Source organism: Dendrobates tinctorius, unplaced genomic scaffold (assembly GCF_039654945.1).
Source record: "Dendrobates tinctorius isolate UK_male_01 unplaced genomic scaffold, ASM3965494v1 ptg000023l, whole genome shotgun sequence".
Classification (NCBI taxonomy): Eukaryota; Metazoa; Chordata; class Amphibia; order Anura; family Dendrobatidae; genus Dendrobates; species Dendrobates tinctorius.
The window spans coordinates 2,799,730-2,871,818 of record NW_027361691.1 but is presented as its reverse complement, the minus strand read 5'-3'; positions in this window follow the sequence as shown (position 1 = coordinate 2,871,818).

Genomic DNA, 72,089 nt, shown 5'->3' with positions numbered 1-72,089 from the left:
GCCCTACCCCCCCCACAACTTTAGCCAAATAACCCCCATTTTTCAGTGCGTAACTTGTATTATGAAGTTAATTAAGGTTGACCAGCTTAAGTAAGAAGAATTGATGCTTTTGGCATTCAAATGAGCACTGTAGGTGTGTTTCCTGTCCTCCTCTCACTGCCGACTTTTATTCCCCATTGACTTACATTGGTTTTCGTGTTTCGGGACAACCCCGACTTTTCCCTATAATCGGCCGATCTTGCTCGACCCGACTTTTGCTTTTGGAAAAGTCGGGTTTCACGAAACGAAACTCGACCATAAAAAACCAAAAGTCGCTCAACTGTAGTGCTGAGCTAAAAAGGAGAGGCTTCTTCTAAGCTGTTTAGGCCACTAAAAGAGACTTTATACAGCCTTCCCTGGTTGAGGCCTACTCAAGGCCTAAAGCCTCGTCCTTGCCTATGAGCCCATTGGAGGGGACTGGAACCCTTTCACCAGGGATCAATCGTTCCTGTAGTCGGGACCCACCAGTGGACGTCCCTAAGATCCCACTCCTTCCCCGAATGTCTTACCCAAGACCGGATACTGCGGCACATGTGCACCTGGCTGGGACGCGTCAGAAGCTGTGGGGCTCCACGCCTGAGGATCACAGCAGAGACAAGACCCAGAGGGACAGCCTGGAAGGAGGATCCTGCACAGCTGGTTAGTACTGCCGGTGGGCCCTCTGAGCTCTGCCGGCAGTGCATTCGCCTCTGTGATTCAATTTATATTGTTATGTTTTTCACAATGTTCAAAAATGTATTTGTTTTTCATTTTCTCTCCTTTCTCTCCTTTCTCTATTTCCCTTTAACCACCCTTCCTCCATCGTATGTTACCCTAGTCTCTGAGCAAGTGTCTCAGAAATGCTCATAAAAACTTCTACAACCGGTAAACAAGCTCTCGGAGATGCCTGATTTATTTTCTGCTCCTCTGAAGCCAACACACAACACATTTCCCTCTCCAGGCCAGCAGGGAGACCTCTGAACCTGACTGCTGAGGAGCTGCTCTCTGTGGTCGGGAGTAGGTAAGTTAGGGCAGTCTGTGAAGGGAAGGGGAAGTGTGTGGACGTGAGAAGGGGAGCTGGAGGATGAGCAGAGTTAAGGTTCACTCCTAGTTGGAGCGCATGGTCCAGATTCTGGTCTCCGAGTTTGTAGGGACACTGACGTTCCTGCAGCCGAAACCGGAGGAAGTAGCAGTTTTAAATGCTCTGTTCCCAACTAAGGCTTGGAGGCCCCAGCAGCGATGTGTGGGAGCCAGAAGGAAAAGGCTACGGCTGTCTGCCATACGAGAAAGTTCCAAAAGAGAATCAACAGGGGGAACTTCATTGAACTCAGCACTGCGAGTACCTCAGATAAGCGCTAGAACGGAGGCCACACTACCTATCTGCAGAGAGAGAATTCCAAATTGGCTTCCAGGCTGACCAACTCCTTCTCCATCTGTACTCTGGGTCCTGGACGGCACTTACCAAGTACAGGTAAAGGAACTGCACGACTGTGTCTGTCATCTTTCTCCTGTGCCTGGCACATGGCTCTGCTACATCCTGCACTGCACACCATCTACCAACTCTTTCATCTGCCCTGCGACTACGGCCCTACCTGTGCAGGGCTTCTACATCTTAGCTGCACCACAACAACTGTCCCAGAGAAGCGACACTGCAGCGCTGGTCAATCTAATCATAAACCACAGGTGGCGTCATGTATCATTCACCTATAAACATAATTCACCCCTTTGCATGGACGCCCAGGGCCACGGAACGGGTCACCACCACTGTGACACTTCCCTGTGAGACACCGGCCCGGTGCCGATTAACCCCACTGCCCTGGCTGGCCACCCACACTCCATGTCATATTCATCTTGGACTGGGGAATTCACGATTTGACTTGATAACCCATGCATGGTATGATAGAGCTACATGGACTATTGTGAAGTGTGGCCTGCTGCATCATTCACTTTGGGTGGGGGTGCAGGACACAAGGAAAGGGTTCTTCCTGACCAGGAGCCAGCACTTGACGACTCAGTGCTTGCATTTTTTGAAACTTCAGAAGAGGAGGGCATATTTGCTGGAGCCTGTTTCGGCAATGTAAGCCAAAACCAGTTCCTCATGCTCTGGCTTTAAAAGCGGTTAACCTACTGCCCCGAAAAGGTAGCCTTCCAGGCGTTCCGGAGCCAGACCATGACGCAGGCTCAACACCTCCTGCCCTAGCTGCTATTGTGCTTTTGCCACTACCAGCAGATGCACCACCACCATCAGCACCATCTGGTCCCCCCACGCCCACGTCCGCGGCCTCTTCCACCAAACTTCAAAATTTAGCACAAAATAGACACAAAATAACATCAGATATATGGCACTGTATCAGAAGCATACAGCTCTATTCAGTCAAAGGATAATTGTCAATCTCCATATATATTCCATCAGTCACACAGAGACACTCACAGGCTCAGTATGGATTAGACAAGAATATAAAAAGTAGACAAAGTGTACAGTATCATCAGATAGCAGGTATATATAGCATAGTTTAAACATTAACAATGTACGTCTATATATCAGGAGTAATGTTGAGCCACCCTGCTAGTTTTTTGGTTCGTCGCACAGGAGGCAAGTTCGTCGAATGTTCGTCGAACCACATTGAAAACAATGGCAGGCAAACACAAACACATACAAACACATAGAAAACAATTACAAAACACCTTAAAAGGTGTCCCAAAGCCGAAAAAATGCTCAGAAGACAAAAATTAACATATGGAAAAGGGCAACTACATTTAGAAAAGAGGTGAAGGAGTAAAAGGAGGAGGTGGAGGAGACACAGATATAGGCTTGTCATGCCCTTATGAAGTCAAGAAAGGCTGGAATAAAAATGTAAAATACAAACCAAGAAAAAAAATTCTGAAATTGAACACGATCATATACCGTCGTACTTCCCACCAATAAATTATGCCAACTGGCGATCGGGCGGCGTTATTCCCACGAACCTCCAAACAGCGTCCATGAAGGCAAAGTGTTTGCTTTCCGGGGGCAGTATGATTGCAAAGCTGAACCTTAAAGGAATGTCCAAAAGGGCACCACCAGGAGTGGCGCCTGCGGCTTAATTGGACTCCACCCGGGAAACCACAACCATGCCCCCTCAAGAAAAGATGCACACATTGAAAGTTTTGTCGAACGAGACTCCGGCATGCCCCCGCAGTATGCGTCAAGCTTACTAGAGGGATACGCGAGGCTCTGGCATGCGAGATCAAGCAATAACAGGTCTATCATGGCTTTACATGTCCAGGGCTGCATGCACGCTACACTGAAAGGACCAGCTTTTGTCGCTTACAGGTGCAGATAACCCGCTGAACACCGTTAGTGATGGGGATCTGTGATTCCAATTATTCCTCACAAACGATGATTTCCCAGTAAGTGCAGGTCAACCGCAATTCCTGAATTAGGCCTAACCGGCATTCCTGAAAAAATGCAAAAAATTACGTGTCCAAACCACAGGTGCTGTAGCTTGCTTAACAGCTCGGCAGTCGTTCTCAGGCCCAGTATGGATTCGGCAAGATTCTAGAAAGTTGATAAAGGGTACAGTTTCACCGGATAACACGTATATATGTAGCATTGTTTACACATTAAAAACCTATGTCTATATATCAGGAGGCAGACTCAGACGTTCTCAGGTCCAGTATGGATTTGACCAGATTGTACAAAGTTGAGAAAGGGTACATTATCACAGGATAGCAGGTATATATAGCATAGTTTACACATTTAAAATCTCCGTGTTCTCAGTATGGATTAGACAACAATCTAAAAAGTCGAAAAAAGGAAATGTATTTGAAGCGGACACCATGATACACTTTTGGTGGTATTTTTTAATCTTCATATATATTTCTGTCTCAGTAAGACAGTCCAGACTCTCCGCAATAGGAAATGAGATGCATACAATTACTGACATAAAGTCTAGTGATTGCAGAAATCTAGGAATTACTATTCACGGGAAAAACTTCCGTCACAATTGTCAGAGGCGATGCTGACCCTCAATTAATTAGTGTGTGGAGACAGCAAAAACCTTTCTTTGTGAATAAAGTGTTGCTGTATCGCAGTACCGTTGATCCCATCGCCGTTAATCATATCCATCCAATTTTGATCACAGGGAGAGATGTAAACATGGTGCTCACTGCCTATCATGATCTGTCATGTAACTTTGGAGTGCAAAACACAGAAGCCACAGGCTGTAGGTGATTCAATTGGATTGGCATGAGAGTGCACATTTAAAATGTGCGCTGGAATGTCACACGTCTGTGGGTAGGAAAACTGTGAAAGCTGATGAGAAACCACCACTGCATCTCATTGTGAGTCGACGTCCATAAGAAATGGAAGCCATTGATCATCTGAAGCTAGAGCCCGGCCAGCGGGACAGGGCATAGCTACGTCTTAACCATCATTTTCTATCAGTTTACCAAATTTGTAGCGGCAGTCCCAGTGAAGGATTTGACAGCCCAGACTACACAGTGGAGGAGCAGGGAGAGGTAAACATTGCAAATGCTGGGGTCCTGCCCAAGCAAGGGGGGCCCACTCATGGGCGTCGGAACTGGCACTGGGCCCCTCATAGTACGGCGGTGTGTCTGATGGCGGCTGTGCACCCCCACCGTCAGAGACACTTGATCGCACTATGAGGGACCCTGTGCCAGTGCCCGCGCCCAAGTGTCGGCCCACCCACCTGTCCAGGGCAACGGCACTCGCACGGTTGCGTGCGCTAGGTGGTGACCCCGGCCATGGGGGGAGGAGGCAGCCCAGTTAGGGAGGTTTACAAAATGGCATATGTTGATGTGGGACATTCACCTGCTGCTAAAGGCGAAATTGGTCAAGTCCCAGGAAGAGGAGGACCAAAGAAAGCCATTTTTCTGTCAACCTATGTGTCATCAGGGTAAGGTGTGACAAAATCCTTGGAAACCCATGCATGGTTCATTTTAATGAAGGTTAGATCATCCACATTTTGGATCGAGAGACGGGTCCTTTTTTCTGTCAGGATTGATCCAGTAGCACTGAAGACTCTTTCCGATAGCACACTTGCAGTTGGGCAAGCGAGCTCCTGTAAGGCATATTGTGCCAATTCAGGCCAGGTGTCCAGTTTAGCGGCCCAATAGTCAAATGGGAATGACCTGTGAGGGAGAACATCGATATGGGACTAGAAGTAGTTTGTAACCATAGTTGACAAGTGCTGTCTCCTGTCACTTTCAATCGATGCAGTATTACCAGTCGTGTGAGCGGGACTTGAAATATCAGTCCACAACATGGTCATGAAACCCCTGTCTCCAATGCGATTTCTGATGTGTGTACCACCAACACCTCTTCCAGGTTGCCCCCAGCCCCTACGGCTCGTGTGAGAGCCATCACCGCTGCTGTGTGCTGGGAATGCCTCAACCAACTGGTTTACCAGAGTTGCTTGTTTGTTAGCCAATATTAGGTCAAGGTTCTCCTGTGGAATGATGTTTTGGAATTTGCCTTTATAGCATGGATCCAGGATGCTGGCCAACCAGTAGTCGTCATGGTTCATCATTTTGGCAATGCGGGGGGTCCCTTTTTAGGATCTGCAAGGCATAATCTGACATGTGGGCCAATGTTCCAGGTGTCAATGATGAACTGCGAGTGCTGGGTGGAGGAGCACTTTCTGGCAAATCCACATCCCTCCAGTCACGCACAAACCCTGTACCAGACCTTGCCACGCCAACATTTTCTCTTGCCCCACGAGAAGCATCCTCCTCCCCTAAATAATCATCCCCATCATTATCCTCCTCCTCCTCTTCCTCTTCTTCCTTCACCTCGTCCAGGAGAGTTCCCGGAGCAGACAAAGGCTGACTGTCATCAAGGCTTCCATCCTCCTCTTCCTCATCATCCTCAGCTGCAGATGCCTGCTCCTTAATGTGCGTCAAAGTTTGCATGAGCAGACACATAAGTGGGATGCTCATGCTTATGATGTTATCGTCTGCGCTTACCAGCTGTGTGCATTCCTCAAAACACTGAAGGACTTTACAGAGGTCTTTCAGCTTCGACCACTGCACACTTGTCAACTCCATGTCTGCCCTCAAAGTGCCTGCCCATGTATCCTCCCACAAATGCATTACAGCCTGCCTCTGTTCGCACAGCCGCTCAACCATGTGCAGGGTGGAGTTCCACCTTGATGCAACGTTGATAATTAGGCGGTGCTTGGGAAGGTGGAGCAATCGCTGTAGCTTCTGCAAACGACTGGAGTGTACCGGCGACCGGCGGATGTGCGAGCACAGTCTTCGGATCTTCTGGAGCAGGCCTGTTAACTCTGGATAATTATTGAGGAAGCACTGCATCACCAGGTTTAAGGTGTGAGCCAAGCAAGGTATGTGTCTGAGTTTTGAAAGGGCTATGGATGCCACAAAATTCCGGCCGTTATCACTAACTACCTTGCCTGCCTCAAGATGTAGACTGTCCAGCCATGACTCAGTTTGTCGCTGAAAGTAGTCGGCCACTACCTCCGTGGTGTGTCTGTCGCTCAAAAAATCATCTTCAACACAGCCTGCTGACGCTTTCCACTAGCTGATCGATAGGGGGACACCTTGTGTGCAACACTGACAGCTGCGGATGGAGTGCTTGTGCGACTGCGTTCTGTGGACGAGCTTTCGCTTCTGGAGGAGAAGGGTCCAACGCCTACAGCCAACTGTTTCCTACACCGTGGGCTAGGCAGCACTGTCCCACCACCGCTGTCCCCTGTGGACCCTGCATCCACCACATTAACCCAGTGCGCAGTGATGGACACGTAATGGCCCTGGCCATGCCTACTGGACCATGCATCAGTTGTGAGGTGCACTTTTCCACTCACTGATTGCTTGAGTGCATGTACAATGCAGTCTTTCACATAAAGGTGGAGGGCTGGGATGGCTTTGCGAGAAAAGAAGTGGCGACTGGGTAGGTCATAGCATGGTACTGTGTAGGCCATGAGTTCGTGGAAAGCTGCGCTGTCAACCAACCGATAGGGCATCATCTCTAACGAGATTAGTTTGGCAATGTGGGCGTTCAAACCCAGTGTACGCGGATGAGAGGATGACTACTTTTTTGTCCTACTCATAGTCTCTGGTAGGGTGAGCTGGACTTGAGAGCTGCATATGGTCGAACTAGCGGTGGACGTGGTGGACTGAGAGAGGGTTGATGATGGTGATGGAGTTGGTGTTCTTTCTGATGGCCTAGATTCAGTCTTTCGTTGCAATAACAGTGTGATTCCCTGACTGATTTGCCCTTGCGACGACAACTCAACATTTGTTGCTGGTGGTGTGCTAACCGGTGGGCTTACAGTGGGGGAAACAATGTAGTGTTGCTTAATACATTCTTTGGGAGCAGTTGCACATGTGGTACGTGAGGTTTGGTAGTCTGTACACGCTTGCAAGTGCGTGGTGGTTAAATGTGTTAGCATGCAACTGGTATTCAAATTTCTCAGATTTTTCCCTCGGCTAAAGGTCTTTGCGCACTTCTTACAGATAACCTTTGCCTGATCATTAGGATTTTGTTCAAAAAAGTGCCACACTGCACTCTTCCTACTATGGAAGACATTTTGAGGCCTTGCACGCTGTGCTATTTTGACCGTCTGGCCAAGCTGTCCTGCAGCTCTTTTGGTTTTTGTAACCTGTTTTTGGACTGCTCCGGGCCTGCCAGATAACAGCTGTTGTGATGTCGATGCCTGCTGCGGATGCTCCTCCTCCTCTTCTGAGCTATTGGCAGCGGCACCCTCTTCCCCCATTGGATGCCAATCTGGGTCAACAACTGGGTCATCCATCACCTCCTCTTCAATGTCATGTGCACCTTCCTCTGTGTCACCGTGTATGGTGGTATAGTATGCAGGAAGGGGCACCTGAGTTTCATCAGGGTCAGATTCTGCCTCAGTACACTGCGAGGACAATGTAGTGCTCTGAGTGAATGTACCAGCAGAATCATCTATCAGTGGCTGTGCATCAGTGCACTCCATGTCAGATTCATCTTGGCCTGGGTAATTCACGATTTGACTTGATAACCCAGGCATGGTAAGTGAAAACAGCTCCATGGAGTAATCTGTAGTGTGGCCTGCCGCATCCTTCAATTTTGGTTGGGGTGAAGGACACAAGAAAAGGTGTGGTTCATGACCATGAGCCTCCAATGACGACTCAGTGCTTTTATTTTTTAAAACTTCAGAAGAGGAGGCGATAGAGCTGGAGGCTGAGTCAGCAATGTAAGTCAAAACTTGTTCTTGAAGCTCTGGCTTTAAAAGCGGCTTACCTACTCCCAGAAAAGGGAGCCTTCGAGGCCTTGTGGAGCCAGACAATGGTGCAGGCTCAACACCTCCTGCATTAGGTGATATTTTGCTTTTGCTATTACCAGCAGATCCATCACCAACACTAACACCATCATTACCAGCTGCCAACCCCCGCCCGCTTCCACGAACTCTTCCACCACTCTTCCTCATTTTTGGGGAAAATGTACCCAAAAACCACCAACTATATGGTACTGTAAAACAAAGTACAAGGTGTATATAGTAGTGGGGAGAATTTGAATCTCTCTAGACTTCAGGACACAGTTGGATTCTGTCAGGACCTGTTTATATTACACCGCAATGTGACAGACAGATTCTGGATGGTGTAAGAAAGGTGTATAGAGGACTCGGGAGAATTGGAATCTCTCTAGACTTCAGGACACAGTTGGATTCTGTCAGGCCCTGTTTATTTTACACCGCAATGTGACAGACAGATTCTGGATGGTGTAAGAAAGGTGTATAGAGGAATGGGGAGAATTGGAATCTCTAGACTTCAGGACACAGTTGGATTCTGTCAGGCCCTGTTTATATTACACCACAATGTGACAGGCAGATTCTGGATGGTGTAAGAAAGGTGTATAGAGGACTGGGGAGAATTGGAATCTCTCTAGACTTCAGGACACAGTTGGATTCTGTCAGGCCCTGTTTATATTACACCGCAATGTGACAGGCAGATTCTGGATGGTGTAAGAAAGGTGTATAGAGGACTGGGGAGAATTGGAATCTCTCTAGACTTCAGGACACAGTTGGATTCTGTCAGGCCCTGTTCATATTACACCGCAATGTGACAGGCAGATTCTGGATCGTGTAAGAAAGGTGTATAGAGGACTGGGGAGAATTGGAATCTCTCTAGACTTCAGGACACAGTTGGATTCTGTCAGGCCCTGTTTATATTACACCGCAATGTGACAGGCAGATTCTGGATGGTGTAAGAAAGGTGTATAGAGGACTGGGGAGAATTGGAATCTCTCTAGACTTCAGGACACAGTTGGATTCTGTCAGGCCCTGTTTATATTACACCGCAATGTGACAGGCAGATTCTGGATGGTGTAAGAAAGGTGTATAGAGGACTCGAGAGAATTGGAATCTCTCTAGACTTCAGAACACAGTTGGATTCTGTCAGGCCCTGTTTATATTACACCGCAATGTGACAGACAGATTCTGGATGGTGTAAGAAAGGTATATAGAGGACTGGGGAGAATTGGAATCTCTCTAGACTTCAGGATACAGTTGGATTCTGTCAGGCCCTGTTTATATTACACCGCAATGTGACAGGCAGATTCTGGATGGTGTAAGAAAGGTGTATAGAGGACTGGGGAGAATTGGAATCTTTCTAGACTTCAGGACACAGTTGGATTTTGTCAGGCCCTGTTCATATTACACCGCAATGTGACAGGCAGATTCTGGATGGTGTAAGAAAGGTGTATAGAGGACTGGGGAGAATTGGAATCTCTCTAGACTTCAGGACACAGTTGGATTCTGTCAGGCCCTGTTTATATTACACCGCAATGTGACAGGCAGATTCTGGATGGTGTAAGAAAGGTGTATAGAGGACTGGGGAGAATTGGAATCTCTCTAGACTTCAGGACACAGTTGGATTTTGTCAGGCCCTGTTCATATTACACCGCAATGTGACAGGCAGATTCTGGATGGTGTAAGAAAGGTGTATAGAGGACTGGGGAGAATTGGAATCTCTCTAGACTTCAGGACACAGTTGGATTCTGTCAGGCCCTGTTTATATTACACCGCAATGTGACAGGCAGATTCTGGATGGTGTAAGAAAGGTGTATAGAGGACTGGGGAGAATTGGAATCTCTCTAGACTTCAGGACACAGTTGGATTCTGTCAGGCCCTATTTATATTACACCACAATGTGACAGGCAGATTCTGGATGATGTAAGAAAGGTATACAGAGGACTGGGGAGAATTGGAATCTCTCTAGACTTCAGGACACAGTTGGATTCTGTCAGGCCCTGTGTATATTACACCGCAATGTGACAGGAAGAAATTGCCTAGCGTATGACAAACTACAAGGTGTATATAGAATTGGGCAGAATTGGAATCTCCCTAGAGTGTAGGTCTGTAAGAACGGACAAACTCCTCGGCTTTTCCTTACAGAGTCACAGACTTAGCTTCAATTTGGACGTGATAACTGCCGTTACACGGTACTGTGAGAGGAGCGTACAAGTACACTGCTGTACACTGTATGTAAAATTGTCAAGCTCCGTGTTTTTGTATACAGACTGACACACGCTGTCTCTCTCTAGTTTTGAATGTAATCAAACAGCAAATATACTAAACTGTTTGAAAGACGGACAAAACTATAAGGTGTAGGTCTGTAAGAACGGACAAACTCCTCGGCTTTTCCTTACAGAGTCACGCACTTAGCTTCAATTTGGCCGTGATAACAGCCATTACACAGTACTGTGAGAGGTACTGTGAGAGGAGCGTACACGTACACCGCTGTATGGTGTATGTAAAATTGTCAAGCTCCATGTTTTTGGACTGACACACGCTGTCTCTCACTAGTTTTGAATGTAATCAAACAGCAGATATACTAAATTGTTGGTACTGTGTGAGGAGCGTTCACCGCTGTATGGTGTGTGAAAAAATTAACGCTCAGTACCTCACCAGGACAAAACAATAAAATTTGGATTGCTTTTAAAAAAGCAGTTTGAACACCAATGTGCACACAGCAATGCAGCTAGCCTTAAAAGGCAGGCTAATCACCATCAGTGCTGCTGCACTAAAGCAAAAATCTTCACCTTTCACTGCACAGTAACTACAGTGAAAAGCGCTAGCAGCAGAAGCAGTTTTTTTTTTCTTTTTGCCTTCCTAATGCTCTCCCTACAGAATCAGCAGCAGCAGCAGCTCTCCCTATTCTGAGATCAGCATGAGTAACATGGAGGTCGGCGTGCACGCCCTTTTATACCCCCTGTGATGCCCCACAAAGCAAGCCAATCACTTGCATGCCCTTCTCCAAGATGGTGGTGACCGCTGCCTATGTCATCACATTGCCCACAGTGTCCGTTCTTCCTGATTGGCTGAAAAAGGGCGCTAAAGCATCTTTTGAAACGCGACTTTGGCGCTAAAGTCGCTGACCTCGTTCCCGACCTCACGCTAAGGTCGGGTTTCGTTTCATGAAACCCGACTTTGGCGAAAGTCGGCAACTTTTGAATTTTTTCGACCCGTTTCGCTCAACTCTAGTCAAACTCCTTTCACCTTCCTTGACCAGTTGACAGATGACTAGGGGAGAATAATCTTTATTAAGGGGCTACTGGGCTCCTCACCCATAATGATAGGGAATATATACGCTTCTAATAAGGATCAGATTAATTGGTTAAATGAGGCATTGGAACTTTTCCTAAATTCTCTGAAGCTATGCTAATTTTTGGAGAAGATTTTAATGTAGCCCTTGAACCTCTTTTAGATACCTCCTCAAAGAAAACGACGTTCTCACAAAAATCTTTGGCAAAATTTAAATCTAAACTCCATAATGTCCAGCTGACAGATATCTGGAGACTTAGCAATCCCACTACTTTAGATTATACCCATTACTCCGCCCCTCATAAATCATACCAGAGAATTGATTATATTCTAATACATACTGAATATGCTCAACTTTGCTTCAACCCAAGGATAAATTCACAAATTTTCTGGATCACTCCCCGACTGAAGTTCAATTTGCTATCCCTTCTATCCCGAAAAAGGAATGCAGATGGAGGCTGAATGATATCCTTCTTAAAATCCCAGTAAATAGTAAACAGATAATTCACAAACTGAAGGATTTTTTTCAATATAATGAAAACAATGAGGTTTCTCTACAATCCTTATGGGAAGCACACAAATCATTTATAAGAGCTGACTTCACAGCACTTGCTGCGCACCTCAAAAAGGATAAGAGTAAGGAACAAAAGGATTTACTAAATAAAATTCAAAATATTGAAAGGATTCACAAAAAGTCACTCTCGCTTTCCATTTATCTCTCCTGACCGAACTAAGAACGAAACTAGGTAACCTCCTCAATTTGCAATCAGAAAAAGCTTATCTCTTCTCTAAATATACGCACTATGCACATGGGGATAGGCCAGCTAGATTTAAGTTGGCTCAGGTTAAGCAAAGAAAAGCAAAATCCTTTATTTCTCGCCTTAAAAATGATGCTGGATACACGATATTTAAAACAGAAGAGATAGCATTGGAATTTAAAAAATTCTACTCAAATCTTTATAATCCTGACGCCCATCTTCTTGACCCGCCTGTAGACAAAAGAGATAAAATAAGGGCTTTTTTAAAAAATATCCCCTTGTCCACCATCTCGGAAAATCAAGCCGCCTCCCTGAATTCTCATACCTCTGAGAAGGAGGTTTTGGATGCGATCTCATGCTCCCCCAAAAACAAATGCCCTGGCCCTGATGAATTTTCCACTTATTACTGTGAAGTATGTGGATCTTCCCTTCTCTCCTCTCTTACTACACTTTTCAGTGATGCTCTACATGGAACTCTTTTGCACATACAGAAATTGTCTGCTAGAATCTCGATAATTCCAAAAGAGGACAAAGATCGCACACTGTGTAGTAATTATAGACCAATTTCTGTTCTTAATTCAGACCTAAAATTGTTTGCAAAAATTCTTGCTAGCAGACTAAAGAACGTATTGACCTCCATCATCAATATTGATCAAGTTGGATTTGTACCGGGAAGAGAAGGGAAAGACAGAGTTATCCAGAGCTGTCCAAGTAATCCATTAAGCCCGGAGTTCTTCCACGCCTCTGGTGTTGCTGGGAACTGACACAGACAAGGCCTTTGATTGAGTGGATTGGCTGTACATGAGGGAAACGTTGGAGGCTTTTCATATCCCAAATGGATTTATCTCTGTGATCTTCTCCATATACAGTAGCCCGACTGCAAGTGTTCTGATGAATGATTATCTGTCTCAGTCCTTTAGTATTACAAATGGCACCAGACAAGGCTGTCCCTCTCTCCTCTTCTTTTCGTTCTTGCAATGGAAACCCATTTGCGGAAATTAAGACTAGATGAGAGAATAAAGGGTATTAGATGTGGAGGGAGAGAACACAAAGTTGCAGCATATGCAGATGATCTCCTGGTACTCATATCAAACCTCTCAAGGGCCTTTCCGGCAATTTTGGAGGTATTAGAAGAATTTGGGTCCTTGTACAATTTTAAGGTTAATAGCAATAAATCACAGGTTCTCAACATTAACCTACCCAACAATGTCAAAACAAACTTAGTGGCTAAATCCCCTTTTCATTGGTCCTCATCGACTCTCCGATTTTTAGGTGTCAATTTTCCTCCTAACTTAGGAGAACTGTACAAATTCAACTTCAACCCCCGCTTTCTAATATTGATAAACTGTTTTCCTCCTGGTCTGTCCCATACGTCTCGTGGTTGGGTAGAAAAAATCTGTTGAAATGTGGTGCTTGGCCTAAAGTAACATATCTCTTGCAAGCTCTCGCCATCCGTCTCCCTTTTTTTTGATGAAATATATAATAAACTGCTTTCACAATTAATTCGGAGAGGTAAGAAGCCTAGAATGTTCCATATTTTGAAATCACAATTGTTTTATGTAATATAACCTTTATTATTATAGTTCTACATGGATATTTTGTGTTGTATCTGTGTTAAAACTCTTAATAAAAAGAAGTTGAAAAGAAGAAAAGAAAAGATCCAGACTCATTGCTGGCCACTTTAGAACTCTCCAGCACTTTGTTTCCATCTATTACTGGGGCTTCTTGAAGTATGTTTCGGGTCATTGTCCTGTTGGAAGACCTATGACCTAGGACTCAAATCAGCTTTCTGACACTGGGCACTACATTGCAACCCAAAATGCTTTGATGATTTCATAATGCCTTGTATACAGTCAAGGCACCCAGTGTCAGCAAAACAACCCCCAAACATTTTTGAACTTCCATCATATTTGACTGTAGGTACTGTGTTCTATTCTTTGTAGGTCTCGTTCCATTTTTGGTAAACAGTAAAATGATGTGCTTTCCCTAAAAGCTCTATCTGGGACTATCCTGCATTGCAAGCTTTCAACAATGCTTTTTAGCAGTCCACATCCAGAAAGATTAGCCACATTGCCATTGGTTTTAAACTTCTTTATTATGTTTTGCACCGTGGGTAAAGGAACATCAAGATCTCTGGAGATGGTCTTGTAATCTTGAGATTATTGATATTTTTCAACAATTTTGGTTCTCATGTCCTCAGACAGTTCTCTTCCCCTCTTTGTGTTCTCCATGCTTAGTGTGGCACACACAGATGCACAATGCAAAGATTGAGTCAACTTTTCCTCTTTTTTTCTGGTTTCAGATGTGATTTTCATTTTGCCCACACCTGTTACTTGCCACAGGTGAGTTTGAAAGAGTATCACATGCTTGAATTTTTTTCCTGTTTTCCATGTGTACTGTATGGTAAATTCAATCGTGCCATTCAAAAGTCCAACTCATCCCATAAAATACAAGCCCTCATATGGCTAAATTGATGGGAAAAAAAATGTAAGGCTCTTGGAAAACGGGGAGAAAAAAAAATGAATGCGGAAAAAATGAAAAATGGCAATGGCATGAAGGGGTCAATGTGTATGTGTGCCTAATGTATTTTATTTGTATTTGTGTGTTGCATATATGTATATAACAGCAAAATGTGTATATGTTCATGGTATATGCATACAATATACATGAGCGCTTGTCGAGTCCAGCACTGTAATCATCGAGTCCTAAATAGGATAATTAGATTTTTGGGGCTTAACCCTTTAATGTTAAGTAAAGATTTGCCAATGAATTTTGAGGAGTTACCTTGCCTATAGGTTCTTCGGCAGGGGAATAGTGCTAGATGATTCAGATGTATTAGTACCCACACCAACCCTAATTTCTGAAAGGGGTGTGAATATTATTCTACATACGAGGGCACCAACATATACAGCTTTGGATTTCTAGCTTGTCTTGAATACTATAAAGCTGAAGCTTAGGAAGACCTTAAAACCTTGAAGGCTTTACTAAATTCCAATTAGTTAACATAAGTGATGTGAGTGATCTTAGGAATCACTGTGATTGCCAGTTATAGGATCAGGAAGGATTTGTTCTCTTTCAAGTGTAACTGACAGACATCTTGTAGGGGGTCTTGTTTCAGTCTCTCCGCATCAATACAGCTACGCTTCACAAAAATGCTACGTGACATCCGCATGCCTTACATCAATCTCACTAATCATGTAACCCTGTAACAGCGTTTGTTTTTCATCCAGTTTTGTAAGTCGCTCCAGAAATTACCCAGTGTGAAAAGTTAAAACAAAAAGTTGTTTCAAAGTTTTAAGTTTATATTTTACTTTTTCTCCTTTTTTATTTTACACTCAAACTTTACAGATCAACCCCTACTCGGAACAACTTCTCGTTCTCTTTTTTTGTAATGCATACACCGGTAGCAAGGTCAGCAGTTATTACCAAAATAGCCTAGTATATTTATACCATGTTCAAACCATATTTGTCACTGACCCAATTTTTTTTTTTAATGCCCAGCATTTTTAAGCTGATCAGTTAGCTCTCACAATAGTCTAGCATTTTCAGTCATTTTCTAGATTGTGTTGTGTATCGTAGGGTCAGGGATCTCATACACCTCATCCTCTTCTTCAATATCATAAGGGTTAGATTTAAAGGTAACCCCTCTACTATGAAGTGTGAGGTAGAAAATATGGAATCACACCATGTACCATAAGTGATACAAACAGCTACTACACAATGACTACAACATATGGCAAGAACATGCATGAAAATGTATTAATTTAATGGCCTTTGGCTCGATCTTGGGCCATAGCTACTTGATGGACGAAAGTAGGAAGATCGATCTTGTGCAAACCTAGATAGGTCTACCAGGGTCATCTCCACTGTTATCTTTATCGTATTAAGCCATCGGGTTGCTAGTCTTCCTCTTCGCTTTGTTCCTTCTATTCTTCAGACCATGATGTCCTTCTCCAGTGATTGTTCTCTTCGTATGATGTGTCCAAACTAGACAAGTCGCAGCTTGGTGATCCTTGCTTTGAGTGACATGTCTGACTTGATTTATTCCAAGATGGATTTGTTTGTTCGTCATTCCATCCATGGTATTGATAACATCCATCTCCAGCACCATATTTCAAACGTGAAGATTCTTCTTCTGTCTTGTTTCTTTATCGTCCATGTTTCGTATCCATATGTTACCACAGAAAAGACCAAACTATGTATGAGCCATGTCTGAAGACCTTGTCCAGTTTATTTATTGGTGATTTGCCCAGAGCTATTCTCTTATTGAGTTCTGGTGTCATCTCTGCATCTTGAGTGTTCATCAATCTGAGTAGGTTGAAGTCCTTTACAACTTCCAGTTTGTACATCTCAGTTGTGTCCTGGTCCTAACTGGAAGTTGTCAAAATCTTTGTCTTTTTTCTGTTGAATAGCAGTCTCATATTCGAGCTTTCCATCTTGACACACAGTAATAAGTCCTTCATTCCATCTATCCTTGTTGCTATCAACGTTGTATCGTCTGCGTATTTAAGATTGTTGATGATTTGTCCAGCAATTTGGATTCCTTTCTATTTTCCATACTAAGCTCATTAATAAAAGTGACCAAGTCGTTTTCTATTTTTCTGTCCAGTTCAAAATGATCATGACAAAGCAAATCTCTGGTTGTCCAAAAATTCTGTGTGTTTTAACCACCAGCAAAAGCAATAATATCATAATTGTCACGGGGGCTCTGTCCTTGGCAGCAGCAGCCTGGCAACTTACAATAGGGCTTCTATGGATAGGCTTTGGCTTAGTCAGTCCCACTACAAGATCCGAGAGTAGGCCCTGGTTATCAACCATTAACCTCTGTACCGGAATCTAGAAAATTTGAAAAGTATATCAGTGCACTTTGTTATTAAGCTGAAGACTGGTTATTACTGGTTACTAAGGCTGATTGAAAGATGTTAGATGCAGTCCTATGAAACATTAAGGTGTTATGTCCTTTTATGGCAATTCGAGGCTTTCCAGTATGGTGTTTCCAGGTAAATGGATTTACTGCAAATCAATTTTGGGGGACAAATGTGCTAACCCTGGAGAATTTGAATTTGTATCTCATGTCAGTTAGTTTCATGTGACCACAGGAGGTGTAATGCCAGAAGATCCAGACACAGAGAATGAAGAGTTATAGCCACAGGACAGGTGAGAATAAAGTCTTATTATTTTTTAACCCATTGCTAACCCTCTTTTTCTATGAATTTGGGTCTGTAGAGACCTCAAAACATAATAAACATCTTTTCATAGCAATTTTTATTCAGACAAATTTTACTCAAAAATAAATTTTGGGAAATTTGCTACACTCTAATAATAAATTTGGCACATCTTATGTGGGGAGGATTTCCGTTCATGCCAGTTTTGATAAATTGATCTCCTAGTATTTGGATGTGCTCGGAGATTTAGTTTCTGTCACCATAGCTGCATGAGTTGCGGCTGCTATACAGCCTGAATACATGTGGGGATTGCCTGTTTGTTAGGAAATCCTCACATGTGTTCAGGCTGTCTAGCAGCTGAAATCATGCTGCTATGGAGACAGAAACTAAATCTCCGAGTCCGAGAATATCCAAATACTCGGAGATCACCTGAACATGCTCGGGAAATCTCGAATAACGAGTATACCCACTCATCATGAGATACCACTATTTTGATTAAAAAAAAGCATAAAAACCATCCCATCATGACAAGTTGTACCCAATTGGGACAGTACCGTAACCTAACTATTGAAGTTCACCTCATTATGAGTCAGTATATGTCCAAATAGATAAGGGCAGAGGACCTGAGTCCCAATTATGCAGCCACCCATCCATGGAAAGCTATATAAGCAAATTGAACAGCCCAAAAAGAGGAGTTTCACACCTGTTTGTACAAAGTACAGAAAGCATGTGTTGTGGCTCATTTTTTTTTTTGCTTTGTTTCAATTTTTTGTGTTTCGAATAAACAATGGTGTGGCTCCCCCTTTTTGGGCTGTCCAATTTGCTTATGTATCTTTCTGTGGATCGGTGACTGCACGGTTGGGACCCAGGTCCTGCTCTTCTTTTGACTATTTGGACTTCTATTTACTCATAATGAGGTGGACTACAAGAATTAGGTAGGCTCTCCACCTAGTCACAGTGGGATAGCTGTTTTACTTTTTTGACTAAAGTAGTATTAATTATCGACCCTATGTTACTTACATGTACTATTACTGATTGACTTACTTATTGTTATGACTGAGCCCTACCACTCACACGTGAGGGAGGAGCAAACCTGGGGATATAATAAACCTGAACACCACATGTTAATCTACAGACTACTTAAATCCCTAACCTGACCCTGATTTCTCTCTGCTTGACCCCAGAGGTTGGCACCCTAAAATTACACAATGGCCCCCTCATTCAATGTTGGATGACCCATAACTGCAACCTCAGTTATGCACAGAGTGTAACCCAAAACAACAACAGAACATAGTGCACACATACAGAGGGGGAAACACAGGGTTAAAGACGTGTTCACACAATCACAATCACAAAGGAAAAATGGAATAAAAAGAAAAGAACCCAAAAAGGCCTTTGGTATACATGAAAATCTGCACACCCTGAATGCAGCAAAATGTTAAACGTGATGAGAAGGGGAACACGTAAACAAACCGCAGGAGGAGCAATAGAGAAAACCTTAGCAAGATAATCCATCAGTGTGGAGATGGGACTCCAAACATCCAACTAACTATGAATATAGTCAGCAAGTACTGTATGTGCCAGGACAGTATAAATAGATGTGATAGGACAAACCAAAGAGGAGGAAATGAAAACATAGAAGCAACACAGCAAAGTAAAGCAGAGAGAAGAGCATTATAAGGAGTTGGACAGAGACCACACAGGCTGTGGTCCAACAAAGAGGGAAAGCGACCCACAGCCAGAGGTCACTGGATCGAGCCCCAGAGTCGAGCCATGACACTTTTCTCATATTGTTGTTAAATTAGGTTCTGTCTGTTAAACAGTCACAGTGTGAATGCACACCTAGTATGTATTGCACTTATACCTAAATGTGCTCTGGCTTATATATATTTTTTTAACACATAAACCCCTATGAAACAACCTATGGAGATTTTCACAGACAATTGCAACTCTTCTACTCCTGATGATATAAATAGGTGTACGATAACCTGATGCTGAGACTTCTCTATAAAAGTGGATAATTATGTGTCGGAATGAGATGAGATGTAAACATTTCAGAAAGCAGCAGCATACAAACTATTCAGAAGTGAATTAAGGTAGTATAAAAGCGCAGATGTGTTAAATCAGTAAATATTAGTATTGCTAAACAACGCCGATCCCAAATTACGTCTCGCAAATTCTTTAATTATTTAGAATTCTAATGATCTCAAATTGAAAAGAAAATGAACTGACATTCAGAAATATCTGTTGAGATAAAATTCAAAACAGCAGATCAATCACTTTCAGAATAAAAAAAACAGGTTTAATGAGGTGATTTTCAGCTTCACGGAGTTTAGGTTTTTACGATGTTAAATAATTTAACCAATCGCTTGCAACCATTTTAATTATTAATATTGTGCTCTGTGGCTTATTTATTTTCTTATGTCAGTGATGCAGAAATTAGCTACAACGTGCATGAGAATTGTGCTGACCAAATAGGTGCTGTGATATCAATCATCATCATCAACATCAGCCATAATATTAAAACCAATAATGGCGTCTCTCAGGGATAGGATATATATGAGACAGCTAGAGAACAGTCTATTTTTGAAGTTGATGTGAAAGTAGGAGAAATGAGCATGCGTAAGGATCTGATAACTTTGACAGGAGCCATACAGTGATGTATAGATGACTGGGGAAAAGTTTCTTCAAGACACTAGGGGCCCAATTCATTATTGCATTTTTACCTTTTTTATCTTGTTTTTGGTGTTTTTCATCTGTTCTTCCTTTTTGCCTTATTAATTAATTTGTGCCTTTATTTATCTAATTTCGGGCCGACCATAGACTTTAAATGCCCAGGCAGTCCACACTTTACTCTGCGCTGATGTTTGAAAACATCAGTGCAGAGTAAGTAGCTTGAACGAGATTGTGCAACTGTGGGAGTGGGGAGCTGGCTGTCAGACACAGTCAGATTTCCCAAAGAGAAGGCAGAAATGATTCATGAACACAAGCTGTGAACACAGTATATTAGAAGCGCTGACAGCAATCACATGATTACAGGGTATAGGGAGAGCAGGAGTTGTTGGATCCAAAAAGACCCAGTCAGCTCTGTTATGATGATGATTTTTCTCCTGTGCAGAAGTAGACATGAGGCACCTAAGTAGATTTGGCATGGAAACATCATCCGTGCTCGATGTGGCCAAAGACTGAATAAACAATAAAGGATGATCTAGCACTTTTTTGTACTAAAATGTATCTAAGATTTTATTCCAAATAAGCTTTGATAAAAATTGGCAATATTAGCATTGCATTAATATGTGAAATTAAATTTTCCTTTTACTTACGTGTTTCAGACTGTGTCAAGTAAAAAGCAGTAGGCAGCATCCAAAATTGGATGAAAAAACTTCAGATCTTTATTCTGCCATAAAATGCAACTTTTTGACCCACCATAGGTCTTTTTTATGCATACAAAATGGTGTAACATCCCAGGTTTAAATAACATAGATCATCAAGATAATACCAATCAGAAAACACCCCACCCACAAGACGTCCCATCCAATAAACACGTCTTAAAAACCAAATGACATGCAGAATGCCAATACAGATACTCGTATGCATAATAGTGCATCAAATCACATGTTTATATAACATATACAGGAAACAAAGTAGAATGCACAAAATTTATATAGTAATTGCTGTGGTAGCGAATATTATTTTATTAATTGCAAAGAAAGATCCACAACACAGATGGTGGGAGAGGGCATTTACAGGCCGGGTGACTGAAAGCAAATCAGCTCATTGTTGTAACACGCCTAGATATGTCAATCAACCAAAGTAAGATCGTATTGTGCATGTGCCCGCCGCCACTGCATACTCACCCGGCCTCCGCGCTGCAGCCCACTGCCGTCCGACATCCACGGCGGTCCCTTCTGACAGGTCCGCGGCCGACGGCGTCTCTGCATGCAATGCTCATGCGCCATAGGCCACTGCCACGCCTCCCTCCTGTCAATTATGCTCCGGCAATGCCCTGACCCGGAAGCACCACCGAACCAATGGCAGTCCAGACAGGGGCTTATCAGGCCATCCTCCTTTGAGGGAGGTGCCTGATCGTTGTGTTTGCTAGCACTCTAGGTCCTGCTTCCTCGTGTTCCTGCCGCAGTCTCTCATTCCTGTACTCCGTGGTTCCTGCCGCAGTCCCACAGTCCTGTACTCCGTGTTCCTGCTCCGTCCTGCTATCAATGTTCCAGTCTTGCAGTCCTACTCCAGTCCTGCCTCCCGTGTTCCTGCTCCATCTTGCTATCTAGGCTCCAGTCCCGCAGTCCTACTCCGGTCCTGTCTCCAGTTATCCTGCTCCGTCCTGCTGTCTATGCTCCAGTCCCCCAACCCCACTCTGGTCCTATCTCCTACAGTCTCCTGCTCCTACTCCAGTCCTCTCTGAGCCATCCCTCTTGGTACCAGCTATCGTGGTTCCTGAACCCCTGGGCCTGCTCCTAACCATCCCTGTATAGGGGTTGGCTCCACCTGGCAGCTCGCCCGGGGCCCCTCAGTGCCACGATCCAGAGGGTCCACTCCTGGAGTTTTTCCGCACCCGACCAGCCGTGGTAACAGTACGATCAGGCCATGGACTCCACCGTTACTTCTGCTGCTACCCAAAAGGAGTTGCTCTTTTTACTGGAGAATCAGGGACGCATCATGTCTGTCATGAAGTCTATGGACACCCATTTGTCGGCCCTGCAGGTTGCTGATCCTGGAAATGCCACTCAACTAGCCAATCTTCAACAGGAGCTGGGCCAGCAATGGGAGACTGAAGCCCATATTTTGAGTTATATAGCCTCCGTTGATAGCCGTTTGTCGGTCCTTCAGTCTGCCGCCATGACCCCGACTCCGCCTTCCGTGCCTCCAGCTCTCCCGACGCCCCACCTCGCCAAGCCGCCTCGGTTTAGTGGCGATCCCAAGCTTTGCAGGGGGTTCTTAAATCAGTGTAGCCTCCATTTTGAATGGTTTCCTCAGCAATATCCCTCTGACTGGGCCAGAATGGCCTTCATTATATCCCACCTGGAGGGAGAGGCCCTGTCCTGGCTGAACCCTCTCTGGGAACGGGACAACCCCATTGTCTCGAGTCTTCCGGTCTTTTTGGATACTTTTTGCAGGGTTTGTGATGAGCCGGGTGGGTTAGCCTCCCTTACCGAATCTCTTTTTAACCTTCATCAGGGTTCCCTCACGGTCGGGCAGTATGCGATCCGCTTTCGCATTCTCTCCTCTGAACTTGGTTGGAATAACGTGGCATTGGTGGGGGCATTCTGGCGTTGTCTTTTGAGCAGAATAAAGGATGAACTCATGGGTCAGGATACCCCAACCACCCTAGAGGACCTTATCTCACTGGCCACCCGCATCGACCAGCGCTTCCAGGAGCGCGCCCGGGAATCAGCGAGAGACAAGAGGTCTACAAGACCGCCTTCCCTTTTCAACCGGTCCGCTAGTCCCCATCCAGCCGGGTCCCCTACTCCCTCCTCGGTCGAACCCCTGCAGATGGATCAGCTCAAGTTGGCCGAGTTGCTTTGGAGGGAGAGACGGGCCCAAGGCTTATGCCTATATTGCGGGGGTTCGTCTAATTTTGTCCGCACCTATCCTGAGAGACCGGGAAACTCCTCCACCTAGGTCAGGTAAGAGAGGCCTCCCTAGATGCTATTGATTCCTCTCAACCTCTTACCATTTCTGTTCTTGTGGTTTCAGGGCAGAGACGTGGGTCCGAGGTGGCCTACGTGGATTCGGGCTCGGCAGGTAACTTTATCCGGCGTGAAGAGGTGGACAAGTACCAAATTCCCGTGGTTACCCTATGTAATCCTCGCCTGATTGCCGCAGTAAATGGCAAACTGCTACAGGAGACTGTCACCTTGGTCACTGAGGAAGTGGAGTTACAAGTCGGAGCCTTACATCGAGAGAAAATAGCCTTTTACGGTTTGCCCAAGCTCTCCCATGCGATTCTACTCGGTCTCCCTTGGTTAAAGACTCATCAGCCTGTCCTAGACTGGTCTAAAGGGGCGGTACTCCGCTGGGGCCACCCGTGCCAAGCTTGCTGCCTGACTCCAGTCCGTCTTGCGGCCGCTCCTCGGCCACCTCCTGACCTTGCAGGCCTTCCTTCAGCCTACAGTTCCTACTCCGATGTCTTTGATAAGAAGGAAGCGGAGTCTCTTCCTCCACGCCGGTCTTTTGACTGCCCAATTGAGCTAATCCCTGGTTTGACCCCTCCTAAGGGCAGAATCTACCTTCTGTCTCCTGCAGAGACCTTAGCCATGTCCAAGTACATCCGGGAGAACCTCGCCAAAGGTTTTACACAGAAGTCCTCTTCGCCCGCGGGAGCCGGGTTTTTCTTCGCCAAGAAAAAGGACGGATCTCTGCGCCCGTGCATTGACTATAAGGGCTTGAATGAGATCACCATCAAGAACAGGTATCCTCTTCCACTCATTCCGGAGTTGTTTGAACGTCTCAGAGGGGCTCGGGTCTTCTCCAATTTAGACCTTAGGGGAGCTTATAATCTGGTCCGTATCCACGCTGGTGACGAGTGGAAGACGGCTTTCAACACTCGAGACGGTCATTATGAGTACCTGGTCATGCCCTTTGGTTTCTGCAGTGTTCATGCGGGGTTTCAAGAGTTCGTCAATGAGATCTTCCGGGACCTCTTGTACTCCTGTGTGGTCGTGTACTTAGATGACATTCTCGTCTTCTCTCCGGATCTCGCATCCCACAGAAAGAGTGTTCGCCTGGTGTTACAGCGTCTTCGGGAGAATCGCCTGTACGCCAAGATTGAGAAATGTTTGCTTGAGCAAACATCTCTGCCGTTTCTGGGATACATTATCTCAGACACTGGATTAAGGATGGATCCCGAGAAACTAACTGCCATTCTCAAATGGCCTCGCCCCGTTGGAGTAAGAGCGATAAAATGGTTTCTCGGATTTGCCAATTATTACAGGCAATTCATTTCTCACTTTTCCGCTTTAACCAAACCAATTTCCGCCCTCACTCGTAAGGGACAGTTCCCAATTCTTGGACTACTGAGGCGGAGGAGGCCTTCCAGACCCTAAAACAGGCTATCTCCACGGCTCTGGTGTTGCACCATCCAGAAAGCAACCAACCCTTTGTACTCGAGGTGGACGCTTCTTCAACAGGTGCCGGGACAGTACTGTCCCAGAGATCCGCCTCCAGGCGTCTGCATCCCTGTGGCTTCTTCTCGAAGGCCTTCTCTCCATCTGAGTGCAACTACTCGCCGGACCATGAACTGTTGGCCATAAAATTGGCCCTGAAAGAATGGCGTCATCTCCTGGAGGAGGCTGTCCATTCTTTTGTAATCTTCTCTGATCACAAGAACTTGGCCTATCTCCAGTCTGCCCAATGACTCCATCCTCGTCAGGACAGGTGGTCCTTATTTTTTGCCCGATCTGACTTCGAGCTCCGCTTTCGCCCCAGCAACAAGAACACCAAAGCTGATGCCCTATCCAGGGTCTTCTAGCCAATTGAAACAGTGGAGGAACCTTCGCACATTATTGAGCCCACTAAAATTATCATGGTGGCTCCAGTGAACTGGCTTTTTCCACCCCCCGGCAAGACCCTTGTACCTGAAAATCTCAAGCGAAAGGTCCTTCTATGGGGACACTCCTCCAGATTGGCTGGTCATGCCGGAACCAAGAAGACGCTTGCCCTTATCACACGTCACTACTGGTGGCCGACGCTTCGCCAAGATGTGCTTGATTTCGTGGCCTCTTGTCCCTCCTGTGCTAAGAACAAAGTGCCGCGACGACTTCCATCCAGTTTATTGCTCCCGTTGCCTGTCCCTTTAGTTCCTTGGGAACACATAGCCATGGATTTCATCATCGACCTACCTCGTTCTTCTGGCTGTACAGTCATCCTGGTGGTGGTGGACCGTTTCTCCAAGATGGCCCATTTCATCCCTCTGTCCGGCCTCCCCTCAGCTCCTGAGTTGGCCAAAGTTTTTATCCACCAGATCTTCAGACTCCATGGACTACTGCAACGTATTATGCCTGACCGGGGGTTCAGTTCACCTCCAAGTTCTGGCGGGCACTTTGTAAGCTCATGAACGTTTCCCTCGTCTTTTCCTCTGCCTATCGTCCACAGTCCAATGGACAGGTGGAGCGTACCAACCAGACGTTGACTGGGTACCTATGCCATTTCTCCAGAAACGACTGGGTTGACCTACTTCCCTGGGCAGAATTTGCCTATAACAACCACACTGGCGAGTCCACAGCCAAGTCTTCATTTTTTATTGTGTTTGGTTGACATCCTGGTGTTCCCCTTCCGGAAACCCCTGCCGCCGAGGTACCCATGGCCAACGTCTTGTCCTCTGAATTTTCCAAGATCTGGGCTGAGACGAACACGTCACTCAAGAGGGCCGCTGACTGGATGAAAAATTATGCCGACAAAAAGAGATTGGATTCCCCACCGTATCACATCGGGGATAAAAGTCTGTCTCTCGTCCAAATTTATCCAATTGAAACTGCCCTCTTACAAGTTGGGTCCACACTGCATCAGTCCGTTGGATTTCTTGAACGTGTTATTGAAGTTGCCTACAAATTGAGGTTGCCTGCTTCGCTCCAGGTCCCGAACACCTTCCACGTCTCTCTCCTGAAACCTGTGGTACTGAACCGCTTCTACTCCGAGTCTGATCCTGTTTCTCAGCCGGTTGGTGCCGATAATATCTTTGAGGTGGAGGACATCATCGCCATGAAAAAGGTTAGAGGTAGGACCCTTTTTCTTATTGATTGGAAGGGCTTTGGCCCTGAGGAGAGATCCTGGGAGCCTTGGGAGAATATGAATGCTCCCCGTATCCTCAAGAGATTTTTTGCTAACCTCTGGGGAGGGTGGCTTAGGGGAGGGGGTACTGTCACGCCGCCACTGCATACTCACCCGGCCTCCGCTCCCGCGCCGCAGCCCCCCGCTGTCCGACATCCACGGTGGTCCCTTCTGACAGGTCCGCGGCCAACGGCGTCTCTGCATGCAATGCGCATGCGCCATAGGCCGCGGCCGCACCTCCCTCCTGTCAATTATGCTCCGGCAATGCCCTGACCCGGAAGCACCAGCGAACCAATGGCAGTCCAGACAGGGGCATATCAGGCCGTCCACCTTTGAGGGAGGTGCCTGATCGTTGTTTGCTAGCACACTAGGTCCTGCTTCCTCGTGTTCCTGCTGCAGTCTCTCAGTCCTGTACTCCGTGGTTCCTGCTGCAGTCCCACAGTCCTGTACTCCGTGTTCCTGCTCCGTCCTGCTATCTATGTTCCAGCCCTGCAGTCCTACTCCAGTCCTGCCTCCCGTGTTCCTGCTCCATCTTGCTGTCTAGGCTCCAGTCCCGCAGTCCTACTCCGGTCCTGTCTCCTGTTATCCTGCTCCGTCCTGCTGTCTATGCTCCAGTCCCGCAACCCCACTCTGGTCCTATCTCCTACAGTCTCCTGCTCTTACTCCAGTCCACTCTGAGCCGTCCCTCTCGGTACCGGCTATCGTGGTTCCTGAACCCCTGGGCCTGCTCCTAACGATCGCTGTATAGGGGTCGGCTCCACCTGGCAGCTCGCCCGGGGCCCCTCGGTGCCACAATCCAGAGGGTCCACTCCTGGAGATTTTCCGCACCCGACCAGCCGTGGTAACATGCACGATCCAATCATGGTAAAATTTTACTAAAAACATCTCTATGGAGCCAGGGGACTGGTGGGTCCCAATCCTGGCTTCCGCAAACGTATCCAAGGGTTCAATGATGGTCAACTTAAAAGTCAATATTGCAGGCTTATATGAACAATGGTATGTGATTTCTTGACCAACCAAAGAACAAACACCAAAATTCAAAAGTCAACATATAGATAACAGTCTATGCCTTCTGGCTTACTGAATCTAGACATCTGAATAATTAAGATTAAATGCGGTGTTGTCACACTAATCATGCCAGAAGTCCGGGTCTAGAGTGAAGAGACTAAAACGGATGTGCACAACAGGTAAAGAGGAAATAAGCGAAGAAGGGAACTGGACAAGCATGTAAGTGTGTTTGTGTGACCCTCTACAGTTCTGCAAAATGCAAATGCAGCTAACCACAATCAGAACTACAGTATATAGTGCCAATAAAAATGTATTTTTATTTAAAATTATTAAGTTATTCAAAAGTAGAGTCATGTATAATTATTTACAAATGTCCAAGGCAGCTGCTATCCAAACAGGGAAAACTCCAGCACAAATGTTATAATTCACTCACAAAGAAGGTGCCCATTTACTGCCCTGTATTTAAAGCCCCTTAAGTATCCTGCAGTTGGTACATGTCATTACCACTTAAGTCAGGCAGTCATTATAGTATTATAGGGCAGCACTTAAATGAGTGATGGATCTGTGTGTGGCGTCCCCGTTGCCCCAACGCACGTTTCACTTCGTCGTCTCCTGACAAAGAAGCGAAACGCGCGTTGGGGCAATGGGGACGCCACACACAGATCCATCACTCATGTAAGTGCTGCCCTATAATACTATAATGATTGCCTGACTTCAGTGGTAATGACATGTACCAACTTCAGGATACTTATGGAGCTTTAAATACAGGGCGGTAAATGGGCATTTTCTTTGTGAGTGAATTATAACATTTGTGCTGGCGTTTTCCCTATTTGGATAGCAGCTGCCTTGGACACTTGTAAATAATTATACATGACTACTTTTGAATAACTTTTAATAAGTTTAAATAAAAATACATTGTTATTGGCGCTATATACTGTAGTTCTGTTTGTGTTTATCTATTGAATCAGTTTTCTGTGCACTGGTAATTTTTTACATGGGTCTCTTTGTTTGGTTAAATGCAGCGAACCGTCATATCGTTGAAGTCATGAGAGAATTACAAAATATCCATAATCTGTAGAATATGAATTGTTGTAAAATTTGGTCAGAATTCCGTTCCATTGGAATTAGCTCCTACGTACTGTAGATCATCTTTAGCCCACTCTGGGTTTTCTGCCAGATGCAACCTCTCATTAGTCACCAAGCAGATACATGGAGCGCAAAAAAAAAAAAAGTAAATAATAATAAGAAATAAAAAAAAAAAAAATAGTAAAAAATAAAACAAACAAACAAAAAAATAAAAAATATAAAATACGAAATAAATAAATACATTTTTTATTTATTTATTTTGCATTTTATATTTTTTATTTTACTTTTTTATTTGTTTGTTTTATTTTTTTACTATTTATTTTTTTTTTTACATTTTTTATTATCATTTACTTTTTATTTCTTCTTCTTCCAGAGTTTTTTTTCTTCATCTTCCAGAGTTTTTTAATGCACTGTCATCTCTTTGATTTCAACTACCACCAAATAAAGAGATCCAGTCAAATCCTTCCGTGGCTCAATGGTTTAAAACACAATTAGCAGGGTCCTGCTAAAGAATAAATGCGTTAACACCATAGATTCAAGCACTTCCCCAGCTTGCAAAGTTTTATTCAACTACTTTTGTACTGTGTTTTATTGTGTTTCTCTGTATGTAGTTTTAAATGTATGAACAATGGTTTTAAGTGATATACTCCATTATATTTTATGATTGTTTGCTGTGTTTTTTCGATGTATATATGTGCTCAAGTCTGATTCCCCGCCCATTGGGTGTGGCCTTTTTTTTAAAGGAGGCGTCTCCATCTGCCTCCTTTGCTATAAGTAGCAGACCCTGTATGTGTATAGACTGTCCTGAGGAAGTGGTGTGATCACCACGAAACGCGTAGAAATAAAGTCTATTTCCTATTACATCCACTTGGACTCCTCTGGTCCATCATCCTGACAGGCGAGCAGCGCAGTCTGATGCCCCATTCTCTTCACCTAGCAAAGGAGCATCACATCGGGGCTTGCAGCAGCCGCCAATGCAAAGTGCAGTGGTTGTGTCTCACACAACCCTAATAGGGGAGTGAATTTGATTACCCCTCACGAATATTCCTTTTATCTCGGATAAGACCCTATGTGCGCTCTATATTCCTTCTAGGTACAACCAAAAGACCTGAAAAGAGAAGTCGGTAAAAATTCTAGTTGATGAGTGGAACAGATATGGCAAAGACCAAGATGAGTTGATCTTAAGAATTTATTGTTTTTTAAACCTCAACCTAGTTCTCAAAATCCATCATTATGACAACCAACTGGTAGCAATCTTTTTTGAATTTGTGTAAATTGATTCCCAAAAACTTTTGGCGAAATTTGGCAAAATTCAATTTTTTTAAGGAAAATAAATACATTTCATTAGAGTGAATTTGCTCATCTATAGTCTTGTGTTTTGGAGTCCATACCTTGTGGCTCTGAATATTTTTTGCAGAAAGAACAGTTAAGTTTTTTTTGTCAGGCACACAGAACTCTTCTCAGCAGTAGGGAGAAAAGAAAGACCAAGGCCACATTAGAATTATTCAACTTATAGTAAAAGCAGGAGCAGATGATGGTTTTCTCTCCGTTTCATCAGAGCTTCATTAAAATGGAATCCGATTTTCTTGGTGGTGGAGAGAAAAAAAATGTTTCACCATCTTCTACACACAGTCAGAGTGTGAAAACAGGACCACATACTTATGTAATTCTAATGTGGTCCAATTTTTTTGACAGACCCATCAACATATATGGGTGAGTGCCATCTGATTTTCATAGGCAAATTGTGCATGATATGCATGGGTGTCAAGGCGGTAACATGTATGCCACTGTGGCACCACTTTACTCACAGTGATCATCATGTGAGTTTCCATTTAACTTATGGGGTGGCATGGTCAGTCTGTGCAGGGATTTAACCCTACTGTGTCCTGCAGAAACTAGGTTCCTTGGGCAATCCCATGTCAGTAGGCTCTCTATTTCACCGCTACAATCACCACTCTTTGCCCTTCACAGGAATTATCCACTCTTACTACTCTAGGCCCTGAGGGGAATGGTCTTTAGTTTCTGCACTATTCTAGATAAACAAGACCAATAGGTCCTATGTCCTCACTTAAGGGACACTGTCTACAGGTTTTTGCTATGTAAGCAGAAGGCAGTATGTGCAGGGGTTAAAATACAGATTTCAGTGATACCTCTCTTAAGGCCCCGTCACACTAAGTGATATCGCTAGCAATATCGCTGTAACATCACCGGTTTTGTAACGCAGCAGCGATATTGCTAGCGATATCGCTACATATGATACTTACCTCCGACCGGCTCCCCCGCTGCTTATCGCTGATCGCGCGAGAACGGCCTGGGCTGTTTCTCGTCGTCAACTTCCTGCTTGGCTTCCTGTGGAGCCAACAAGCGACGCATGGAGCCGGGCGGGTGGACGTCAGGATCGCCTCGTCTGACAGGTAAGTAGCGACCCCCGACCCCTGCGATGTCGCTGGTGAGATCTGCCTGTGTGGCAGCTCACTAGCGACCACTTAGCAATGCACCAGCGATCCTGACCGGGTCATATCGCTGGTGCATCGCTAAGTGTGACAGCACCTTTATAAAGCTCTCTGGTTTTGTTTGCTTGCAGTAATTGTTTTAGCATCAGGAGCTTATCATTCCTGGGACACAGCAGAGTGTGCATACTAGTCCAACAGCCCCCCTACTGTGACAGATTCCCTTTATGCAGCATATAAATGACTAATTTGAAAATTTTTACTGCTGGTTGGTAGCTAGTCAGCACTTCACTATTGTCAGTGATGTACCACCAATGGCAGCAGACCATGAGGCTGCTATGTGACCCATGAGTTAAGGGGGCCCAGTACCTGTGCCAAGCACCCACCTCACCTTTCATCACAAGTTAAACTTTGTTGGCACTCTGGATGCCTATATAGTTGAAAGCAATGATGGAGGAAGGAGTGTCATCTAATTCTCTCTCCTCCATTATTCTCCCTTTTCATCTGATGTGTCGGTACATGGCGCCCGCTGTTCTGAGATGTGCGGTGCTTCAGAACACTCGCTGAGGAAACCGAAGCAATGGTGACCGGGGAGAGAAGGGTATTTATTTTTTTAATCAATGAGAACATTGTGGAGCCCATTATACTATATGGAGGGCAATGTGGGATCCACTATAGTACATAGAGGACTATGTGGGGCCCATTATACTGTATGGAGGACAATGTGGTATGCATTATACTACCTGGAGGACAATGTGGGGCACATTATACTACATGGAGGACAATGTGGGGTGCTTTATACTACAAGGAGGACAATGTGGGGTGCATTATACTACAGGGAGGACAATGTGGGGTGCATTATACTACAGGGAGGACTATATGGGAAGTATTATACTATATAAAGGACAGTGTGGGCCCATTATACTGTATGGAGGACAATATGGGTTACATTATACTACATGGAGGGCAATGTAGGGCCCATTTTACTGTATGGAGGACAATTTGACTTCAATAGTAGGAAAAGTACTTTGTAAGGGTTGCAAAGTTGTGAGCTGTGCTGTTCCATGACCCCACCAAATATTCTTTTCATTGAGGGGGTCCAATTAGAGCTTCTGCTATGATTTATTTTTATGTGCACCCCTAACTATGGTTATAAGGAGCTGGTGTCCTGGCTATAGCGATTTTACAGCATCTTTCTGTGGAGACCCTTTGTGGTGTGGTATGCTATGCCATTACACAGTTAGCACATCCAGTCCTAACACAATTAAGGGTACTAGAGCCCCTTAGTCCTTCTTTATATAAATAAGTGTCATCTCTAACACCATTTTTTCTGACTGATCTGTTATTTGGCTCTGCCAATCTTCTGCCCACAAATGGCAGTGCCTTAAATCACCTTAACTTAGTTGATATTCATTTTCCTTAAAGAAATAAACATTTTATAAGTAAAAATGTGCACTGAAGCATGGCGAGAACTTTTATGTTCACAGCTGATCATGATAAGCATGTCCTAGCCAGCTTCAATTTAATGCTTTGCCAGCTGTTTTCATCAAGTATGCCTTATAATTATGTGATGTGTTCCTTATTTTAGCCCAGAATTGTGTCAACAGCATAAAATAGTGAAGGCAGAAAAGTAAAAAAATGACAAGTTTAATAATAATTATGAATAAAAGGAGCCTTGGGATTTCTTAAAGTATACCGCTAGTCTGAGAAAATGTAAAGATGTCAGCAAGAAACCTGATTAAGAGCATATCTCTACTATTACTGCCCAGTCTGTACAAGAATATAACTGCTACACTATATCCCCATGTAGAATATAACTATCATACATTTCTCAACATTGAAATTGAATAACATGCAGCCTGGTGTTGTTGTGTTGAAAAACGGCTCCTGGGACACTTTCATGTTTCCTGGCATTAACGAGCCATTTTACGACACAACAATGTTACTGGTGCTACTTTGAGCAGTCTGCGTGGCCTAAACATACTCCTATGCCTGCAGCGTTTGCGGACTTGTCTCCCATCGAGCACATATGGGACGTTATTGGTGGCAATTGCAAAAGGAACTGCCAGCAGTGAATCTTGATGATTTGTCCAAGTGTATTCAGCCCAGAACAATTCTCAGATAGCCATTGATAACCTTCATTTATAGCAGCCAAGGCTGTTCATGCGGGGATTTCTGCACGTGGCTCTTACTCGATACTGAATGATTTGAGATGTTTTCAAAAATGTGTTTCCATTTTTTTCTTATTTGCATAACATTCAAGAGATTCTGTTAGGAGATTTAATTAGTCATCCATAGAGCATTATGTGCTTAGTGGGTGATAAAGGTGGAAAAATCCTGCGAGACCCCTGAGGGAGGGACCGGAGGAATATCGGAGCCAGACTAAGCTGGCACAACAGGTGGCAGGAGTCTGCAGTCTGGAACCATCTGATATCCCAGAGCCACCCAGGCCAAAACCCAGGCATTGGCTTTCACCACTGGGTTCTTGCGAACTGCAGATGGGAAAGCCAGGATCCAGCAACTAATTAGCAGCCTGCAGGGCTTAGGCTGTTCAGAAGAGAGAAGGAGGCAAACCAGGACAAGGGCTGCAGACATGCTAGAGGGCACGCTAGCTGCAAGATACAGAGAGTTGGCATGCTGGGGGACATTGTGATGAATGACTGGCAGCGGAGATGGGGGTCCATAGAAGAGTTTGGAACCCATTTTCACATCCCGTTCAGCCATTGGGCAGTAAGGATTGAACACTTGCCTCGAAGGCTGCAAGGGTCACCTTCCTTAAAATGGAGGGGCAACATCTCTGGAGTCGCTTCCTCAAGGGGGCTTCCTTGAGGAAGCGACTGTCACGCTCGCGAAACACGCGTCGGGGACTGTGGCCACATTTCTGGACTGGAGCTACTGCATTTATGGGTAATTAACAAATTGTTATTATTTTTGACTATTCTTACTGCATGGTGATTGATGACCTTGTGTTATGAGATTTGGAGGCTGTTTATATTACATGTTTGGATCTGGATGGTAGTCATGCTGTCTTTCCTAGTGGTCAGATGGTATGATCCATTGCATTTCCTTATCATGAGGCCCACTATATTTTTATGAGTAGTGTTAGTTCACAATTGCTATGCTATTCCAGTCTTTATTTGCAGCTGCAATTATTGTCATCCTTGTGGATCATTCTTTATCTATGCATATGAAACAGAAGACATAGTTTTTTTTATATCTCAGATTCAGTATTTATTTATGATATTATGTACTAATGAAAATCGCATTTCCTTATATATGATGGACTCAGGTTCTCCTTTTTTGTAATAGGTGTACAGATTCGGTTGTTCAAAAATTGACTATTGTAGTATATACAGTAGAGCTAACTATGTGCTAAATTTTGTTGGTTTGACATAAAAAACAAAATTGGCCGGCTACAGGTGTACAGATTTGATTATTCAAAAATTGACTATTGTCATGTATGCTGTAGAACCAGCTTTGTGCAAAATTTTGTTTGTTTTTAAATAAAAAGCAAAATTGGCCTGCTACAGGTGTTCAAACTTGGTTTCTCAATAATTGACTATTGTCATATATACTGTGGAGTGGACCTTGGTTTGTGTGAAAGTTCGTTGCTATGAAATAAAAATCAAATTTGGCCTGTTACGGGTGCACAAATTTTGTTCCTCAGTACTCGGTCCCCAGCCGCCACAATTTCTACCGGTGTAGCATTCCTTCCTTGTAGCAGCATGTGTCCAGGAACGTCACCCGTGTTCCTACCAAAGCGGTTACTGGGATTGTCCAATTATCATCCGACACGTGGACAAACGCTTGTGGCCAGGGACGCTACATTTACAGTGGGTACGAAAAGTCTTCAGGCCCCTTTAAATTTTTCACTCTTTGTTTCATTGCAGCCATTTGGTAAATTCATAAAAGTTCATTTTTTTCTCATTAATGTGCACTCTGCACCCCATCTTAACTGAAAGATAACATAAATGTAGAAATTTTTGCAAATCTACTAAAAAAGAAAAACTGAAATATCACATGGTCATAAGTATTCAGACCCTTTGCTCAGACTCTCATATCTAAGTCACATGGTGTCCATTTCCTTGTGATCCTCCTTGAGATGGTTCTACTCCTTCATTGGAGTCCAGCTGTGCTTTAATTAAACTGATAGGACTTGATTTGTAAAGGCGCACACCTGTCTATATAAGACCTCACAGCTCACAGTGCATGTCAGACCAAATGAGAATCATGAGGTCAAAGGAACTGGCCAAAGAGCTCAGAGACAGAATTGTGGCAAAGCACAGATCTGACCAAGGAAACAAAAGAATTTCTGCAGTACTCAAGGTTCCTAAGAGCACAGTGGTCTCCATAATCCTTAAATGGAAGTCGTTTGGGACCACCAGAAGTCTTCCTAGACCTGGCCGTTCAGCCAAACTGAGCAATCGTGGGAGAAGAGCCTTGGTGAGAGAGGTAAAAAAGAATCTGCAAGGAAGAATGGGAGAGGATCCCCAAATCCAGGTGTGAAAAACTTGTTGCATCATTCCCAAGAATACTCATGGCTGAACTAGCTCAAAAGGTGCGTCTACTCAATACTGAGCAAAGGGTCTAAATACTTATGACCATGTGAGATTTCAGTTTTTCTTTTTTAATAAATTTGCAAAAATTTCTACATTTGTTATTTTCATTCAAGATGGGGTGCAGAGTGTACATTCATGAGAAAAAATGAACTTTTTTGAATTTACCAAATGGCTGCAATGAAACAAAGAGTGAAAAATTTAAAGGGTTCGGAATACTTTCCATACCCATTGTACATGACGGCACACTAGGTCAACATTGTGGCGGCCTGGGCCGAGTCCCACCCTGGCATGGCACATGTGCTACCAACGCTGAGGAATGCTGGCCCTACTTCTATCAGGGTTGTCTCCTTCTCCTACACAAGTTCCAGCACCCCCTCCTCATCCTCCATCTCCGATGTGTTATCTCAGAACATGTTGATCACATCACCTAGAAGCTCTGCAGCACTGCCTCAGTGAAGTGACAACAGGCTATGATGATGCTAATTTGTATAGGACACTGTTAGGAACGGCGGAACGCACTAAATAAAATATAAATAAAGTGTGTTCGCCGCTCGGGGTCCACAGTGCAGTAGGTGATATAACCGCTGCTAGATGGTGGCAGAGGCAATATGGCGATTATGCACACGGGTTAAACTTCACCCGGAGTGTGCAGGACGGGCTCTGTTCACACCCAGAGGTACCGTAACAAAAAACACAAAACACTGAACCTGTTTGTGACACAGGCTTCAGGTAGAATATACACAGGACGGTAAAAGGTCACAGGAGTAGTCCAAGATGGCGGTAATAAATCCTTCTAGACCTACCGTTGTTATCAGAGAATATAGCGAATGCTCAAAGGGCTGCTACAGCAGCATGGCGTGGATACTGCGGCTGGATGACACCGCTATAGCGCAAGCGTGATGTCGGAAGCTAGCAGCTGTGGTAATGGAACAATAGCGCGCTGGTGCTGGTACTGGTAGTAACTCAATCCCTCACACAGTCGTAATATCAAAGGGTAGGGGTTTCAAATGAGTCATTCACCAGATCATGCATCCATCAACATTCACACAGCAGCAAGTATGACTATACTAGCGCATGGCGGAACAGCCATGCGTGCTTTTTATAGCAGCCGAGACCTTCCGGAAGCTTCCAGACCTCCGAGATGGACCAATGAGATCTGGAGCAGGACCTGAGCACATGACTCCCGATCTCCAATGGGAGATCATCTCATGAGCATGCTCAGAAGGCAGATGGAAGAATTTAGCCTCTGGAGTGATCTGCTGCAAGGCAATCTCTTCTGCAATCTCCTCTGCAGTAGATAATGAGCAGGAGACTGCAGAATGTGAGGGTCTGGATTCCTGCATATTAACCGCAGAAATCTGACTCCTAACAGGACACAAAGCGTACACCGAGGCAGAGTACCTTAAAAGAATAACAGACTTAACCGATCTGTGACTCTCACCGCTGAGCCTCCAACCAGGCATGATCATGTGTGATAATGGCCGTGACCTGGTGGCTGCTGTTAACCTTGGCAAGCCCATACACGTACAATGCTTGTCCCACGTTCTCAACTTGGTAGTTCAGTGGTTTCTGAAAACTTACCCAGTTTTGCCAGAGCTTTTGGTCAAGGTATGTCATGTCAGCACCCATTTTTGCAACAGCTACAGCTGCCACCGCTCTGACAGTGACAATATTTTAATGAGGTGCAACAGCTGGTGTCTTCAAGGGTGTATGGATGACCCTGATTGTAATTTTTGGCAGGCTTTCCACTTAGTTCATATCCTTTATGAGACTAGGAGTGCCACTACATGACAGTTTGAACAGAATGTTTTTAAGGCCCTCCTCTACCTCTAATAAAGGGTCCCTCTTCCATTATATTTCTGGCAGTTCTTACTTCATTCATAAATTACACTGAAATTTTAAATGCTTAGATTTCCTTTTGACTCCCATTATACTCATTACTTAGAACGAACATGTTTAATAAAAAAGAAAATTAACACAAACACTGATGAATCGGGATCCGAATGTTTCTGGGGTTTTGCATTCAGTGGTCCTTCTAAAGGTTCCATGTACCAGTTAGTCTCTAGGCACCGTTTGTTATGTCTGACATTTGCTGCACGTTTGTGACAAATACGTGCCAGTAGCTATTCCATGTATGTGAATGCGGATAGGGCGCCGCTCATCACCACTGGGTCACTTGGGCTGAGTGCTAGCAGATTGGATTAAATAAAATGCACGGAGTACTTAGCCTAAATTAGTAAAGCTGTACGTGGGTTTTGTTCCAGATGAGAAAACTTGATGAAGAAAACAGCAGGAAATATTTTTCAAGGATGAAACAGCAAGAACTGTTCAGTACAAATATAAACAGGAGTCGTGTGTACGAACAATGACAGAAATGCTTAAACACAGTCATTAGAACCCATCTAACGATAATTAATGTTATTACTGCTTTGTGTAATTATTAAAAATGTAAGTGAACATGTTACAAGTTGCAATTAGAAGCCCCGTGTATCTGCCTACTGTTTACAGCTGAAAAACATTTCAAAACTTTACTACTTTTAGGTTGAAGTCGACCACCGCTTATGTAGCGCTGCACAGCTGCACATCAGCACTGCTGCAAAGTTCTCTCTGCACAAGCAAAATCTATGTCCACAAAGGCTACTTGGCTCTCGGTTTGGCTTCTTGTTCATGCTGTTTTTGTACTTTTTTTTCAACTGGATTTTAGACATGATCAACAAGTTGGACCCAATTCCAGTAACCACCTCCTCCCACTAACCAGAGTTACCAGAGTCTAGAGAAAGCACTCCTAGCGCAGATCATTGGGGCTAGTTCATAGCTAGGGTGAGTGTGATTAATCAACTGGGTGTATACCCGAGGAATAGCTGGACCAGCTCTGAAATGCGCTGTTCCATTAAAAATGTTTCTTACATCTCTTAAAATCTCCGTTATTTGGCAGTGCTGATTGCAGCCCAGGAAGTTCTTTCTATTGTGCCGTTAATGCAGGTAGGAAGGATGCTAACATGGCTTTAGTTGGTGGCCAAAGGTATCTTTTTGCTCAACTTTATTCGATTTCTAGTAGGGCAGCTGGATTAGTGATTTTGGTAACATTCCTTTTGATTTAAAGAAGCCTTCCTCCTCAAAACAAAGTTTTTATCCTCTTGATATATTATTATAGAGCACTGTGTACTTACAATTGCTCATTTTGCCTTTCTACTCTGTTAATTCTTCTCTTTTCTCTGCTCTATGTAGAAACAGGAACTCTCTTTTCCTTGCGTGTGCAATCCCCATCTTCTGACATGTGCCCGGAATAGCCGTGGGCAGAATCGCGATCCCCCCTGTGGCTATTAACCCATTAAATGCCGCTGTCAAACGCAGACTGCAGCTTTTAACTCGCGCTTCCTGCCAAAAAAACATAATTCTGGCGTTTTGACTGTTTTCTCGCTACAATGTTTAGTGATCAGGTTAATGTTTTTTATACATAGATCGGGCGATTCTGAACGCGGCAATACCAAATATGTGTATGTTTGATTTTTTTATTGTGTTATTTTGAATGGTGCGAAAGGGGAGTGATTTGAATTTTTATATATTTTTTTATATTTTTTTAAAAAGATTTTCAATAGTCTCCATGGGAGACTAGAAGCTGCCAAAGCCTGATCAGCTTTGATACATACAGGCGATGATCAGATCACCTGAATGTAGCTGAATTACTCACTTGCGATGAGCGCTGACCACTGTTGCTCACAGCAAGCCGGCAGTGACAACCATAGAGGTCTCCAGGAGACCTCTGGTAGTCATGCCAACCTACCGGTGACCCGCGATCACGTGACGGAGGTCACCAATGGGCAGATTTGCGGCGAGATTGCCAGAAGCGCATGTTAAATGCCACTGTCAACGATAGACAGTGGAATTTAATCCCTTCATCCTGAAGCCTGCTTTCAACTTCATGACCGGCAATTTTTTTCAATTCTGACCAATGTCACTTTATGAGGCCATAACTCTGGAACGCTTCAACGGATCTCAGTGATTCTGAGATTGTTTTCTCGTGACATATTGTACTTTACAATACTGGTAAAATTTATTTGATATGACATACGTTTATTTGTGAAAAAAATGGAAATTTGGCAAAAATTTTGAAAATGTAGCAAATTTTGAACTTTGAATTTTTATACCCTTAAATCAAAGAGATATGTCACAAAAATTTGTTCCTAAATAACATTTCACACATGTCTACTATATATCAGCACAAGTTTGGAACCAAATTTTTTTTTGTTAGGAAGTTACAAGGGTTAAAAGTTGACCAGCATTAGAATGCTGTAGATAAGCCCCGAAAGGCAGTGGCCATATCTTATAGCTGCAAAACGAGGTGACAGGTTCCGTTTAACTTTTTGAACAAAAAATTGACCGGAATTGAGAGCGGAAACCATGTTGCATTTGAAGAGCCCCTGATGTGCCTAAACATTGGAAAACCCTCACAAGTGACCCCATTTTGGAAACTAGACCCTTTAAGGAACTTATGTAGCTGTGTGGTGAGCACTTTGAACCCCCAGGTGCTTCACAGAAGTTTATATTGTAGAGCCGTGAAAATGAAAAATCACATTTTTCCACAAAAATGATCTTTTAGCAATGATTTTTTTATTTTCACAAGTGTAAAAGGAGAAAATGGTCAACTAAAGTTGTTGAGAAATTTCTCCTGAGTATACCGATACCCCATAAGTAGGGGAAAACTACTGTTTGGGTGCACGGCAGGGCCCGGAAGGGAAGGCGCGCCTTTTGACTTTTTGAACGCAAAATTGGCTGGAATTGAGAACGGACGCCATGTCGTGTTTGAAGAGCCCTGATGTGCCTAAACATTTTAAAAAACCCACAAATGACCCCATTTTGGAAACTAGACCCTTTAAGGAACATATGTAGCTGTGTGGTGAGCACCGTGAACTTCCAGGCGCTTCACAGAAGTTTATAACATAGAGTTGTGAAAAAAAAATCATATTTTTTCCACTAAAATGATATTTTAGCAATGATTTTATTATTTTCACAAGTGTAAAGGAGAAAATAGACTGCTAAAGTTATTGCGTAATTTCTCCTGAGTACGACGATACCACATATGTGTGGGAAAACCACTGTTTGGGCGCACAGCAGGGTTCGGAAGGGAAGGAGTGACGTTTTGGATTGCAGACTTTGATGGAATGGTCTGCGGGCGTCATGTTGCATTTGCAGAGCCCCTGATGTGCCTAAACAGTGGAAATCTCCCACAAATGACTATATTTTGGAAACTAGACCTCCCAAAGAATTTATTTAGATATGTGGCGAGCACCGTGAACCTTCAAGTGCCTCACAGAAAATTATAATGTTGAGTCGTGAAAATAAAAAAACACATTTTTTCCACATTAATGATTTTTTAGCTCCAGTTTTTTTATTTTCACAAGGGTAACAGGAGAAAATAGACCCGTAAAGTTGATGCGCATATTCTCCTGAGTACGCTGATACCCCATATGTGGGTGAAAACCACTGATTGTGCGCACGGCAGGGCTCAGAATGGAAGGAGTGACATTTTGGATTGCAGACTTTAATGGAATGGTCTGCGGCATCATGTTGCGTTTGTAGAGCCCCTGATGTGCCTAAATAGTGGAAATCCTCCACAAATGACCCCATTTTGGAAACTACACCCCTGAAGGAATTTATCTAGAGGCATATTGTAAGGCGTCAGGTTTCTGCATCTGCTCTGCAGGAATCCAGAGCCTCAAATTCTGCGGTCTCCTGCTGTCTATCTACCACAGAGGAGATTGCTTTGCAGCAGATCGCTCCAGAGACTAAGTCCCTCTGTTCTCCTACTGGGCATGCTCACGAGACAATCTCCCATTGGAGATCGGGAGTCATGTGCCCAGGTCCTGCTCCAGATCACATTGGTCCATCTCGGAGATCTGGAAGCTTCCGAAAGGTCTCGGCTATAAAAAGCGCACATGACCGTTCGGCCATGCGCTAGTATAGACTCTAATTGCTATCTGTGTGAATGATGATGAATGCATGTGCCTGTAAGTGACTCATTAAGATCCCCTCCCTCTGACATTACGTGTTCACATCTTACAGCACTAGCGTCCAACAGTGCGCCCCCTCTTGGGCATTGTCGTGTGAAGGCTTAGTCGGTCACCACGCTGCAGTCAGCAGCACTTGTTGGCGTCCACGGTAGCGACGCCGCACGCACGATAGGTCTAGACGGACATTGACCCTGTGTCTTGGGCCTAGTCCTGTGACCGTATACCGTGTGTACACACCGCTGAGACCTGTGAGGTCAACAGGCTCAGCATTTATGTTTATAACTTAGGCTTCTCTGTGAGGTTAACAGAGCTCGACAACACACATTGGGTGATGTATAACCCGCGTGTGCTATACCGCCATATAGCGCGTCTGCCATTATATAGCAGCAGTTTAACACCTCTGCACGGTGGACCCCGGGTGGCGAACGCACTTTCTGTTATTTAATATTTAGTGAGTTTTGCAGTCCCTAACATTATACTAGCACCAGGGTCTGGCTATTAATGGCAGATCAGCAGCAACTCCTACAGTACATTCAGCAGCTAGAGGGCCGGTTGGCTACTCTTGAGAGTGCTATCTCAGCTGCGAAGTCTACTGAGGCTGCTGTACAGGAAAAGGCAGAGGCGGATTCACGTATGTCCACGTCCTCCCCTGCGCCGACAGTTTCCCGCCTCCCGTTGCCTGATAAATTTTCTGGCGATTGTGCCTCCAGTAGGGGTTTCGTGAGCCAGTGCTCTATCCAGCTGGAGCTACTGGCTGCGCGATTCCCTACGGAATGGGCTAAGGTAGGGTTTATTGTTTCCCTACTGTCGGGCAGGGCGTTGGAGTGGGCCACGCCACTATGGAAGCGTGGTGACCCAGAGGTTCAGACTGCTGCTCAGTTCTTAACATCTATCAAGCAAGTCTTCCAGGGACCATGGGTCACACAAGATACCTCTCTTCAGCTACTTGCATTAACTCAGGGATCTCTCTCGGTTAGCCAGTATGCCGTACGTTTTCGGACACTGGCTTCCAGGCGTTCCGGAGCAAGACCATGATGCAGGCTCAACACCTCCTGCTTTAGCTGCTATTTTGCTTTTGCCACTACCAGCAGATGCACCACCACCATCAGCACAAGCTGGCCCCCATAGGCCCACATCCGTGGCCTCTTCCACCAAACTTAAAAATGTTGCAGAAAATGAACCCAAAATAACATCAGATATATGGTACTGTATCAGAAGCGTACAGCTCTATACAGTCAAAGGATGATTGTCAATCTCCCTATAAATACAATCAAAATAAAGGATGGAATCTCCAGCGCTGGACTTCAGTTAAAAATACATCATTTATTGTAAATTCTTAAAATAGAACAGAAAAAAGTATGGATAAGGACATACAGGCAGATGGGGTCTCTGGTGGTCTCCAACCAACGCGTTTCGACCTAGAGGGTCTTACTCATGGTTCCATGAGTAAGACCCTCTAGGTCGAAACGCGTTGGTTGGAGACCACCAGAGACCCCATCTGCCTGTATGTCCTTATCCATACTTTTTTCTGTTCTATTTTAAGAATTTACAATAAATGATGTATTTTTAACTGAAGTCCAGCGCTGGAGATTCCATCCTTTATTTTGCTCCAGTCAACACCCCTGATCAAGGTGACTCCGTGCGCAGGAGGATTATGGATCGCAACCGAGACTGGTGAGCTGACCTCCCTTCATTTTCCCTATCCTTCTATAATTATAAATACAATCAGTCACACAGAGACGCTCACAGACTCAGTATGGATTAGATGGATTAGACAAGAATATAAAAAGTAGAAAAAGTGTACAGTATCATCAGATAGCAGGTAATATAGTATAGTTTAGACATTCTAAATCTCCGTAGATATTTCAGGAGGCAGACAAAGACACTCACAGCCTCAGTATGGATTAGACAAGAATCTAAAAAGTAGAAAAAGGGAAATGTATTTGAAGCGTACACCAGTATACACTGTTGGGGTATTTTTCAATCTTCATATATATTTCAGTCTCAGTAAGACAGTAAGGACTCTCCGCAAGAGGAAACGAGATGGATACAAGTACAGACGGAAAGTCGAGTTATTGCAGAAATTTTGGAATTACTAATCATGGTAAAAACTCCCGGTAGAATTCTCAGAGGCGATGCTGACCCTCAATTACTTTGTCTGTGGAGACAGCGAAAACAGTTCTTGTGAAGAAAGGTTTGCTGTATTGCAGTACCATGGAACCCATCACCGTTACTCATCTCCATCAAATTGTGATCACAGGGACAGATGTAGACATTGTCCTCACTGCCTATCATGATCTGTCAGGTAACTTTGGAGTGCAAAAGACACAAGTCACAGGCTGTAGGCGCTTCTATTGGATTGGCATGAGAGGACACATTTAAAAATGTGGGCAGGAATGTCACATGTCTGTGAGTCAGAAAGCCATGAAAGCTGATGATAAACCACCACTGCATCTCATTGTGAGTCGACGTCCATAACAAATGGAAGCCATTGATCGTCTGAAGATAGAGCCCAGCAGGAGAGGGCATAGCTACGTCTTAATCATCATCTATCATGTCACCAAATTTGTATTGGCAGTCCCAGTGAAGTATTTAACAGGCCAGACTACACAGTGGTGGAGCAGGGAGAGGTAAGTATTGCAAGTTCTGGTGCCCTGAGCAAGCAGGGGGGGCCCACTTGTGGGCGGCGGTACTGGCACAGGGCCCCTCATAGTACGCCGGTGTGTCTGACGGCGGGTGTGCACCCCCACCGTCAGAGACACTTGATTCTACTATGAGGGACCTTGTGCCAGTGCCGTTGCCAAAGAGTGTGCCCACCCACCTGTCCAGGTGCGTGCGCCAGGTGGTGACCCCGGCTCTGTGGGGGGAGGAAGCCCAGTTAGGGAGGTGGAAAAATTGACATATGTTGATGTTGGACATTCAGCAGCTGCAAATGGAGTAATTGGAGAAGTCCGCGGAAGAGGAGGACAAAAGCAAGCCATTTTTTTGGCAACCTACATGTCAGCAGGGGAGGGTGGGACAAAATCCTTTGAAACCCATGCATGGTTCATTTTAATGAAGGTTAGATCATCAACATTTTGGGTTGACAGACGGGTCCTTTTTTCTGTCAGGATTGATCCAGCAGCACTGAAGTCTCGTTCAGATAACACACTAGCAGCAGGGCAAGCGAGCTCCTGTAAGGCATATTGTGCCAATTCAGGCCAGGTGTCCAGTTTACTGGCCCAATAGTCAAAGGGGAATGACCGGTGAGGGAGAACATCGATATGGGACGAGAAGTAGTTTGTTACCATAGTTCACAACTGCTGTCTCCTGTCACTTTCGATCGATGCAGTATTACCAGTCGTGTGAGCGGTACTTGAAAGATCAGTCCACAACATGGTCAAGAAACCCCTGTGCCAATGCCACTTCGGCTGTGTGCACCACGAACACCTCTTCCATGTTGCCCCCTTCGGCTTGTTGGAAAAACATCACCGCCGCTGTGTTCTGGGAATGCCTCAAACAAACGGTTTACCAGAGTTGCTTGTTTGTTAGCCAATATTAGCTCTAGGTTCTCCTGTGGCATGATGTTTTGGAATTTGCCTTTATAGCGTGGTTCCAGGATGCTGGCCAACCAATAGTCGTCATCGTTCATCATTTTGGCAATGCGGGGGTCCCTTTTTAGGATCTGCAAGGCATAATCAGACATGTGGGACAATGTTCCAGGTGTCAATGATGCACTGCGAGTGCTGGGTGGAGGAGCACTTTCTGGCAAATCCACATCCCTCCAGTCACGCACAAACCCTGTACCTGACCTTGCCACGCCAACATTTTTTCTTGCCCCCTGAGAAGCATCCTCCTCTCCAAAATAATCATCCCCATCATCCTCCTTCTCCTCCTCTTCCTCTTCTTCCTCCACCTCATCCACGAGACTTCCCTGAGCAGACAATGGCTGACTGTCATCAAGGCTTCCCTCCTCCTCTTCCTCCTCAGCTGCAGACGCCCGCTCCATAGTGTGCGTCAAAGTTTGCATGAGCAGACGCATAAGTGGGATGCTCATGCTTATGATGGCGTCGTCTGCGCTTACCAGCCGTGTGCATTCCTCAAAACACTGAAGGACTTTACAGAGGTCTTTCAGCTTCGACCACTGCACACCAGACAACTCCATGTCTGCCTGCAAACTGCCTGCCCGTGTATTCTCCCACAAATGAATTACAGCCTGCCTCTGTTTGCACAGCCTCTGAACCATGTGCAGGGTGGAGTTCCACCTTGTTGCAACGTCGATAATTAGGCGGTGCTTGGGAAGGTGGAGCAATCGCTGCAGCTTCTGCATACGACTGGAGTGTACGGGCGACCGGCGGATGTGCGAGCACAGTCTTCGCACCATATGGAGCAGGGCTGTTAACTCCGGATAATTATTGAGGAAGCACTGCACCACCAGGTTCAAGGTGTGAGCCAGGCAGGGTATGTGTCTGAGTTTTGAAATGGCTATGGCTGCCTCAAAATTCTGGCTATTATCACTAACTACCTTGCCTGCCTCAAGATATAGACTGCCCAGCCATGACTCAGTTTGTCGCTGCAAGTAGTTGGCCAGTACCTCTGCGGTGTGTCTGTTGTCGCCAAAACACTTCATCTTCAACACAGCCTGCTGACGCTTACCACTAGCTGTTCGATAGTGGCACACCTCATGTGCAACACTGGCAGCTGCGGATGGAGTGCTCGTGCGACTGCGCTCTGTGGACGAGATTTGCCCTTGCGACGACACCTCGACATTTGCTGCTGGTGGTGCTCTAACCGGTGGGCTTACAGTGGGGGAAGCGTTGTAGCATTGCTGACTACCTTCATTCGGAGCAGGTGCACATGTGGTACGTGAGGCTTGGTAGTCCGTCCACGCTTGCAAGTGCATGGTGGTTAAATGTCTAAGCATGCAACTGGTATTCAAATTTCTCAGATTTTTCCCTCGGCTAAAGATCATTGCGCACTTATTACAGATAAATTTTGCCTGATCATTAGGATTTTGTTCAAAAAAGTGCCACACTGCACTCTTCCTACTAGGGAAGACATTTTGAGACCTTGCACGCTGTGCTAATTTGACCGTCTGGCCAAGCTGTCCTGCAACTCTTTTGGTTTTTATAACACGTTTTTGGACTGCTACGGTCATGCCAGATAACAGCTGTTGCGATGTCGTTGCCTGCTGCGGATCCACCTCCTCCTCTTCTGAGCTATTGGCAGCGGCACCCTCTTCCCCCAATGGATGCCAATCTGGGTCAACAACTGGGTCATCCATCACCTCCTCTTCAATTTCATGTGCACCTTCCTCTGTGTCACGTGTAAGGTGGTATAGTATGTGGGAAGGGGCACCTGAGTTTCATCAGGGTCTGATTCTGCCTCAGTACACTGCGAGGATAATGTAGTGCTCTGAGTGAATGTACCAGCAGAAAAATCTAGCAGTGGCTGTGCATCAGTGCACTCCATGTCAGATTCATCTTGGACTGGGGAATTCACGATTTGACTTGATAACCCAGGCATGGTATGTGAAAACAGCTCCATGGAGTAATCTGTAGTGTGGCTTGCCACATCCTTCACTTTTGGTAGGGATGAAGGACACAAGGAAAGGTGTTGTTCCTGACCAGGAACCTCTAATGATGACTCAGGGCTTTTATTTTTTGAAACTTCAGAAGAGGAGGTGAGAGAGCTGGAGGCTGTGTCAGCAATGTAAGCCAAAACTTGTTCCTGAAGCTCCGGCTTTAGGAGAGGTTTACCTACTCCCAGAAAAGAGAGCCTTCGAGGCCTTGTGGAGCCAGACAATGACGCAGGCTCAACACCTCCTGCCTTAGGTGCATTTGTGCTTTTGCCACTACCCACAGATGGAACACCACCACCACCACCATCGGGACCAGCTGGCAACCGCCGCCCACTTCCATGGCGTCTTCCACCATGCTTGCTCATTTTTGTGAAAATGTACCCAAAATATCACCAGCTATATGGTACTGTAAAACAAGGTAGAAGGTGTATCTACTATTGGTGAGATTTTGAATCTCACTATAGATTTGAGGACGCTGAACTATTGTCTCAGGCCCAGTAGAGATTACACCTCAATGTAACAGACTGAAATTGTATGGTGTATGACAATGTGTAGGGTGTCTATAGGATTGGTGAGAATTTGAATCTCACTATAGATTTGAGGATTGTCTCTGGCCCAGGAAAGATTACACCTTAATGTAACAGGCTGAAATTGGATGGTGTATGACAAGGTGTATGGTGTCTATAGGATTGGTGAGATTTTGAATCTCACTATAGATTTGAGGACACATAATTATTGTCTCTGGCCCAGGAGAGATTACACCTCTATGTAACAGACTGAAATTGGATGGTGCATGGCAAGGTGTAGGGTGTCTATAGGATTGGTGAGAATTTGAATCTCACTATAGATTTGAGGACGCTGAACTATTGTCTCAGGCACAGTAGAGATTACACCTCAATGTAAAAGGCTGAAATTGGATGGTGTATGACAAGGTGTAGGGTGTCTATAGGATTGGTGAGAATTTTGAATCTCACTATAGATTTTAGGACACAGAACTATTGTCTCTGGCCCAGAAGAGATTACACCTCAATGTAACAGGTTTAAATTGGATGGTGTATGACAAGGTGGAGGGTGTCTATAGGATTGGTGAGAATTTGGATCTCACTAGAGATTTCAGGACGCTGACAATGATGCTCTCAGTCCAAGTATGGACGCAGGCAGCCTAATAAGCAGGACTGCTGCACATACAAAAGGGTGGAAAAATGAACGCTTGGTAACTGTGCAGAAAAGAGGAAGAAAAGTATTTTTGCTTTTAAAAAAGCAGTTTGCACAGCAGTGTGCAAACAGCAATGCAGCTATCAGGGAGCCTTATAAGGCAGCCTAATAACCAACAGAGCTGATGCACAAAAATAGAGCCTCCCCTGTCACTGCACACAAGGTGTTGTGTTGTAAGTGGAAATCGCTAACAGCAGAAGCAGTTTTTTGGTTCTTCTTCCCTGCCTAACTCTCTCCCTACAGAATCAGCAGCTGCAACCTCTCCCTATGCTAAGATCGGCAGAAGTAAGATGGCGGTCGGTGTTCACGTCCTTTTATAGCCCCTGTGACGCCACACAAAGCCAGCCAATCACTTGCATGCCCTTCTCAAAGATGGTGGTGACCGATGCCTATGTCATCGAGTTGCCCACAGTGTGCGTCCTCCATCATTGGCTGAAAAAGGGCGCTGGAAGCATCATTTGAAACGCGACTTTGGCGCTCTGGTCGCCGACCTCGTGGCCGACCTCACGCTATGGTCGGGTTTCTTTTCATGAAACCCGACTTCAGCGAAAGTCGTTGACTTTTGTATATGACCGACCCGCTTCGCTCAACTCTAGTTACAGCATATTTGCTATCTTCTGACATGATCAGGCTACTTCTGGAATAAAAAAAAACCTCCTGAACTGTCCTTGGATCTTGGAGAGCTCTGTACTCTGTGGATATACAGCAGGCTTAAGACCAGGTATCAGCTAATCCATGGGAGAATCAGACCTTCTGATATTGATGGCCTATTGTATAGATAGCCCATCAATATCTCACTCTTGGAGATCCCCTTTATGGGCTGTGTGATGGTGGAATACATATCTTAAGTGGCCCCAAGCTGTGAGAAGACACCAATATTATTCTGTGAATCCCTTCTGCAACTCCTATATGTCTGATTTCCTACAAAAACATGACATGCTCCATCAGATACTATTTCTTGGAGATATTCTACCCAATACACATTGTATCTGGGGAGGATATTTCTGTAATATAGTGCCATATAAAGATACTGTATTACATGGTGGCACACAGAGGGCCTATCTTTACATAGTACCATAAGGGTCTTTCTCTGCCACTCCAGCTCTGTGCACACAGTTCTGCCGTATGCAAGAACTTTTGCAAGAAGGTAATTTGTGCACATCAAACGATGCAAATAACAATTCAGACCACCTCAAACTGTGTATTTATATTTCTAACCCATGGCCATAGCTAAAGGTTACTTTAGAAATTGTAGGATTTCTTTAGGTACAGAAGCTCGGGCAGTTCACTAAAGGGCAGATTTCATTACATGGTATATGCTTTATGGGTTTCATGCAAACTTATTGCACTTCTCATGGAAGGTGATCTTTTAAATCACATTAAACTAATGTTCCTGAAAGTCAGGATAATGTATGTTTTATTGAATCAATGTAACTTAAAAGGTCAACCACTGATTTGCTCTCCATAATGGATATAGAGGGAAGAAAACACATAATAAATGCATTATTATGGGGCATTTGACCTTGAGACATTCTTATATATTTTCAAGCTAAGATTTATGAATCTCAAAGCAAATTAGGAAATTATACACTTTTACAAAGCCGGGTAATTGCCTGTATAAAGGATTGTAGATAGAAATTACTCACTAACATGACCACCAGCATCACATACACAATAAATGGACAAGTCCTAGGGCCAAAAATTGTGGTGTAGTGTTATTTCTCTAAAATAACTGCAAAATAATGTAAGAATGTCAAATGCATCATAATAAAATATTAACTCTGAGGACAGAAACATTTTATTCAAAATCCATAGATGTCATTGAAATTCTAAATAGAAAAATTCAATCTGTGTGCTTCACATCCACATTCCTGTCAATAAGAGTCTATACAACAAAAGTCATATTCTTGCACATAGGGGGCAGTATTATAGTAGTTATATTCTTGTACATAGGGGCAGTATTATAGTAGTTATATTCTTGTACATAGGGGCAGTATTATAGTAGTTACATTCTTGTACATAGGAGCAGTATTATAGTAGTTATATTCTTGTACATAAGAGTAGAGTTGAGCGATACCGTCCGATACTTCAAAGTATCGTATCGGATGGTATCGGCCGATCTTTAAAAAAAGTATCGGTATCGCCGATTCCGATACCGGAAGTCCCATTCAAGTCTATGGGACTTCCGGTATTGGAATAAGAAAAACCCTTTCCTGCCCTTGTACAGCCTCTCTGGGGTCTGTACGGGCCTTTCGGGGGGCTGTGCCGGCCTGCCAGGGGGTCTGTGCAGGCTCCGGTGGTCTGTGCCGGCCTGCCGGTGGTCTGTGCAGGCTCCGGGGGGCTGTGCCGGCCTGCCGGGGGGCTGTGCCGGCCTGCCGGGGGGCTGTGCCGGCCTGCCGGGGGGCTGTGCAGGCTCCGGGGGGCTGTGCCGGCCTGCCGGGGGGCTGTGCCGGCCTGCCGGTGGTCTGTGCAGGCTCCGGGGGTCTGTGCAGGCATCGTCCGATGGGACTACAAGTCCCATCGGGCGATGCCTGCTACCATGACAGTGATTGACACATTAGCCAATGATGGGACAGTAGTAGTCCCATCATCCGGCTAATGTGTTAAATGTAAAAAAAAAAAAAAATTACATGCTACATACATACAACATGCATACTACATACATGCTACATTCATACTACATACTACATACATGCTACATTCATACTACATGCAACATACATACTACATATATACTACATGCATGCTACATACATACTGCATGCTACATACATACTACATATATACTACATACATACTACATGCATGCTACATGCATCATACATAACACATATATACTACATGCTACATACTACATATATACTACATGCATGCTACATACTACATGCTACATACATACTACATATATACTACATGCATGCTACATACATACTGCATACTACATGCATGCTACATACATACTACATGCATGCTACATATATACTACATGCATGCTACATACATACTACATGCTACATACATACTACATATATACTACATGCATGCTACATACATACTACATGCTACATACTACATATATACTACATGCATACTACATGCTACATACATACTACATATATACTACATGCATGCTACATACATACTGCATACTACATGCATGCTACATACATACTACATGCATGCTACATATATACTACATGCATGCTACATACATACTACATGCTACATACATACTACATATATACTACATGCATGCTACATACATACTACATGCTACATACTACATATATACTACATGCATACTACATGCTACATACATACTACATATATACTACATGCATGCTACATACATATTGCATACTACATGCATGCTACATACATACTACATGCATGCTACATATATACTACATGCATGCTACATACATACTACATGCTACATACATACTACATATATACTACATGCATGCTACATACATACTACATATATACTACATGCATGCTACATACATACTACATATATACTACATGCATGCTACATACATACCACATATATACTACATACATACAATACATTCATACAATACATACATAGACATACAGTACATATAACATAGAGTAACATACTTACCAATACTTGTCACATTGTTCCCCGAAGCCATTGTCTTTCCGGAATAAATATTAACATAACAAACCACAAAAATACTCACCCACGATCCGAAGCAGTCCACGAGTGTGTCCCACGACGATCTTGGGTAGAGAACTGCAGCATCAGCTGTTGCTGCCGTTCTCTACTGGCTGCAGGAATCCAATGACGGAAGGTAGGTATCCTTCCGCACTGTATTCCTCCGCCACTTAAAAAAAAAAAAAGTCCCTAGTCTCACTTTATGCCATTGCTGTGTGGGAAATTCCCACGCAGCAATGACATAAGGTGAGACTAGGGACTTTTTTTTTTTTAAGTGGCGGAGGAATACAGTGCGGAAGGATACCTACCTTCCGTCATTGGATTCCTGCAGCCCGTAGAGAACGGCAGCATCATCTGATGCTGCAGTTCTCTACCCAAGATCGTCGTGGGACACACTCGTGGACTGCTTCGGATCGTGGGTGAGTATTTTTGTGGTTTGTTATGTTAATATTTATTCCGGAAAGACAATGGCTTCGGGGAACAATGTGACAAGTATTGGTAAGTATGTTACTCTATGTTATATGTACTGTATGTCTATGTATGTATTGTATGAATGTATTGTATGTATGTAGTATATATGTGGTATGTATGTAGCATGCATGTAGTATATATGTAGTATGTATGTAGCATGCATGTAGTATATATGTAGCATGTATGTAGTATGTATGTGGTATGTATGTAGCATGTAGTATGTATGTAGCATGCATGTAGCATGCATGTAGTATGTATGTGGTATGTATGTAGCATGTAGTATGTATGTAGCATGCATGTAGTATGTATGTAGTATGTATGTAGTATGTATGTAGCATGCAGTATGTATGTAGCATGTATGTAGTATGTATGTAGTATATATGTAGCATGTATGTAGCATGTAGTATGTATGTAGCATGTAGTATGTATGTAGCATGTAGTATATATGTAGTATGTATGTAGTATATATGTAGTATGTATGTAGCATGCAGTATGTATGTAGCATGTAGTATATATGTAGTATGCATGTAGTATGTATGTAGCATGCATGTAGTATGTATGTAGTATGTATGTAGTATGTATGTAGCATGCAGTATGTATGTAGCATGTATGTAGTATGTATGTAGTATATATGTAGTATGTATGTAGCATGCATGTAGTATGTATGTAGCATGTAGTATGTATGTAGCATGTATGTAGTATATATGTAGTATGTATGTAGCATGTAGTATGTATGTAGCATGCATGTAGTATGTATGTAGTATTTTTTTTTTTTTTTAACATTTAACACATTAGCCGGATGATGGGACTACTACTGTCCCATCATTGGCTAATGTGTCAATCACTGTCATGGTAGCAGGCATCGCCCGATGGGACTTGTAGTCCCATCGGACGATGCTTGCACAGACCCCCGGACATCAGCACAGCCCCCCGGCAGGCCGGCACAGCCCCCCGGCAGGCCGGTACAGACCCCCACAGGGTGCACAGACCACCGGCAGGCCGGCACAGCCCCCCGGCAGGCCGGCAGAGACCCCGGGCAGTCCACACAGCCCCCCGGCAGGCCGGCACAGCCCCCCGGCAGGCCGGCAGAGACCCCCGGAAGGCCCGAAATGACGGCGCATCATGATGCGCACACACCGCGCATCATGATGACGTCAGGCCGTCAATCAACTGAACTTCCGATTCCGATGCCGAATTCCGATATTGAAAAAATATCGGAAGTCGGTATCGGAATTCCGATACAGCAAGTATCGGCCGATACCCGATACTTGCGGTATCGGAATGCTCAACACTACATAAGAGCAGTATTATAGTAGTTATATTCTTGTACATAAGAGCAGTATTATAGTAGTTATATTCTTGTACATAGGGGGCAGTATTATAGTAGTTATATTCTTGTACATAAGAGCAGTATTATAGTAGTTATATTCTTGTACATAGAGGGCAGTATTATAGTAGTCATATTCTTGTACATATGGGACAGTATTATAGTAGTTATATTCTTGCACATAGGGGCAGTATTATAGTAGTTATATTCTTGTACATAGGAGCAGTATTATAGTAGTTATATTCTTGTACATAGGAGCAGTATTACAGTAGTTATATTCTTGTACATAAGAGCAGTATTATAGTAGTTATATTCTTGTACATAGGGGGCAGTATTATAGTAGTTATATTCTTATACATAGGGGCAGTATTATAGTAGTTATATTCTTGTACATAGGGGGCAGTATTATAGTAGCTATATTCTTGTACGTAGGAGCAGTATTATAGTAGTTATATTCTTGTACATAGGGGCAGTATTACAGTAGTTATATTCTTGTACATAAGAGCAGTATTATAGTAGTTATATTCTTGTACATAGGGGGCAGTATTATAGTAGTTATATTCTTGTACATAGGGGCAGTATTACAGTAGTTATATTCTTGTACATAAGAGCAGTATTATAGTAGTTATATTCTTGTACATAGGGGGCAGTATTATAGTAGTTATATTCTTATACATAGGGGCAGTATTATAGTAGTTATATTCTTGTACATAGGGGACAGTATTATAGCAGTTATATTCTTGCACATAGGGGCAGTATTATAGTAGTTATATTCTTGTACATAGGAGCAGTATTATAGTAGTTATATTCTTGTACATAGGGGCAGTATTACAGTAGTTATATTCTTGTACATAAGAGCAGTATTATAGTAGTTATATTCTTGTACATAGGGGGCAGTATTATAGTAGTTATATTCTTATACATAGGGGCAGTATTATAGTAGTTATATTCTTGTACATAGGGGGCAGTATTATAGTAGTTATATTCTTGTACATAGGGGCAGTATTACAGTAGTTATATTCTTGTACATAAGAGCAGTATTATAGTAGTTATATTCTTGTACATAGGGGGCAGTATTATAGTAGTTATATTCTTATACATAGGGGCAGTATTATAGTAGTTATATTCTTGTACATAGGGGACAGTATTATAGCAGTTATATTCTTGCACATAGGGGCAGTATTATAGTAGTTATATTCTTGTACATAGGAGCAGTATTATAGTAGTTATATTCTTGTACATAGGGGCAGTATTACAGTAGTTATATTCTTGTACATAAGAGCAGTATTATAGTAGTTATATTCTTGTACATAGGGGGCAGTATTATAGTAGTTATATTCTTATACATAGGGGCAGTATTATAGTAGTTATATTCTTGTACATAGGGGGCAGTATTATAGTAGCTATATTCTTGTACATAGGAGCAGTATTATAGTAGTTATATTCTTGTATATAATAGCAGTATTATAGTAGTTATACTCTTGTACATAGGGGGCAGTATTATAGTAGTTATATTCTTCTACATAGGGGCAGTATTATAGTAGTTATATTTTTGTACATAGTAGCAGTATCATAGTAGTTATATTCTTGTACATAGGGGCAGTATTATAGTAGTTATATTCTTGTACATAGGGGCAGTATTATAGTAGTTATATTCTTGTACATAGATTGCAGTATTACAGTAGTTATATTCTTCTACATAGGGGCAGTATTATAGTAGTTATATTCTTGTACATAGGGGGCAGTATTATAGTAGTTATATTCTTGTATATAATAGCAGTATTATAGTAGTTATAGTCTTGTACATAGGGGCAGTATTATAGTAGTTATATTCTTGTACATAGGAGCAGTATTATAGCAGTTATATTCTTGTACATAGGAGCAGTATTATAGTAGTTATATTCTTGTATATAGGGGCAGTATTATAGTAGTTATATTCTTGTACATAGGGAGCAGTATTATAGTAGTTATATTCTTGTACATAGGGTCAGTATTATAGTAGTTATAGTCTTGTACATAGGGAGCAGTATTATAGTAGTTATATTCTTGTATATAGGGGCAGTATTATAGTAGTTATATTCTTGTACATAGGGGCAGTATTATAGTAGTTATATTCTTGTACATAGGGGGCAGTATTATAGTAGTTATATTCTTGTACAAGGGGCAGTATTACAGTAGGTATATTCTTGTACACTGGAGCAGTACTATAGTGATGAAGCAGAAGTCCAGCGAGGGTGTTATCCATGAAAAAACTTTTATTCCATTTTCATTAAAAAGCACATAAGTCCAAAATCCATCTTTATATCCAGAGACACAAAAACGTTTAATTCCTACCAGTGACAGGCTTAAACTGCATTTGAAATCATACGGGTTTCAGCGGTCGTGCCGCCTTAATCATTGTGATCTTGGACTTCTGCTTCACCTTCATACTACTTGCAGCACTGCATGATCCGCGTGGTGGGACGGGAGAGGAGGTGAGCTGAATTTTGTTGCTTCTTTTTTCAGTATTATGGTGGTTATATTATTGTACGTAGAGAGCAGTAATATAGTAGTTAATACTCCATATATTATAATGCAACACCCATAATCCTCCATATAGTATAATGCATCTCATAGTCCGTTATATAGTGTAATGCATCCCACAGTCCTCCATATAGTATAATGCACCCCCCATAGGCCTCAATATAGTATAATGTACTCCCCATAGGCCTCCATATAGTATAATGCTCTCCCGTAGTCCTCTATATAGTATAATGCATTCCCCATAGTCCTCCATATAGTATAATGCACCTATAGTCCTCCAAACAGTATTATGACCATCAGAATACTCACTCTTCCTATTCTCTCACTGCTCCTGTCTCTTCAGCGCATCTCCCCAGCAGTTCAACTACTAGGTTCAACAAGCTCCGTGAAATAATGTCATGGCACCTGCTGGCTGAGACGTCAGGCGCTGTGGGAGAATGATGGGGGAGGGAGAGAATGGCTTCACTTCTCTGTCATTGCTTACAACTGTATCAGCATCCTGGATGCCAATACAGTTGAATATGCGATGCCGGGCAGGGTGGGTCGCAGAGCTTGGGATGGGGTCCTCGACTCACAGGCCCCATGGAGTCCATATGGTTTGCTGCTATCAGCGGCACGCCACAGTCTGGGGGCCCCTGGGGAAGTGGGGGCTCAGGTGCAATTGTCCTGTTTTCTCTTCCCAAATGCTGGCCCTACTTTTTCATATTCTTGTTGTTCAAAGGAGCAACATTTTAGCATTGAAACATTATCTCAACATCACTGAAATCTTTAAGTATCTTTCCCTGACTTCCTTCATCTACTACTTATGACCATTAAGTTAACACATTGTTAAAAGATTCATAGCATCTTTTCACTTAATTTTAATTTTACTTTTCAGAATTTGTTTCATAAGTACTATTAACTTCCTCTCATTGTTTATAGGTGAAAGAAGATGTTTTGTTATTCTCCATTTTTTTTTATAGACACAGTCCTATAATGTCTTATTCCTTTAGTCTCACCTTCTGGTTCCACTGCAATATTTATTATCATTTTATAAGTTTTATAATTTTCTATAAATTTTAGTATTGCTGTCCAGCAGGGCCGGCGTCAGCACCTGGTGTTCCTGGGCAAGTGCTGGGGCCCTGAGCAGGTGGGAAGGCCCACTCGCTGTGAGGACACTGGCATGCTATGGGGGCCCAACGCCCGTTAGTGGGGCCTCCCGCTTGCTTGGGGCCCCAACACTTGCGATACTTATCTCTCCCTTTTCCACCGCTGCAGCAGTGATGTTTAGGTCAGATGGCACGATGATGTCAGTAATGTGCGTCCTCTGCCTGATCAGTCACAGTGCAGAGAGGTGGAAGATGCCGACACTGAGGAGTCTGGAGCAGAGCAGCGGTCAGTGAGGAGAGGTGAGGATTTCAATTTTTTTTAATGTTTGGAGCATCATATGGGGACAATTACAGGTGGGGTCATTTATTTATGGAGCATCTTATGAGGCCAATTACTTATGGAGCAGTTTAAGGGGCCTTAATATATGGAGCATCTTATGGGGCCAATTATATATGGTGCATCTTATGGGGCTAATTATATATAGAGCATCTTATAGGGCCAATTACATATGGAGCATCTTATGCGGCCAATTACATAGGGAGCATCTTATGCGGCCAATTACATAGGGAGCATCCTATGGGGCCAATTACATATAGAGCATCTTATGGGGCCATTTATATATGGAGCAATATAGGGGGCCCATTTTGTTTGGAGCAATATATGGAGCCCAATATATATGGAGCATCATATGTATCCCATTATGTACTGGAGCATTATACGGGGTCCATCATATACTGTATGAAGCATTATATGGGGACTATTCTGTGTGGAGCGTTATGTGGGGCCCATTATACTGTATGGAGCATTATATGTGGCTCATTATACTGTGTGGAGCAATATATGGGGCTCATTAATCTGTATGGAGTACTATGTGGTGCCCATAATACTGTATGGAGTATTATATGGGGCCCATTAAAATGTATGAAGCAATGTATGGGGCTCATAATGCTGTATAGAGCATTATATGTGGCTCATTATACTCTATGGAGCACTATGTGGTGCCCATAATACTATATGGAGCAATATATGTGGCTCATTATTCTGTATGGAGCGCTATGTGGTGCCCATATTACTATATGGAGGACTATACTGTCAGGTTTCTGAGTTATTGATATCACTCATGTAATATAAGAAGCAAGTGAAATCTTGGGCATTGTGCTTTCCCTATATTTCTCTGCCACATCTGTGCATCTCAAATCGTGATGATGTTGATGACGGGCAGCACGGTGGCTCAGTGGTTAGCACTGTAGCCTTGCAGCGCTGGAGTCCTGGGTTCAAATCCCACCAAGGACAACATCTGCAAGGAGTTTGGATGTTCTCCCTGTGTTTACGTGGGTTTCCTGCAGGTACTCTGGTTTCATCCCACATTCCAAAGACATACTGATGGGGAATTTAGATTGTTAGTCCCGTCGGGGACAGAGATGATAATGTGTGGAAACTGTAAAGCGCTGTGGAATATGTTAGCGCTATATAAAAATAAAGATTATTTGTTTATTCTGATATGCGTTAAAGTGGCCCCCTGAGACTCTTCGCCTGGGGCTCACAGAAACCTGGAGCCAGCCCTACTGTCCAGTTTCTAAAAAGGTGCATGCTGCCACCATTCCTAAATGCTCCTCCACTTGCACATTGCACCTCTTGTTCCTATTTACAAAATCTTTTTTTATAACAGTTGCAAATACGGTGCAGTAAATGTTCATCATAGCACAAAAATTCAGGGTGAAAAGCTTGAAATTTATGTAATGGCTAGTGTTGAGCATTCCGATACCGCAAGTATCGGGTATCGGCCGATATTAGCGGTATCGGAATTCCGATACTTAATTCCGATACTTTTTTCATATCGGATTCCGGAATCGGAATCGGAATAGGAAGTTCCCATCATGCTATGAGCCTGCTTGCTTTGATTAAGCCAATGGGAATCCTCCGAAGTGTGGGCACATCCTGTTAGGCATGTAGGCATGTTAACTATTGGCATGGCTGTGATTGGCTGCCGAAATGATGTCATGATGCACTATAAAAGCCACCGCAGCCGCCATTTCTGGTCACTCTGCTGTGAATTCAGTTAGGGACAGGCTGCTGTAGAAGACTGTGAGGGACAGTTAGAAATAGCGATTCCACCAAACATCTAGTGCTTTACCCAGGCTACATAAACCACCACTGTAGCCTTCTTTGCCCTAGCAGCAGTGTTCACAGCTGTCTGCAAGGGCTGTGTGAGTGCAGCTCACGCTGTGGAGTGGGTCCTGCAGCCACGTCAGGCTGTAGGCCACCCAGTGTGATCACTGCTGCCTCATACATCTTTTATTTTTTGAGCTGCATTTTTTACATAATTTCAATCTAGTGTGCTTCCATCCGTATCCATATACGTTGGTTGCAAACACTAGTAGTAGACAGCGGAGCCTTTCTGCAGCCTTTCAGTGCTAGTGTCCACTTTGCTGCACTGTTCACGGCTGTCTGAGAGGTCTCTGACTGTGTGTGAGTGCAGCTCACGCTGAGTAGTGTGTCCTGCAGCTACGTCTGGCTGTAGGACGCTCAGCGTGCGTCAGTGCCTCACACATATTTTTATTTGAGTGCAGCTCATTTTTTCTTCTATTAGTGTGCATCCATCCGTCTCCATCTACGGTGGTTGCAAACACTATAAAGGAGTACACAGCGGAGCCTTTCTGCAGCCTGTCAGTGCCAGTGCCCACTTAGCTGCACTGTTGACGGCTGTCTGAGAGGCCTCTGACTGTGTGTGAGTGCAGCTCACGCTGAGTAGAGTGTCCTGCAGCTACGTCTGGTTGTAGGACGCTCAACGTGCGTCACTGCCTCACACATATTTGTCTTTGAGTGCAGCTCATTTTTTCTTCTCCTATTAGTGTGCATCCATCCGTATCCATCAACATTGGTTGGTTGCAAACACTATATAGGAGTAGATAGAGGAGCCTTTTTTTCTGGCTTGTGCCCTGCCGGCGCAGCCAGATTAGTATTACCCAATTTTTTTGGAGCCTCATCTTTTGCATTGTAGGTTACCTGCCTGCATTGTAATAGCTCCAAAAAGTTGGTGATACTATCAGTTTCAATTCTTTGTTCACATACTTTGAGTTTGTTTCCAACAAAGAAACCACAAAAAAAGTTCACCAAACACTACATTTTGAACTTGTGTAGGCCACATCAGCTCCTATTAAAGTCTAGTCCACACACACACACACTTCATAAAATTAGTGTTTCTTGTACCTGTAACCAGCTGTTCAGGAATAAGCACACTAAGGCCCCCCTTTGTACTTTTTTGCCTATCTTAAGCAGTCTTGCAAGATGAAGAAGGCAGGGAGTAAGGCGTGTGGGCGTGGGCGTGGGCGTGGAGTTTCAGCAGGGAGAGGACGTGGGGATTCTGCAGGGAGAGGACGTGGGGATTCTACAGGTAGAGGATGTGGGGATTCTGGGCCTGCTGTGGGCACCAGTGGATCAGCATCCCCCAGTTTTAGCAGGCAACAGTCCTTTATGCGCAGCTTTGTAGGACCTCAACGTACCCCACTGCTGCGGGAGGAACAAATTGAAGCCGTTGTCGGATGGATGGCAGCTAACGCATCGACTTCAATTACTTCCGCATCCTCTCAGGGTCAGAGCACCGAAGAGCAACCATCTGTCTCTTCACCACCTGCCAAAGTGCCCAGGCAGTCAGAGAGACATGGACAGGAGCCATCACAGTCTCTACTTCTGTTCTCGGAATCTGTTGGCTTGGAAAGAGGGGGCCAGCCAAGCAGCATTCCTGAATGTGAAGAAGAGGGAGTATGCAGTGATGCGCAACTTCTTTGTCCCTCTGAATCTGAAGAGGCGAGTGGGCCAGTGCCTATGGTCAGCACACCTCAGTACGCATCAGATGATGACGAGACTCAGTTGCCACTTTCTGGTGCGTACGGTGCTGGCGAGACAACCCCGGAGAAGCAGCTGTTTGAAGAGGGGAGGGAAGATGATGAGGTCCTTGACCCATCATGGCGTGAGCAACAGGAAGGTGGTGGGAGCAGCTCGGAGGAAGAGATTCCCCTACCGGCCAAAACAGGAGGCAGAGGGAGGGGGAAGACTTGGTTGCCTGTACCCTCCACTTCGGCACCCGTTAGGAGCATTCCTCCTTCCAAAGGCAAACCGGGCGCTCACAAGAGTTGCAGTGCGTGGTCCTTTTTTGACACAGTTGCAGATGACATTTGCTTTGTCAAATGCAAGCTGTGTCATCAGAGAGTCAAAAGAGGGAGAAATGTCAGCAACCTCAATACCACAAATATGTGGAAACATGTGCGCACCAAGCACGAGTTGGAGTTGCAGAGACACCCTGAAGACGTAGGCCAACGTACAGCACCACCTACCACCTCTTCAGTTCGTGTTGGGCCCTCTTCCTCCAGCTCACACACTGCTGGTTCGGCTTCCTCACAGGATCGCCAAGGAAGAACCTCTGCCACTGTTGTCCGGAGACCCTGTCAGATTCCACCCATAGCAGCACGTTCCCATCCATCACAGCCATCGGTAGCACAGGCATGGGATAAAAGGCGCCCTTACTCGGCAAACCATCCCCGAGCACAGTCTCTGAATGCTGGCATTGCCAAACTTCTGGCAGTTGAAATGCTGTCATTCAGGCTGGTGGACACTGACACCTTCCGGGACTTAATGGCATTGGCAGTCCCCCAATACAACGTGCCCAGCCGCTTTTATTTCAGCAGGCGAGCCGTCCCTGCCCTGCAGAAACATGTTGAGGGCAAAATAAAACATGCGCTACTAAACGCCGTTAGTAGCAAGGTCCACCTGACCACCGATGCGTGGACCAGTAACCATGGACAGGGACGATACCTTTCCCTCACTGCCCACTGGGTCAATGTTGTGGAGCTGGGTACGGATCTGGAGAGTGGCGCTGTACGTGTTCTTCCAACGCCACGGATTGCAGGACTCCAGTCTGTACACATAGACTCCTCCTCCTACTCAAGTTCCTCAGAAACAGCAGAGCAGGAGCCTGCTACGACCGATATGAGCACAGCCGTGGCCAAACGTCAACAGGCTGTACTCAAATTAATTTCTTTGGGGAATCGAAGCCACACAGCGCAGGAGCTCTGGAATGCTATCAAGCTGGAGAGCGATGTGTGGTTTGGGCCAGCGAATCTCCAGCCGGGCTTGGTAGTGTGTGACAATGGCCGAAATCTGGTGGCAGCTCTTGGCCTAGGCAACCTCACACACATCCCATGTCTGGCACATGTTCTTAACTTGGTCGTGCAGAGCTTTCTGAGGGACTATCCGGATCTTGCTGCACTGTTGCACAAGGTCCGCATAGAGTGCGCTCACTTGCGACGTTCCAGCACGGCAAGATCGCGCCTCGCTGCTCTGCAGCGACGATTTGGCCTTCCGGAACATCGCATCATATGTGACCTACCCACCCGGTGGAATTCAACGTTACATATGTTGGAGCGGTTGTGTGAGCAGCAGGCAGCAGTCATGGAGTACCAGCTGCATCAGGCGCAAACAAGTCGCACTGTGCGCCGTTCACACTTCAGCACCATTGAGTGGGCCTCTATGAAGGACATCTGCCTCGTTTTGCGTGCCTTCGATGAATCCACGCGGATGGCGAGTGCAGGTGATGCACTAGTCAGCATGACTGTCCCCCTTATCTGCCTGCTTCAACAAACACTGCAAGCACTAAGGGATGAGGTTTCAGAAGAGGTGGAGGATGAGGAGTCCCAAATGCCATCTGCTTCTGGACAGTCTGCGCTACGTGTTTCCTCACAAAGGCCTAGGCAGGGGACACTTTGTGAGGAGGATGAGGAGGAGTCGATGGAGGAGGAAGACATCTCTCCAGAGGAGGGAGGTACACAAACCTCTACTCAGTATGTACAGCGAGGGTGGGGTGATGCAGAGCAGGCCGAGGTCACGCCTCAAACAGGGGACAGCGGTTCTTTGGCAGTTGGGAGTCTGCAGCACATGGTTGATTTCATGCTGCAGTGCCTGAGAAACGACCGCCGCATCGCCCACATTCTCGTCTCGGCTGATTATTGGGTGTACACCCTCCTAGATCCTCGCTACCGGGACAGCGTACAAAGGCTCATACCAACGTTGAACCGGGAGCGTAAAATGCGGGAGTACGAAGAGTCACTGGTGCAGTCCATAATGTTTTCCATTCCACCCGACAGCATTGTTGCTAGTGCTTTACAAAGCAGCTCTGTGCGTCGAGGCAGTGGAGGAAACTCTGCACAAAGAGGGAGCAGAGGCAGCGCCGCAGCACAAGGCAAGACCACTATGGCCCAAATGTGGCAAAGTTTTGTGTGTCCACCACAATTGTCTACACCATCAGCGACGCCTCGAGTCAGCAGGAGGCAACGCTTCCGTCAGATGGTGTCAGACTACATGTCTTGCCCTGTCGCTGTACTCCCAGATGGCTCTTCCCCCTTCAAGTTTTGGGTCTCTAAGCTAGATACATGGCCAGAGCTTAGCCAGTATGCATTGGAGGTGCTGGCTTGCCCTGCTGCCAGTGTATTATCGGAACGTGTCTTTAGTGCCGCAGGTGGTGTACTAACAGACCGTCGCACGCGACTATCTTCCGATAATGTTGACCGGCTGACTTTTCTGAAAATGAACAAGGCCTGGATCTCCAAAGACTTTGCCATTCCTCTTACAGACTAAATTAGTGGTTGGCAACTGTATCCAGGTCTGCTGGTGTGTTCATTTTTCTACCACCTGAACTATAATCCCTTTGCTTCAACACAGCCAGTTGTCGCTCAGATGTGTCGCCTGCACAGAGAAACACACTAGCTCCTGTGTTAGTGGGGTTCAGTAATGCCAGCTGATCCCCTGCTGTGTGGACGGCAAAGTCACCAGCTCCATCAACATTCAAACCACTACTGATTTTTAACCGTGCCCAACTTAGGTCTCTGGCTCCACTGTCTCTACTATTTCCCCTGACCTCCAACCCCGCCATCTACATCTCTGAAGTGGCGTCAGCACAATCTACACTTGTTCCTGTGTTCCTGTGGCTCAGTCCCATCAGTTTATCCCCTGATGTGTGTCCGGCAAGGTCTCCTGCTCTGTCCACATTCCCATAACCAGTAGTGGGAATGAGGACAGAGCTGGCGAACTTGCCGGACAAACATCAGGGGATCAACTGACGGGACTGAGCACCAGTAACACAGGAACAAGTGTAGATTGTGCTGACGCCACTTCAGAGATGTAGCTGGCGGGGTTGGAGGCCAGGGTAAATAGTAGAGACAGTGGAGCCAGAGGCCTAAGTGGAGCATGGTTAGAATCAGTAGTAGTCCACAACCTCCATAAAAACCGCTGCCCATTGGCCTCTGCATGCGGCATGCGTAATCCTGGGCTCCAACAGCGTCAGTTGGTGTTCAGAAGTGTCGTCTCCACAGAGCCAAACACATTCGTTAGAGTGTTAGTGGGGTTCAGCACTGCCAGCTGTTCCCCTGCTGTGGAGATGGCAAGTCTCCTGCTGCCTTCACCTGCCAAAATCCAGTAGGCCCCAGCCTGCTCCTCGCCTAATCCTGGGCTCCAACAGCGTCAGTTGGTGTTCAGAAGTGTCATCTCCACAGAGCCAAACACCTTCGTTAGAGTGTTAGTGGGGTTCAGCACTGCCAGCTGTTCCCCTGCTGTGGAGATGGCAAGTCTCCTGCTGCCTTCACCTGCCAAAATCCAGTAGGGCCCAGCCTGATCCTCGCCTAATCCTGGGCTCCAACAGCGTCAGTTGGTGTTCAGAAGTGTCGTCTCCACAGAGCCAAACACCTTCGTTAGAGTGTTAGTGGGGTTCAGCACTGCCAGCTGTTCCCCTGCTGTGGAGATGGCAAGTCTCCTGCTGCCTTCACCTGCCAAAATCCAGTAGGGCCCAGCCTGCTCCTCGCCTAATCCTGGGCTCCAACAGCGTCAGTTGGTGTTCAGAAGTGTCGTCTCCACAGAGCCAAACACCTTCGTTAGAGTGTTAGTGGGGTTCAGCACTGCCAGCTGTTCCCCTGCTGTGGAGATGGCAAGTCTCCTGCTGCCTTCACCTGCCAAAATCCAGTAGGCCCCAGCCTGCTCCTCGCCTAATCCTGGGCTCCAACTGCGTCAGTTGGTGTTCAGAAGTGTCGTCTCCACAGAGCCAAACACCTTCGTTAGAGTGTTAGTGGGGTTCAGCACTGCCAGCTGTTCCCCTGCTGTGGAGATGGCAAGTCTCCTGCTGCCTTCACCTGCCAAAATCCAGTAGGCCCCAGCCTGCTCCTCGCCTAATCCTGGGCTCCAACAGCGTCAGTTGGTGTTCAGAAGTGTCGTCTCCACAGAGCCAAACACCTTCGTTAGAGTGTTAGTGGGGTTCAGCACTGCCAGCTGTTCCCCTGCTGTGGAGATGGCAAGTCTCCTGCTGCCTTCACCTGCCAAAATCCAGTAGGCCCCAGCCTGCTCCTCGCCTAATCCTGGGCTCCAACAGCGTCAGTTGGTGTTCAGAAGTGTCGTCTCCACAGAGCCAAACACCTTCATTAGAGAGTTAGTGGGGTTCAGCACTGCCAGCTGTTCCCCTGCTGTGGAGATGGCAAGTCTCCTGCTGGCTTCACCTGCCAAAATCCAGTAGGCCCCAGCCTGCTCCTCGCCTAATCCTGGGCTCCAACAGCGTCAGTTGGTGTTCAGAAGTGTCGTCTCCACAGAGCCAAACACCTTCGTTAGAGTGTTAGTGGGGTTCAGCACTGCCAGCTGTTCCCCTGCTGTGGAGATGGCAAGTCTCCTGCTGCCTTCACCTGCCAAAATCCAGTAGGCCCCAGCCTGCTCCTCACCTAATCCTGGGCTCCAACAGCGTCAGTTGGTGTTCAGAAGTGTCGTCTCCACAGAGCCAAACACCTTCGTTAGAGTGTTAATGGGGTTCAGCACTGCCAGCTGTTCCCCTACTGTGGAGATGGCAAGTCTCCTGCTGCCTTCACCTGCCAAAATCCAGTAGGCCCCAGCCTGCTCCTCGCCTAATCCTGGGCTCCAACAGCGTCAGTTGGTGTTCAGAAGTGTCGTCTCCACAGAGCCAAACACATTCGTTCAAGTGTTAGTGGGGTTCATCATTGCCAGCTGATCCCCTGCTGTGGAGATGGCAGTCTCTCCTGCTGTCTCCGCATTACAAAGACAGTAGGCCTCTGCCTACACCCTCCTATTTCCTGGGCTTCAACACAGCCAGTTGTAGTTCGGAAGTGCCGTCCACACGGAAAGAGATACTTGCTCCCGTGTCTCAGTGGGGTTCAGTAATGTCAGCTGATCCCCTGCTGTGTGGATGGCAGTCTCTTCTGCTGTCACCTCATTCAAAATACAGTAGGCCTCTGCCTATACCCTCCTATTTCCTGGGCTTCAACACAGCCAGTTGTAGTTCGGAAGTGCCGTCCACACGGAAAGAGATACTTGCTCCCGTGTCTCAGTGGGGTTCAGTAATGTCAGCTGATCCCCTGCTGTGTGGATGGCAGTCTCTCCTGCTGTCACCTCATTCAAAATACAGTAGGCCTCTGCCTACACCCTCCTATTTCCTGGGCTTCAACACAGCCAGTTGTAGTTCGGAAGTGCCGTCCACACGGAAAGAGATACTTGCTCCCGTGTCTCAGTGGGGTTCAGTAACGTCAGCTGATCCCCTGCTGTGTGGATGGCAGTCTCTCCTGCTGTCACCTCATTCAAAATACAGTAGGCCTCTGCCTACACCCTCCTATTTCCTGGGCTTCAACACAGCCAGTTGTAGTTCGGAAGTGCCGTCCACACGGAAAGAGATACTTGCTCCCGTGTCTCAGTGGGGTTCAGTAATGTCAGCTGATCCCCTGCTGTGTGGATGGCAGTCTCTCCTGCTGTCACCTCATTCAAAATACAGTAGGCCTCTGCCTACACCCTCCTATTTCCTGGGCTTCAACACAGCCAGTTGTAGTTCGGAAGTGCCGTCCACACGGAAAGAGATACTTGCTCCCGTGTCTCAGTGGGGTTCAGTAACGTCAGCTGATCCCCTGCTGTGTGGATGGCAGTCTCTCCTGCTGTCACCTCATTCAAAATACAGTAGGCCTCTGCCTACACCCTCCTATTTCCTGGGCTTCAACACAGCCAGTTGTAGTTCGGAAGTGCCGTCCACACGGAAAGAGATACTTGCTCCCGTGTCTCAGTGGGGTTCAGTAATGTCAGCTGATCCCCTGCTGTGTGGATGGCAGTCTCTCCTGCTGTCACCTCATTCAAAATACAGTAGGCCTCTGCCTACACCCTCCTATTTCCTGGGCTTCAACACAGCCAGTTGTAGTTCGGAAGTGCCGTCCACACGGAAAGAGATACTTGCTCCCGTGTCTCAGTGGGGTTCAGTAACGTCAGCTGATCCCCTGCTGTGTGGATGGCAGTCTCTCCTGCTGTCACCTCATTCAAAATACAGTAGGCCTCTGCCTACACCCTCCTATTTCCTGGGCTTCAACACAGCCAGTTGTAGTTCGGAAGTGCCGTCCACACGGAAAGAGATACTTGCTCCCGTGTCTCAGTGGGGTTCAGTAATGTCAGCTGATCCCCTGCTGTGTGGATGGCAGTCTCTCCTGCTGTCACCTCATTCAAAATACAGTAGGCCTCTGCCTACACCCTCCTATTTCCTGGGCTTCAACACAGCCAGTTGTAGTTCGGAAGTGCCGTCCACACGGAAAGAGATACTTGCTCCCGTGTCTCAGTGGGGTTCAGTAACGTCAGCTGATCCCCTGCTGTGTGGATGGCAGTCTCTCCTGCTGTCACCTCATTCAAAATACAGTAGGCCTCTGCCTACACCCTCCTATTTCCTGGGCTTCAACACAGCCAGTTGTAGTTCGGAAGTGCCGTCCACACGGAAAGAGATACTTGCTCCCGTGTCTCAGTGGGGTTCAGTAATGTCAGCTGATCCCCTGCTGTGTGGATGGCAGTCTCTCCTGCTGTCACCTCATTCAAAATACAGTAGGCCTCTGCCTACACCCTCCTATTTCCTGGGCTTCAACACAGCCAGTTGTAGTTCGGAAGTGCCGTCCACACGGAAAGAGATACTTGCTCCCGTGTCTCAGTGGGGTTCAGTAACGTCAGCTGATCCCCTGCTGTGTGGATGGCAGTCTCTCCTGCTGTCACCTCATTCAAAATACAGTAGGCCTCTGCCTACACCCTCCTATTTCCTGGGCTTCAACACAGCCAGTTGTAGTTCGGAAGTGCCGTCCACACGGAAAGAGATACTTGCTCCCGTGTCTCAGTGGGGTTCAGTAATGTCAGCTGATCCCCTGCTGTGTGGATGGCAGTCTCTCCTGCTGTCACCTCATTCAAAATACAGTAGGCCTCTGCCTACACCCTCCTATTTCCTGGGCTTCAACACAGCCAGTTGTAGTTCGGAAGTGCCGTCCACACGGAAAGAGATACTTGCTCCCGTGTCTCAGTGGGGTTCAGTAACGTCAGCTGATCCCCTGCTGTGTGGATGGCAGTCTCTCCTGCTGTCACCTCATTCAAAATACAGTAGGCCTCTGCCTACACCCTCCTATTTCCTGGGCTTCAACACAGCCAGTTGTAGTTCGGAAGTGCCGTCCACACGGAAAGAGATACTTGCTCCCGTGTCTCAGTGGGGTTCAGTAATGTCAGCTGATCCCCTGCTGTGTGGATGGCAGTCTCTCCTGCTGTCACCTCATTCAAAATACAGTAGGCCTCTGCCTACACCCTCCTATTTCCTGGGCTTCAACACAGCCAGTTGTAGTTCGGAAGTGCCGTCCACACGGAAAGAGATACTTGCTCCCGTGTCTCAGTGGGGTTCAGTAACGTCAGCTGATCCCCTGTTGTGTGGATGGCAGTCTCTCCTGCTGTCACCTCATTCAAAATACAGTAGGCCTCTGCCTACACCCTCCTATTTCCTGGGCTTCAACACAGCCAGTTGTAGTTCGGAAGTGCCGTCCACACGGAAAGAGATACTTGCTCCCGTGTCTCAGTGGGGTTCAGTAATGTCAGCTGATCCCCTGCTGTGTGGATGGCAGTCTCTCCTGCTGTCACCTCATTCAAAATACAGTAGGCCTCTGCCTACACCCTCCTATTTCCTGGGCTTCAACACAGCCAGTTGTAGTTCGGAAGTGCCGTCCACACGGAAAGAGATACTTGCTCCCGTGTCTCAGTGGGGTTCAGTAATGTCAGCTGATCCCCTGCTGTGTGGATGGCAAAGTCTCCTGCTGCCTACACAGTCGTACCACTACTGATTTTTAACCGTGCTCCAATTAGGCCTGTGGCTCCACTGTCTCTCGTATTTCCCTTGTCCTCCAACCCTGCCAGTTACAGCTCCGAAGTGGCGTCTGCACAATCCACACTTGTTCCTGTGTTACAGGTGTTCAGTCCGGTCAGTTAATCCCCTGATGTGTGTCCGGCAATGTCGCCTGCTCTGTCCACATTCCCATTATGGGAATCCCGGGAGTCCACATTATGGGAATGTGGACAGAGCAGGCGACATTGCCGGACACACATCAGGGGATTAACTGACCGGACTGAACACCTGTAACACAGGAACAAGTGTGGATTGTGCAGACGCCACTTCGGAGCTGTAACTGGCGGGGTTGGAGGACAGGGGAAATACGAAAATCAGTGAAGCCACAGGCCTAAGTGGAGCTTGGTTCAAATTAGTAGTCTACAACCGATCTTAAAATTTCTTCAATGCAGCCTCAGCCTGCTCCGTGCTTGTCCCTGGGCTTCAACACAGCCAGTTGTTGCTCGGAAGTGCCGTCTTCACAGAGTAAAACACTAGCTCCTGTGTTTGTGGGGTTCAGTAACGTCAGCTGTTCCCCTGCTGTTTTGATGGCAATCTGTCCTGCTGCCTCCCAATTGACAGCACATCAGGCCTCAGCCTGCTAAGTGCTTGTCCTGGGCTCCAACATCGCCAGTTGCTGCTCATAACTGACTTTGGCACGGGTACTCCCTCCTGCCCAGCTTGGTTCCAGCCCTGCCTGCTGTTTCCGGGAAGTGTCAATGTCAGTTTGCCACCCCAAGTTGCCATGTCGTGTTGCGGTTGGGTTAGCCGAGGCTAGGGTGCCAGCAGTTTAGGTGCTTCCTATGTGGACTGCGGGTTCTGGTAAGAAAGGTTTGTTCCATAGTTCCAGTAGGACAAGCACCCCCTGTAGGACTGTGTGATTCGGTAACTGCGGCCAGCTTGCGGCATGCCAACTTTGCTTTTCAGGGGTAACTTCTGATACCCCTCCGGGTTCCAGCACCGTCAGCTGGTTCTCATCAGAGCCTTTGGCCTAGGTGCCTCCATCTCGGTATCCGAGTTCCGGCAACGTCTGCTGGTCCTTGGTAGTGCTATGTAGCACAGGTACCTCCTGCTTAGTAACCGGGTTCCAGCACCGTCAGCTGGTCCTCGGTTGTGCCATTGGCTCTTATTCCTTCTGCTGCCCCTCCGGGTGCCAGCACTGTCAGCTGGTCCTCGCTATTTCCATTTGCTCTTGCAGCTTATGCTACCCCTCCGGGTTCCAGCACCGTCAGCTGGTTCTCGTCAGAGCCTTTGGCCTAGGTGCCTCCATCTCGGTATCCGAGTTCCGGCAACGTCTGCTGGTCCTTGGTAGTGCTTTGTAGCACAGGTACCTCCTGCTTAGTAACCGGGTTCCAGCACCGTCAGCTGGTCCTCGGTTGTGCCATTGGCTCTTATTCCTTCTGCTGCCCCTCCGGGTGCCAGCACTGTCAGCTGGTCCTCGCTATTTCCATTTGCTCTTGCAGCTTATGCTACCCCTCCGGGTTCCAGCACCGTCAGCTGGTTCTCGTCAGAGCCTTTGGCCTAGGTGCCTCCATCTCGGTATCCGAGTTCCGGCAACGTCTGCTGGTCCTTGGTAGTGCTTTGTAGCACAGGTACCTCCTGCTTAGTAACCGGGTTCCAGCACCGTCAGCTGGTCCTCGGTAGTGCCATTGGCTCTTGTTCCTTCTGCTGCCCCTCCGGGTGCCAGTACCGTCAGCTGGTTCAAGAGGACAAAGAACAGGAAGACAACCACCAAGATGCAGAACAACAAGAGAGAGAAGACAAAGAAGCATAAAAAAAACAAAGCAGAAGAACATTAAGCATAAGACTAATACTCTGAGCAAATGATATTATCTTATTTATAAGCAGAAGAAGACTAAGCAGTGTATGGGGGTGAGTCCGTTCCTCCTCGTGGTGCCCCTGGAAAAGGCCTGCTGCTGCAGGCCAAACTGAACGCGGACAAATCCTGTTGTAAATCTTTTGTGACAGGCAGAACGGAAGGTGTAAACTTCTAACTTTTCTAGATAACAACTACAGGAATGCCTGACACAAACAAGAATATGATGAAGAAGAATAGGAAGAAGATGAAGAAGCTGAATATGTAGAATAATAATTGTTGAATAAGAAGAATATGAAGAATGTAAGAAAAGGAAGAAGAAGAAGAAGAAGAAGAAGAAGAAGAAGAAGAAGAAGAAGAATGTAAAAAAAGGAAGTAGAAGAAGAAGAAGAAGAATGTAAAAAAAGGAATAAGAAGAAGAATGTAAAAAAAGGAAGTAGAAGAAGAAGAATGTAAAAAAAGGAAGTAGAAGAAGAAGAATGTAAAAAAAGGAAGTAGAAGAAGAAGAAGAAGAATGTAAAAAAAGGAAGTAGAAGAAGAAGAAGAAGAATGTAAAAAAAGGAAGTAGAAGAAGAAGAAGAAGAATGTAAAAAAAGGAAGTAGAAGAAGAAGAAGAAGAAAGAAGAAAGAAGAAGAAGACATACATGTCTGGCAAAATATAAATGAGGCTAACATAGTCAATATCTTTGTAACTCCTAACATCTTTAAAAAAAAAGTTTAATTCCTGCTATTCCATTTGATTGGGCTAAACCTCTATGGCTTTAATGTCTCCTCCACCTCCCACAATACATTCTACATTATTCTTAGTTGTTTTTCTTCATGTAG